At 47.5% G+C, this 60948-nt stretch overlaps 4 protein-coding genes across 5 annotated transcripts; 1 reads left to right on the top strand and 3 right to left on the bottom strand.

Moving 5' to 3' along the window:
• Window positions 1-675: 675 nt before the first annotated feature.
• Window positions 676-9469, bottom strand: GBGT1 (globoside alpha-1,3-N-acetylgalactosaminyltransferase 1 (FORS blood group); the record flags this gene model as incomplete). Its single annotated transcript, XM_080927375.1, has 6 exons — window positions 676-1372; window positions 2868-3002; window positions 3690-3725; window positions 3805-3855; window positions 8839-8904; window positions 9399-9469. The coding sequence occupies 6 exons, from the start codon at window positions 9467-9469 to the stop codon at window positions 676-678; spliced, it is 1056 nt and encodes a 351-aa protein (XP_080783501.1).
• Window positions 9470-25054: 15585 nt separating this feature from the next.
• MRPS2 (mitochondrial ribosomal protein S2) lies at window positions 25055-28186 on the bottom strand. The gene is made up of 4 exons (XM_080928137.1): window positions 28120-28186; window positions 27904-28020; window positions 27324-27453; window positions 25055-26872 (listed from the first exon to the last, which is right to left on the bottom strand). Exons 1-4 carry the CDS (start codon window positions 28160-28162, stop codon window positions 26305-26307), a joined length of 858 nt encoding a protein of 285 aa, XP_080784263.1. The 5' UTR covers window positions 28163-28186; the 3' UTR covers window positions 25055-26304.
• A 132-nt stretch (window positions 28187-28318) lies between these two features.
• PIERCE1 (piercer of microtubule wall 1) lies at window positions 28319-33302 on the top strand. 2 transcript variants are annotated; one of them, XM_080927035.1, is made up of 5 exons: window positions 28319-28407; window positions 28521-28626; window positions 29026-29307; window positions 30090-30168; window positions 33016-33302. In XM_080927035.1, the coding sequence occupies exons 3-5, from the start codon at window positions 29165-29167 to the stop codon at window positions 33202-33204; spliced, it is 411 nt and encodes a 136-aa protein (XP_080783161.1). In that variant the 5' UTR covers window positions 28319-28407; window positions 28521-28626; window positions 29026-29164; the 3' UTR covers window positions 33205-33302. The 2 variants fall into 2 exon arrangements, with proteins under 2 accessions (XP_080783161.1, XP_080783160.1); XM_080927034.1 differs by having other exon boundaries at window positions 28332-28626.
• Window positions 33303-36777: 3475 nt separating this feature from the next.
• PPP1R26 (protein phosphatase 1 regulatory subunit 26) lies at window positions 36778-43482 on the bottom strand. Its single transcript, XM_080927523.1, has 2 exons — window positions 43424-43482; window positions 36778-41762 (listed from the first exon to the last, which is right to left on the bottom strand). The coding sequence occupies exon 2, from the start codon at window positions 41701-41703 to the stop codon at window positions 38209-38211; it is 3495 nt and encodes a 1164-aa protein (XP_080783649.1). The 5' UTR covers window positions 41704-41762; window positions 43424-43482; the 3' UTR covers window positions 36778-38208.
• Window positions 43483-60948: the final 17466 nt, after the last annotated feature.

The raw sequence follows: 60948 nt of genomic DNA, 5'->3' as shown, positions 1-60948 counted from the left end.
TCCAGTTTGCTTATATTCCCCAGACTGGCAAAACAGTTCACTGTACAGGTAAAATCCCAGCCAGGAGCTAGTATATACCATCTTTATTGAAAGCTACCTCAAACCATGTAACAAAGTAGACATCTAGTCCCTGACAGTGTGGCTTACCACGGGGTGCAGGTGAACAGAGGAAGGCTAAGCCTGGTCTGCTTCAGAGCTAGCTCAGGAATTCCTGAGCGACTGGGAGAACAGCATTGTGCTTGGGGTGCAGCTTCAAGACAGCAAGCAGGGCTGAGGATGGCTCCAGGGCAGAGCATTGTCCTTCAATGTGCATGTCCCTGGGTTTGATTCCCACCATTGCAGATTGAAACAAACCTTAAAAATCAGTATTTAACTAACAAGCAAGGGCAACAGCCCCCAGGTACTTTGAACAGAGCTGGATTTCCCAGCCTGCCTCGAGAAGGCATATCCATCGCTTAGGTAGACGTGGGGAGGCCTGACAGGTCCTGTCTTTTCTGCCGCCTCCCTCTTGTCCAACCAATCATGTGCTGAATCACTGTGGGTACACAACGCCCCATAGTTTACACCGTCTTTAAATCCATTTACTGGTCGAACTCCCCCGGTATACTGAGGTATACAAGGGGTAAATTGGGCTTGGCATGGGGTGGGATTTGACAAGGCTCTGGGGGAGGGGTCTTAGCTTGGTTGCCAGCTCCTCAGCCAATTGGTATCCTTTTCCACTGAGGAGAATCGGATCATCTTCAGTCTTGGAGGCTGAGGCTTCCTGTCATCCCAGAGGTACTCTGGGGACAGCACCTTAGATGGTTTGTGCCAGATGAAGTGGCGGTTCAGGTGGCTCTCCTCCAGCCAGACTGCCATAATGCTGTTGGCTTTGTCCGCCAGGATGGCCATGTGGCAGGCCCGGGTAAACTCATACACCCTGGCCACTCGTCCCCCAAAGACTGCCCCACCATAATAGAAGTCCCCCTCATTGTCTGCCACAAAGGCAGAGGAAACTTGCCTACGTTCATAAGGGAATTGCTGGCGAGGCTCAGCAAAATACCCTGGGTGAATGGCAGCCACTAGATCCCCCAAGGTCTCAGGGCCCCACGGGTTATGGAAGACCATATCCACATCAACACAGAAGAGGTAATCCACTTCTTTGTGGGCCCTCTTGGCAATGTGTTTGTTGATGGTCTCCATTCGGCGCATAGAGATCTCCTCCCAACGGGAGTAACCCTGGATGGGGATGATGCTGAGGAGCCGACCAGGGCCCAGAGGAACTCTGGGAACGGCTCCAGGATCATGGGTAAAGAGGTAATAATGTACTTGGTACCCACGCATAAAGAACTCTTCCGCTGACTCCAGGAAGGACTGAATGAAGCAGGTGTACCTGGGGATGACAGCTCTGTTAACCACTGCGGTCTACCACTGCCCCGGTCCCCAGTGTGCGCTGAAGTCTACACACCAGTTAAGCACTCAGGAAGTCACTGAGGTCTAACCTTGGGGTCCTTATCTGTCAAATTCCCACAGTCTTTATCAAAGTTGGACATCCTCATCTGAAAGCCCTGCTTCAGAGTTTTGGACTAAGATGTATAATTGTTAAAATCTACAAATTCTAAAACCTCTACCACGAGACACTCTGGACCAAGTGTTTCCAATGAGGGATATCAGGGATACTCAGTGTGTGACAACCATTTGAGACTGATCTTTAATAACCTGTGGCTGTGTGCACACATGTCCCGGAGGTTGATACTGGGCATCTGGGCATCGTCCTTGCTGCTTGCTCTGGGATTTTTTTGTTTGTTTGTTTGTTCGGTTGGTTGGTTTGGTTGTTTTTGTTTTGTTTTGTTTTTGAGACAGGGTTTTTCTCTGTGTAGCCCTGGCTGTCCTGGAACTAGCTCTGTAGACCAGACTGGCCTCAGACTCCTGAGTGCTGGAATTAAAGGATTTCACCACCTCCACCTGCCACCTTATTTTTTGAGATAGAGTCTTAATGAGTCCGGACCTCAACAATCTGGCAAAGCTGGCTGGGTGGCAAGGGTGCTATTCCTATCATTGCATCCCTGGTGCTAGGACTACAGCCATGTGCTGTTATGCGTTTTTTTTTTTTGTTTTGTTTTGTTTTTTAACATGGGTGCTGAGGATGGAACACAGGTCTTCATGTTTGCATGAAAGCATTTTACCAACTGGGCTGTTTTCCCCAGTGTCTAATATGCTTCCTTAATTAAAAAAAAAACATTTATTTATGTATGTGTATGTGAGCATGCAGAGGATAGCTGTCAGGAGTTATTTCTCTCCTTCTACCCTGGGGATCGAATTGAGATCACTAGGCTCAGAGGCAAGCACCTTACCTACTGAGTCACCGTGTTCTGACTGAGCATTTACTAATGGGATCCACAGTCTCTATCAGAGTGCTGATGCTCTGCTCCGAAAGTTGACTTTTTTATACTTACACGTACTGAGCATCAGGGGGATGAGTGTAGTTGAGAAGCTACCAGGGGGAAGAATCAAGGGAAGATGAACGCTAGACAGTGAAGACACACAGAGTGGAAGACATAGATCCATCCCTAAGACCAGGCTCACCTGACCTGTGTGGTCCATTTCTCATCTGGCCAGTACTATAGGTCCTAGAGTCCAAACACAGTCCCAGATGGACTTAAAGGAAAGGCCATGTAGGGATGAGGAGAGGTGGGGAGGACAAAGTCTCTCTCCACACCTTGCTGATCCTCCCCTAGGCCTCTTGAGTCTCCCTTTCCATGGCAGGTGAGGCCTTAAAAGCTCTCTCACATCACTCCACAGCACTTGGCCAGGCCGGTCTCTCCCTAGACCACAAACCCCTGTGGCTCAAGGAGACTAATCCCGCCCCTGCCTTATCCGTTACTCACTTCCCCACCGCAAACACAGTGACTCCAATGGTCAGGTTCAATGGCTGGAACATATTCTTCAGAAGCTCTGGGTTGAAGGTTCCCTCGGAGATGATGGGTGCCAACCAGGGGGTAAGTGTCAGCAGCTCTGTGGGTCTGGTACGGGGAGACTCAGACCATGGAAGCCTCTCTGTTCAGAAGGCTGGGCAGCATCTTGGCCCTGTTTGCTAGGCCTCAGGTTTCCCCATGTGAAAGTAGAGATAATAACAGCTATCTCTGGGTAGGGCTGGGAAGCCTGGGCGTTGGGATGAATGCACAGAGTGTCTAGTGGTTTTCAACCTGTGGGTCATGACCCCCACGTAAGTCGCATATCAAATATTTACACTTACGAATCAGATCAGTAGCCAATTTATAGTTATGAAGGAGCAATAAAACAGTTTATGGTAGGGGGTCACCTTGACATGAGGGACTACATGAAAGGGTCACAGCATTGGGACAGTTGAGAACCACCGCTCTGGAGCGTCCTAGCACTCCTACTGCAGACCAGGGAATGCCCATAAGGAATGCCCATACCATATGTGGCATCCACTATCTAAGTAAAGCAAGTCCCACACTACCGCTGTTTACTGTTCCAGCCTTCTACAAAGTAGGTAATATATGATCTCAAGAGGAAAAGCTCAGAGCAGATGGCCAACTGTTTAAAGCCACACAGCCAATGGAGCTTGGCTCCCTGACCCTTTGGGGCCCAGGTTCCCTTTGCTCTTGGTCCCTCCACCAACCTCAACCATATGGATCTCTTTGGTCCCCCTCCCTGCCACTCCCAGACCACTCCCTGATACCTACCCTTGTTCCAGCAGCTTAGGCTGAGGGTACTGTAACCTGCAATCAAGAGGAGCCAGTGTGAGGAAGGCAGTTCTCACTCATGGGGCCAGATTCCAGGGAGAAAGGGTCTACTTACTGTGTCACGGGCTGCAACGTTTTCTCCCGCCTGAAGGGCAGCTTCTTGTTGCTGGTGGCAAAGAGAGAGAGAGAGAGACTTTTGAAGGACAATTTACTGTAAGCTTAAACATGAGGGCTTAGGCAAAGAGAGGCATGCGGATGGGGGTGGAGGGGGGTTGTAAGACACACCAGAGAGGATGCGTGTGTGGTCAAGGGAAGGTTGCCTCACCTTTTCTTTGAGAAAAGAAAAATCTCTCACTGCTTTGGAACCTTCCTCGTAGGTTAGTCGGCTAGCAGCAAGCCCCAGAGGTCTACCTGTCTTCACCTCCTCGGCATGGGAACAGTAAGGGAATCCACATCACCATACCCATGGTTTTCATGGCTTTTGGGGATCAAGCTTGCAAGGAAAGAACTTCACTGACTGGGCTCTCTTGATGGCCCTATTTCAATTATGTTGAAGTGCAAAGCTCACTGGCGCGGTAGAGCAACCATCACTATTACCTGTATCAAGAATGTTTTCTTCACAGAGTTATGGCGGCACACAACTTTAATCTCAGCACTCTGGATGCAGAGGCATCTCTATGATTTCAGGGCCAGCCTGGTCTACACAGAGAGTTCTAGAACAGCCCGGGCCTAATTATTAAATACTTTGATATTGATCATTGATTCATTTATCTAGTGATTTACTTAAAGCAGTGCTTGAGTTGCCTATTTGCCAAACATGACCTCACCTGCTACCTAAAAAGCGACAGGATGAGCTGGAGAAATAACCAAACCAATGGGCCCTTGCCCTTGACCACCTGCAGACTATGACATTAGCTTCTGTAAAATCTTGCTTGCTTGCCTGCCTTGCCTTGTAGGGTTTTTGTTGTTGTTCTTTTATGGTTCATTTTATTTATATGAGTACACTGTAGCTGTCTTTAGACACACCAGAAGAGGGCATCAGATCCCATTACAGATGATTGTGAGCCACCATGTGGTTGCTGGGATTTGAACTCAGGACCTTGGAAGAGCAGTCAGTGCTCTTAACCGCTGAGATATCTCTCCAGCCTGCCTTGTGGTTTTAGAGTATAAAATGTGAATACAAACTGGGTCCCTTTTGGGAGACATCTCCCGTCCACTCTCTTTGGTGTCAGAGTGCTTCTTCCAGAAAGGTATTCAACAATACTGACTGCTGAGTATCTTTCCCTTCATGATTTGTCTCTACTCTTTAGTCTTTTTGTTAATTTGTCTTTTTTCTTTTTTCTTTTCTTTCTGGAGTTGAGGACCGAACCCAGGGCTTTGTGCTTGCTAGGCAAGCGCTCTACCACTGAGCTAAATCCCAACCCCATCTCTACGCTTCAATTAATTGCCATTCTCCAAACTCTGTCTCCTATGTCTCTGCTCAGAAAATAAAGGGGTTCCGAGGAGGCAGTCAAAGTCAAGTAGAGGATCCGGCATCCTGTGTATCCTGACAGTAATTTCTTTTCTCCTACGAGTCTACACATGCTTTAGCTACATTGGGGAATGATACACAAGAGTACAGAAGAAGCTGGAGCTGAGAATATAGCTTAGGGGGAAAAGCCTGTCTATCACACAGGAGGCCAAGGGGTTGGCCTGTCACACACTTGCCAAAAGGAGAACTGAAGTAGAATTTTCTGGTGTGTTTGGAGACTTGGTTGTGTCGTGTTATGTTTTTCTGGAAGCTGTCTTATGAGAGGATGTTTTTGCTGAAGCAGACATGAGGGAGGATGTTTGGCTGAGAACAGACATGTGTGCTTTTCAGGAGGCTGTCTAGAAAAGGGGCATGTGGTGTTTGGCTGGGCACGTGATGTTTGGAAAGGGTCTAAGCATAACCCAGCAGACAGTGGATGATGCTCTGTGGCATAGGTTTGCTTGTCTTCCTCACTGACTTTGCAGTAATAAACACACCAAAGAACCTCCGGTGATATTCCAGAGGCTTCTTGCTGCTTCCGAGGACTCAGGCTAATTGGCAGGGCCTACAGTTTCTTCTAGATGGAGCTGTTGCTAGTTCCTGTATGGTGTTTGTGAGTGGCGATACCACTGCTGATTTGTGCAAACTGAACTGCTGCTATTCTGACAACAAAGACTGGAATCGTCCCAAAGAACTACTTCTAAACAGGTCCATATCCTTCTCCTTTGCCCTATTAACCTTTTCTTTCCACTACCTGTGGTGAGTGATGGGCTAGAAGGTAGGGTAAAGCGTTTAAGAACCATTATTAAAGTAGGTTTTGAAACATATAAACCTACAGAGAACTACCTATTTCTGAGCTTTTGAAGGCAATGAAATGAAAATAAAGATGGGCCTGGTGATCTCGGCACTCAGTGAAGGCAAGAAAATTAGGAGCGCAAAGACCACAAGTGTGGAGAAAGTTCAGGGCCAGTGGGCTGGTCAGTTTTTCAGTCAACTTGACACAAGCTAGGTTGTCTTGGAGCAGGGAACCTCACTGAGAAAATGCCTTGATCAGATTGGTCTATAGGCAACTGTATGGGGACGCATTTTCCTGTTTAATAGTTGATATGGGAGGGCCCAGCCCAGTATGGACGGTGTCACCACTGGGCAGATGGCCCTGAGTGGTATAAGAAAGCAGGCTGAGCAAGCAATGAGGAGAAAGCCAGTGAGCAGCACTCCTCCATGGCCTCTGCATCTAGCTTCCTGTCTGACTTTCCTTTCCTGATAGGCTGTGATGGACACATATAAGCCAAGAAACAAGATCTTTTCACACTGCTTTTCATCATGACATCTTATTATAGGAATAGAAATCTAAGCAGGACAGTGTAGTGGTTTGAATAAGAATGGTCCCCATCAGGTTGAAGAGATGGCTCAGAGGTTAAGAGCACTGGCCGCTCTTCCAAAGGTCCTGAGTTCAATTCCCAGCAACCACATGGTGGCTCCCAACCAACTGTAATGGGATCTGATGCCCTCTTCTGGTGTGCAAGTGTACATGCAGGCAGAATTCTATACACAATAAATAAATAGATCTTAAAAAAATACATGGTCCCCATTGGGTCATAGAGTTGTGGCCCCGTTGGAAGTTTCAAAGTCCCATACCAGCTCCAGTTTCTCTCGGTGCTGCCTGTAGATCATGATGAAGCTCTCAGCATATCTACTTGTGTGCTGCCAATCATGATGATAATGGACTACCTTCTGAAGCTGCAAGTAGGCCCCCAATTAAATGCTTTCTTTTTTTATAAGAGTTGCCTTGGTCATGGTGTCTCTTTATAGCAACAGAACAGTGACTAAGACAGACAGATAGACAGATAGCCTGAGCTACATAAGATTCTGTATAGGAACTGGAGAGATTGCTCAGTGGTTAGAACTGGCTGCTCTTCAGAGGAATCGTGTTTAATTCCCAATACCTACATGGTGGCTCACAATCACTTACAACTCCAGTTCCAGAGGATCTGACACCCTCTTCTGGCCTTTGGGGGCACCATGGTTCATAGACAGGTAGACACTTAAACACATTAAAAAATAATAATAGCCAGGTGGTGGTGCCATATGCCCTTAGTCCTAGTACTCTGGAGGCAAAGGCAGATGGATCTCTGTGAGTTCAAGGCCAGCTAGGTCTACAGAGTGAGTTCTAGGGCACCTGGGACTACACAGAGAAATTCTGTCTCTTGTAATGATGATACTGATGATGATGATGATGATGATGATGATCGTGATAGCCAGGTGTGGTAGCACATACTATCTTTAATTCCAGGTAATAACAAATAAATAATAAATTCAAATAATAATAAATTCAAGATCAGCTTGGTTGACGTAGAAAGAAGTTCTAAGGACAGGTAGTTCCCGTCTCAAAGAACAAAACAAAAACAAACAAACAAACAAAAAAAAAAAGCAGCTCCCTCTCTCTCTCCCCTCCCTTCTCAACTCCCCTTCCCATACCCTAAATAAACTCTTTAAAAAAAAAAAAAAAAAAGCAAAACAAAACTGTCTTCAAAACAAAAAAGAAAGAGTTCAAAATATACACACAAATCTCCTTCTCTTAGCAAACAATGCTCTGTGCTAGCTTGGAAACTTGCCAGTAAGAAACTATCAACAAGGGATCAGAGGTTAAGAGCACTGACTGCTCTTCCAAAGGTCCTGAGTTCAATTCCCAGCAACCACATGTTGGCTCACAACCATCTGTAATGGGATGTGATGCCCTCTTCTGGTGTGACTGACAGCTATAGTGTACTCATATAACTAAAACAAATACTTCTTTAAAAAAAAAGAAAAAGAAAGAAAAAAGAAACAATCAACAAATTCAACACATACAGCACCTTGATCTTGGACCAGAACTGTGGTATCCTGTTATAAACTCCTGGACAAGGATTAAAATGGTACTATATTCTGTTTTTAATAAAAGATGTGTTATGCCAGGTACTGGTGCCCACACCTTTAATCCCAGCACTCGGGAGGCAGGGGCAGGTGGATCTCTGAATTCGAGGTCAGCCTGGTCTACAGAGAAAGTTCCAGGACATCCAGGGCTACACACAGAAACCATATCTCAAAAAAAAAAAAAAAAAAAAAAAATCAGTCAATCAATCAATCAATCAATCAATCAATCCCCCATGTTACCAAACAGCCTATAATCCAGATGCTTAATTTTTCTTCAGCTATTATGAAACACAAAATATCTTCTCTCTTGGCTATGAAACAGGTTCATCAATTGGGCCTTTTAAGCCTGATGACACTCAGTTTCCTGCATCCACACAAAATGGAGCAAGAAGTTTCCTCCTAACATGGCTCTTTACTGACTACCTTCTAGGTACCCGAACACTAGGCTCCTCATAAGCATCAGCCCAGGAGGGGCATATTTATCCTCCCGTCTAACAGCCACAGCAAGCAGCAAGGGAGACTGGGAAAGTGCAGTGAGCCAAAGCATGCTGCGCACAGCAGGGTGTTGGAAGACTGGAATCTCAGGTTCTCATCACAGTCTACTGTAGCAGCTGTAAGCAGCACTGCTCAGAGCCATTAGTTGAGGCTACAGGTGCCCTGAGACATCATCCTAAAATGTTTCCTGTCTCTCCACACTGCCCCAAAATCCCCTAATCCAGTACTTACAAGACCTCTGGGCAGGGGAGGTAATATGGCTTGTAGGAGACCAGCAGCCAGTCCTTGACATGTTCCCTAGAGAGAAAACACAGCTGTTAAATGCTACACTGCCTTAGAGGTTGACATCACTTGGTGTACTTCATCAGGATCGAAGATCTTCATTTGGGAAGAAGCCCTGTTGACTGAAGCCTAGTACAGCATCCATATCTAGCTCAGGGTGTGTCTATTCACTCACGATATATGGCAAAGTCCTTGAAGCCATGTTCCACAAACAGTAAGGAAATACACAGAGCCAACAGCTTCCTACAAGTCCAATGGGGTGACTTTAGGAACATGAACAGGGTTCCTTATCAACATGGTTTCAAGGACAGTCTAGGCAAAAACATGGCAAATTATAGGCTGGGAAAAGCCAAATACAAAAGCCAAAACTAATTATCCTGCCTGAGGCTGGAGGAGCCTGAGCCTCAAGGGGTTGATCGGTCCCGAGTAACTGCTTTTTTTTGTATCACATTTAAGAAGCAGGAGAAGTGCTGAGAAGGGCATGGAAGAGACTCCAAAAAGCAACTCACCACAGGAAGCAGAGACCTGTGCCAATGAGCAGGAAGAACACCAGGCTCAGGGCCAGTCTTTGGCGGGTCATCACTGGGTGCTGAACAGAAGCTGGGCACGTTCAGAGACGCCTAGACGCCTTAGGTCTGTCAGGCTCTGAGCCTACCTCACTTGAGGTCTCAGAAAAGTCTGCGAAGAAATGCACCAAGTATTTTCCTCCTTCAGCTGACCTCAAGCTCCGTAGCAGCTAGAATGCCCCGCCCCCAACCCCCCTTCCCCCCACTCCCATCCTCGGCAGTGGTTTATGCCTAGGCTCTGTCCATTCATTAACAAAGTGATAAAGAACCATATAGGAACAGACTGGGACAGAATCCCCAGTGACTTCAGCTGATGGAGGCAAACTCTTAAGTTCCTAAAGCTATTTCTGGCCATCTAGGAGAGGTGGGGTCTGAGCTTAGTGACACAGGCAGAGGGTGCTTTAGCAATCTTCGGCTCAAAGACGTTTTGCTTGGTGGTTCTTCGCCGTCAAAGAGTCGGGGGAAGAGGTGATAATGCTACGAGCCACAGAGAGTGTGGTGGACCCGAAATCAGAGAGAGTTCCCAGGTCTGGAATCCCGGAGGTTAGGGCTCTGTTCTCTCTCTCTCTCTCTCTCTCTCTCTCTCTCTCTCTCTCTCTCTCTCTCTCTCTCTCTCTCTCTCTCTCTCTCTCTCTCTCTCTCTCTCTCTCTCTCTCTCTCTCTCTCTCTCTCTCTCTCTCTCTCTCGCCCTCTGGGGTTCCCTACTCAGCTCACCACTTCCCGCCTCATTAGCCTCACGCTTGGACTCAAGCTGGGTAGAACTGCTAAGCAGACACCAAACTCAGATCCAAACCCTGCAGGTCCAAGAGGGGATTGAATGCTACAGGCTGGGGCTGGAGACGCGTACCTGAGCTCTGTCCTGCTTCTGCTGGCACCGGGACCTCCTCCTCCTCAGCGGTTGCAGTGGCGTGCAAGGTAGGACAGAGCAGACACCTCGACAAGGACAGCAGACCACTCCCTTTGGGCTGATAACCAACCCTTAGGACGGAAGGAAAAACACAGCTCAGCCCAGAAAACGGGAACTAGGTTCCTTCCCAGAACACAACTCCCTGGCCCAGTCAGCACGCAGCAGGTCTCCTGGTCTCTAGGGTAGAGCAAAGTTTAAGACCAGAGGTGGGCAAAAACCTTGCTATCTGGAAGCCACCTGAGTCCCACTCATTCACACCCTCATCCTTACCCTGTGCTTGAACCATGTCAGTAACTTCTCTGTTCTTCTAAATTTGGCCTAGTGTGCAGATCGTTCCCCAACGCAGGCCGACTTGTAGGCTGAGATGTGAGGTATGACTTTGGTGGGAAACTTACTTTCTGAAAGTCAAGGAAAGGGAGAACCAGAGTCTCTGAGTCTAGCCAGGGCTCTGTCTCTTCTCAGTCTAGTTGAGTGGCTCAGCTTCCTTCATTGGCCTACCGGCTTTTGGAAAGGCCATTGGTTGCCTGTCCCAGGGACTTAGGAAGGATTCTGACTGATCAATTGTCAGCCAAGCTCAGTGGATGTGGAGGACTCCTCTAGGAAAGAGGATAGAAACCAGGGAAACCAGCCAGAGAAACCATGCATGCTTGGAAAGAGCGGATTTGGATTTCTTAGAGTAACTTCTATTCACCTAATGTAATTGTTGTCTCAGAGACTTATTGCTTAAGTTGGCTAACTTAGTTTCAGTCCTGGAAGCTTCTAGCCTCTGTACAATCTTATCTAGGCCTAATTCATTCTCTGAGACTTACTGCTGAATAAGCTCGTCCTTTCTTGTTTGATTGGCTGGTTCAACTAAGCTATTCTGACTCAAACCACTCTCCAAACTGACCAATTTGACCTGGTTTCTCACTCTTGGCCTCTCTCCTGAATGGCTCTGTTTAGCCCCAAACTAACTCTGGCAGTCTGTTCTAATCTTCTGGCCCCGTCCGGCTAATGTGGTAGATAATAATCTCTAGTTTGATCATAAAAAAAGCAAGCAGAGGAGATAGGTGTCTTAAAGGTCAGTTTGGGCAACTCTGTGAGTTCAAGGCCAACCTAGTCTACAAAAGGAGTTCTAAGACAGACAGACTGTTACACAGAGGAACCTTGTTTTGAAAACCAAACCAAAGAAGTTGACAACCAAACCAAATACTTGATAGCAACAAGTATTTCCTTTTGGCAAACTGTTGGTGAGCAGTCTCAAAACCCCCACCATGAGAGTAGTGTGGTTGAACCACTGAGTATAGGTTTCCTTGTTACAGGATATTCAATTATTGTACACAGAAAACCTAATTGTTAGCAAAATATAAAAGCTTAAGTAGATGTCAGATGTTGTTAGGTATGCCCTGTAGAAACGCACTTTTGGGTGTCTATAAAAGCCTCCATAGATAAGAATCTGAAAGACTAGCAAGTCCCTGTCTGTTTTAAGGCAAATTGCATGGTCTTTTGCTATGAATGGAGTCAAACTCAGTCAGATGGACTTGGAATGCTCCCCCCCCCCCCGTAAAGGTGAAATGGTTCGGCCCCCACTGTCTTGGCTTGGTGTCACTCTACCATGACAGGGTCATGGTTCAGCCTGTCAAGGGTGCAGGGGTGTAAGGTGTAGGCTAGAGACTTCTTTTACAGCAATTAGACCTGTGAGAACACACTCTCTTTCTTCCTCCTTCCCTAACTCTCTCTCTCTCTCTCTCTCTCTCTCTCTCTCTCTCTCTCTCTCTCTCTCTCTCTCTCTCTCTCTCTCTCTGCTTGGAAAAGGCCTTCATGGAAGAAGCTCCTGGTAAGCCATAGGGATTCTCTCTGGGCTTGCAGGAACCGCAGAGAAGGAGCTGTTGGGACACAGGTGAGACAGGATTCTAGGCACGAGAGCAAAGGAGCCCTTGTGGGTTTGGAAGAGCTCAGGAGAAAGGTGGACTAGCACAGTAGTGCATATGACACAGATGGGACGGATCTTCCAAAGAGCTAGCAGTTTAGTTGAAGTGGCTAAGCTGGATTTCAGGAAGCTTGTGAAACTCTTACATCTGCTCCTGTATTCCCCGAGCCTTCAGTCTCAGTTCCATCCAATTGTGTTTTTAACTTTGGGCTCTTATCCTTGATAGTAGCCAAAATATCTGGTTTCTTGGCATGTTTAGATTTTATTTATTTATCTAATGTATGTGAGTAGGGTGTAGCCCTTTTCAGATACACCAGAAGAGGGCCCTTAGTTTTCAAGCATCAAGGAATCACTGTGAATATCTTTGGATGACCTACATTCATCAGCTTTATGTCCATTTCTTCCACATTAACATTTCAGGGGGAAAGTATCTCTGTGAATTATGGTTAGAGAGGAATTTATCTTAGGAACTGTGTCTGCAGTCCTCTAGAGAATGGCCTGATGTTTCACACACACAGCAATGGCATGTTGTGTTTTTATATCTCCTGTAATTGTTTGTCCAACCACAAATGAATCGTGAACATTAGATTCTATATTCACAGTAGTTTTAATCCATCATAAAGGCATCTGGATCTGGTCCTTAAAGGTCTAATACCCATTCTGCATTCAGCATCAGCATTTTCAAAAACTGGAGATTCAATGAAAATTCTCTAGCAGTTGGATCTGATATTGATCAGAGCTGTAGTTAAGCTTTATGAAAAGTCAGTGAGAGATTCATCTGAACCCTGTTGTGGATTGTCTTGCAGCTGTTTGCATTCTGATGTTAATTCTACTTCCCCAAGAAGGGCTGCCTAGTCACTACTCAGAACCTTCTTCCCATTTTAATTAGTAAAATAAAGGCAAGAGCTGGTGATTGGGCAGGGGAAGGGAGGTGGAAAGAGAGGGTCAGAGGAGAAGGGGAGAAAGAAAGGATCAAGATGGAGCTTGGGAAGGATGAGCTGGATCCAGGTAGACTTAATTGGCCTTAGGTTGCTATGAATATTTTAAGGATTTTATAGGTCTTTTGTCTCATATAAAAGGGCAGTCTGTATCTTTGTCTATTGGGTGTAATCTTATTGTATAGAGGGTTTGTGGATTGAGAATTGAATATATAAACCTGTAAGAAAATCTATCAAGCCTTAGAGTCACGTTTGTGCTGGGCGGTGGAGGAAAGAAAACTCAGGGGTGATAATTCCACCCAGGACGGGAGGGGGAGGGCGCAGAGTGAACTGCCAGGGGAGGGAGCGGTGGGGAAAACACGGCTTGCGGACTCAGTGACAGAGTCTGTGCGCCCAGCTCCATACTAAAAGTGAACTGGCCTGATTCCAGACATCAGAGACGACAACTGTCACTGTGGCTTTCCTTCTTGAGGCCTGGCCAGCTTCCTCATTTCCCTCCTCCTCTAAATTTTCATCGCCCATATATTCAGCTCGAAGAAGCTATGGAGGGGTTGTTGCCCAATTTCCTGGACTTCGGGGAGTGAAAGTGGTTATTGTAAGGTTGTTTTTATAAAGAATTTAAAAATGGTCATAATCTTACTGGGAAGAATTAGCCAGATTTGATTGTACGGCTATAATCTTTTGGTAACTAAGCTAAAGTCATATCTTCACTGGTAGGAATCTTTCTAATTGATACAAAATTAAAGTTTTAATCTTTATGATGCTATAAAATTGATTTAATACAGATTTAAGGTTTATACACTGTTTTTAGTTGGTTAAACAATACTAGTTAAGGGCTAGATGACAAACTCATGGTTCTGAGTCAATAAAAGGGTGTTTTTAGGATATTCTAATTAGAGATGGCCAAAAGATGTCAAGGCTTAATAGTTCAGAGATGCTTTGTGTAGATAGATAATCTTCAAGGGCATCAGAAGTCCACAGAATATGACATTTATGAACATTTTTTTAAATTAAAGATCATTTGACTAGAGATCTGTCTGCTTCTGACAGCACCCCTTCTTAGATCCTAAGAAGAAACTGAGCATCAGTGGAGTTGCTCCAGTTGTGGCGAGACAGCCACTAGGTGAGAACTGCCTCATTCATCCACAGATAAATACTCTCCAGAAAGGGACACATTATGTGGAATAGTCTACTGATAATTTTTGCCGAGCCAGAATTATCAGTCCTTCAAAATTCTGCATTACAAAGGTCTGTCAGATGATCCTGGGCCAGAAGGCTGAAGACTGATGCTCCAACGCTTTGAGAGACAAGGGACTGTCCAGGGGAACAGCAGTCTCTATAAATTGGCCAGTTTTGGAAGCTGTGTTTTGTGCTTCTCATATAGCAGGTAATATTAGTCGTTCTGGGGTTTCTGACCTGGTTGAAGACTGGTAGTCTCATAGCAAACTCAGCTGTTTAACATTGAGAAAGGTAATATAGATCTGAAAGGGTGGTTTTCAGATGACATACAATCTAAAACCAGGATGTAAGTCAGGTGTAGATTTGTAGATGACAGTGCTTTATTTAGTGGACCGACTTGATGGGCTGGGTGTTAAGGCTGTCTTATAAACTGTGGAATGGTAGAATGGTGATAGGGTACTCATTTTATCGTGGAGGGAAAAGAGCCTTTTAACTGGACAAAAAATGTTGTGGATTGTCCTGCAGCCATTTGTATTTTGATGTTAATTTCACTTCCCCTAGAAGGGCAGCCTAGGCGACTTCCTCGGAACCTTCTTCCCGTTTTAATTTGTAAAATTAAGGCAAGATCTGGTAATTGGGCAGGAGAAGGGAAGGTGGAGAGAGAGGGTCAGAGGAGTAGGAGGAGGAGGAGAAGGGGACAGAGAATAATCAAGATGGAGCTTGGAAAGGATGAGCTAAGGATTTTATAAGTCTTTTATCTCACATGGGAGGGCAGTTTGTATCTTTGTCTATTGGATGTAATCTTATTGTATAGAGGGTTTGTGGATTGAAAATTGAATATATAAACCTGTATGAACATCTATCGGGCCTTAGAGTCATGTTTGTGCCCAGCGGTGGAGGAAAGAAAACTCAGGGATGGTTATTTAAAGATATTGTATGACCTTATTCTAAGATACCATCATTAAGGGTAATGTGTACTCTTAATTCAGAATATAAACCTTCACCTACTAACTAATCCTTGACAATACCATGCTATTTCATTGCTCCATAATTGAAGGGTCATCTTTCCACCATGTTAGCCATTGTAGCTGAGGGCCAGGCTCTGCGATGGCTGCCATCAAATCTTTAGAAGGATATGATTTTGCCTGGCCCAGTTATTAACTATCTGTTTTACATATGGTGAATGCAAGCCATAGGTTGTTACTGATTTCTTAAATCTCTTTAAGTCTTTGCCTCTGTGGGCCACCATTCAAATTCTTGATAACACAGTGGACCCCGTCCATCTGGTTCCACTTGCCTTATCAAAGCTGGAAACATCATTTTAGGTTTTCAACAGACACACGTCTGCCTTTTTACAGTCTATAGTGATGTAGAGTTTGGATTGGGCTTGTCTGAAATTTCTTTAAGATTCAAAGGATTGTCTAAATTTTGTTCTATTGTTTGTAACTTATCAGGGATTTTTCAGTCCTCTCCTTATGTCTGTTTCATTCTGATCTCTCTTAAAGAGGATATATTTGTGTGCTGTTAAGTGAAACAAAATTATACAAGATCCAGATGCCCTGTGTCATTTTAATTTCCATTTTTTAAAAAAGATTTATTTATTTGAGTACACTATAGCTGTCATCAGACACACCAGACAAGGGCATTAGATGGTTGTGAGCCACCATGTGGTTGCTGGGAATTGAACTCAGGACCTCTGGAAGAGCAGTCAGTGCTCTTAACCACTGAACCATCTCTCCAGTCTTCGATTTCCACTTTTTTAAACACAGAAATATTTTTCTTTTTAATGCTTTTCTTCCCCTGAAGTGGAAATATCTGGTTTCTTTGAAAAGTCAGGCATGTCAGATGATGCTTTGCTGAGGCACACAGGTGCAAGGGTGTCTTGTTAAAGCAGACATGTGAAAGAATGTTTTCCTGAAGCAGACACAGGTGAAAGGATGCTTTGCTATAGCAAATACACGAAAGGATAAAGGAGTATAAATATGACCCACAGACAGTGGGAGTTGGAGCATTGGTCTGTTTTGCTCTGCCTTGCTGTTCTTTGCTAACAGCACACATGTATTGGTTCACCTTACATATAGAAACTCAAAGAACGTCTTGTGAGGTCCCTCTGACTTCTTGCTGCTCCTGTGGCCTTGGGCTGGTTGTTAATATCCTGACGATGAAGATTGAACTCACCCCCAAAGAAATGTATGCCTACATTCCTCAGAGACTTTTATTTATTTATTTTTAATATGATTGTCTATACCAGTTTCTTTTTCTTCTTTACACTTTAAGCATAATTTTAAACATTTTTTACTGTTTCCCACTAGGTCATAACTGAGGTATTCTGTTCATGCTAATCTAAGTTCTGCCACATGGCTGGCTAAACTTCCTCTATTCCCGCTGACTCTTTCCCACAGTTCCTCTCTCTCTCTGGAAGTCCCACTTTACTATTCTTCCTGTGCTATATAGGCCATAGGCTCTTTATTTTAACCAGAAGGTGCCCGCAGGAAGGACAGAGATGCGCCTTCACACGGTGTAGAAAAAAACATCACTCCAACATGTAAGAACCACTCTGAACAGGTCTAGATAGGAAGAAATCGACAGAGGATAAGGCATCAAACAGGCTCCAGGAGTAAGAGAGAGGACATCCTGGAGGTGAGTTGGTGAGGAGAGACAGAGCTGGTGGAGGAAAGATCTGTACACATCTTCAGAGAGTCAAATAAGCAGCTTGAGTTGGTTTGAAATGTTGAGATGTCAGGTGGTGATGCTGTACACCTTCAGTCCCAGCACTCAGGAGGCAGAGTTTGGGGCAACCTGGTTGATAGAATGAGGTCCAGAACATCCAGGGCTTCACAGATAAACCCTGTCTCAAAAAAAAAAAAAAAAAAAAAAAAATGTTGACGTATGAGCATGGTTTAGAAATAAGTGTAGCATCCTCTACCAAGAGAGAGAAATTGGGAAGAAAGCTGTGTCTGGAGTCCCTGTGCGTTAGGAGATGGGATAGATGGTGAGCAGGAGCACAGGACTGGGTGAGTGGAAGGTTAGCCTTCCTTATCTGAGTATAAGAGGTTCGGATGTGGCCAGAGCACACAGGCAGGGGGCCCACCCTTGGATGGTATGCTCTAAGTTTTTCAATAAGTATGCAACACAGGCACAAGAAAGTCCTAGGTTGTGTCCCGAGACCCTGGAGGTTTCTTCCTCCTTTTCTGTGACACAGAGAAAGAGGAAGCAAGCTACATTTGGAAGATGTAGGACCAGGGTCTACAGCAGAGCCTGTTGAAGCTTCTGAAAGGGTTTGGTAGTAAGAATGCAGAAGGGATCACAGGAAGGGCCATGGGCTGCAAGAAGGGGCAGGCAAGAAGAGAGAGAGAAGGAATCCAAGTGTGTAAGAAGCCAGCTGTTCCTGGGAAGATTAGAATTTTATCTTGAAAGATGTTTCCTACCTAGGGTAAAAAAAAAAAAAAAAAAAAAAAAAAACCAAAACAAAGCAAAAAGCAAAAAAACGCTCTAACCAAAGATAATCCTCCTCTTATCATCCAACTACAAAACTCTTTCACTCCTACCCAGGGCAAAAACAAGATGTTGCCTGTGTCTACCTGGTTGTTTGGAAAGTTTTGTCTGTCTGTTTTATGTGTCTGTGTTTTCCAGTTTGTCTGTAAGTCTTGGGGCAAGCATCAGAACTGAGATTTAAATGGGTCAGGCTCAGTTGACTGTATGAAGGATGATGACCACCACGTTTGTTTCTGACTTTGGGTGTATGAGCCTTTTGTGACCTATGTTTATTGGTTTTTGGTTTTGCTTTCTCTGCTGCTGCCAGCTACCAGCTACCATCACTAATGGCTGTAGTTGGCTTTTGCTCCTTTGTGGTTCTTCTTTATCCCCACCCTTGATCTCCTCTACCCACTGTTTCACCCCCTATCATTAAATAGGGGAGAAAAAACAGTAGGGGGGATGAGAGAGAGAGAGGGATCCCTGAATCTTCATTTTTCTTCTTGTTTCATCTTTGAGCATGATTATTAACAAACTACAACCAACCTCCCTGCACAACCAACAATCCCGCCTCCAACTGCGGCTCTTAGCATCTATAGACCCCCTGAAAAAATGTCCAGAATTCTGGACATCACACAATCACAGAAACTCTCTGCAGCTGGCAAGACCATGCCTCTGCTAGAGCACGAGGCAAATCATAGTCAGCTGCTGTGAAGCAGCCCCATGGTCCCACACCTGCAATTAAAGCGAAAACATATTTTTACTTTTAAAGAAACCAAAACGTCTGAGTTGTTACTACATTTCTCACCCTTCAGTTTTAAGCCATTGATTATGATGAATGTAATGGGAAATTGTTAACAGATATTTTCAATGAACTAAAAATGGAATGAAAGGTTCTCTGGATACCTCTCCTACTCAATTCTAAATTTTATCAGTTTTAATAGTATTATTGCCTGTGGAAATATAAACAAATCCATGTCCCCAACACAAAACTTTTACTGGCTTCCGTTGTTATTCCTTTCTCACTAACATTCAGAAAAATTTAAGTTAATAGAGCACTATTTAGTCTATTCCTAGGGGTCTTTATTCACCCTGTTGGTTTTATAAGCATTTCCTTTAAGGTACAACTAGATCTTTCTACAACTGTTTGTCCTGTAGGATAGTGTGGTATACCTGTAATCTGCTTTATATTATAATATGCAAAAAATTGATTCATCTTACTGGAGACAAGTGTGATGGTTTGCATATGCTTGGCCCAGGGAGTGGCACTATTAGAAGGTGTGGCCTTGTTGGAAGAAGTGTGTCACTCTGGGGCTGGGCTTGAAGACACTCCTCCTAGCTGCCTGAGGATGCTCAGTCTGTTCCTGGCTTCCTTTGGATGAAGATGTAGAACTCTCAGCTCCTCCTGCACCATGCCTGCCTGGATGCTGCCATGCTCTTGTCTTGATGATAATGGACTGAACCTCTGAACCTGTAAGCCAGCCTCAATTAAATGTTGTTATTTATAAGACTTGTCTTGGTCATGGTGTCTGTTCACAGCAATAAAACCCTAACTAAGACAACATGTGTGGGGACATTGACAGTCTTGATTTGTACAGGTATCCCCATAATAGCCATGACTTCCAGGAATGTGGAATGACAGAATCCACTTCCTCAGATCTTAAAGCAGTTGCCACTGAATCTCTGAATATGTGTCAATGGTATGGAGCACAAACTTTAATTTTCTAAATTCTGCAAAATGAAACACATCCATCTGTCAGATTTCATTTCTTCTGTGACCTCAAGGGTTACTTCCAGTGGGCAATGGAGTTTGGTTACACAAAGAACAAGTAAGACATTTTCTTGGTTGTTGCCAGGTGATTGAATTTGTGTTTAGAACAGCCCAGATGAAACAGTACATAGTAACTTGGGGTTATTGATAGGAAAGTAGATTCTAACAACATAGAGAGTAGTATCTGCCCAGCTCTTGTGTTGTTTAAGACTTATTGTAAACATAAGAAATGTGTATATCTCTCATTCAGGAACTACAGGGTCAAAGGCAGGGTAGAAACCTTGAGCCAAGATTTAAATAATTTTCACAACACTGGCAAGCCTGTATGAGACAGAATGTAGGTGATAAGTAATGGATAGTATCAATTTCTGATACCGCTGCAGCTGTATAAATAGCAAAGTTAATTCTGAATTATCTGGAAAAAGTTCAGCAGTTTCTATATGCAGAGCAACTCTTTCTGCATACTGAGAGTCAGTAATTATTTTAAGTGTTCAGTCTGATGTTTAGCTGCAAGTATTCTCATCTGTATCTTTATGACTCTGGGAGAGCCTCTGAGGAGACACCCATGTCTGGTTCCTGCCAGTAAACACTTCTTGGTGTCAGCATTAGTGTTTGGGTTTGGTGGCGGCATATGCGGTGGTTCTCCAGGTGAGGCATTCTCTGTAGATCTTTTCTTCAATCCCTGCTCCTCTATTTGACCTTGTGTTTCCTCCCCTGTTTTGTTCTCCCTTCTAAGAAGGACTAAGGCATCCACATTCTGGTCTTCCTTTTTATGAGCTTCATAAGTTTTGTGGATGGTTTTCTTGGGTATTCTGAGCTCTTTTTTGGGGGGGTTATTCTACCTTTTATGATTAAATCAGAAATGTTTTCTATGTAATTCCTTAACGTCTTACTTTATGTGTTAAGAAAATCTATGTTCTCTTATTATGAGGAGCCCAGGAGGAGAATGAGTTAAAGGCAAAATAACAAAAATATAATCCAGTTTGGGATCTATGCAATCCACATATGTGTCTTGCAGCCTCTGTTCTACTGGAGTTCTCTTTCTGCCTCCGCTGTCAACCATTTTGGACTGTTTAAGTCCAAATCTCCTTATAACATGTGAAACAAATTACTTAAATATTGAGTAATTAATCTAATGGTAGACCATAACCAACTAATATCTCCCATTAACTTTTGAAAATCATTAAGAGTTTGCAACTGATCTCTTCTGATCTGTACCTTTTGTAATTAAATTTTTTGTTGACTTATTTTATAACCCAAGTAGTTAATAGGATCTCCTCTGGGTTGGAGAGATGGCACATCAGTTTAGAGCACTGACTGCTCTTCCAAAGGTCCTGAGTTCAATTCCCAGCAACCACATGGTGGTTCACAACCATCTGTAAGAGGATCTGATGCCCTCTTCTGGTGTGTCTGAAGACAGCTGTAATGTACTCATATACATAAAATAAATAAATCTTTTAAAAAAAGGGATCTCTCTGTAGTTTTTCAAGACTATTCTGTAACCCCCAATATGGCTGAATTTTTTGTGTTTCCTTAAAACATTTCCTCAGCCATCTCATTTACAAAGATTATATAAGGCTCTGGAGAAACTTTCACTGATTGTTTTTTTACAAAGATTAGTCTCAGCTTCGAACAAGGCCGTATCAGACCCTGATGCAAGGCAGATGTTGGAATAGACCTTGGTGTGTGAAAATTCAAATACTTAATATAAAAAAAGTTATTGGACCATTAAAGGCATGAGCAGCACCAGTGGGCACATTGATAAGGAATATGACCAACATCCTTAGTTCTTATGTGTACCACGCTAATATCATAGGTCAATGTATAGATAGATGTCTCCAATATCAAAATGTCTGCTGATTCAATTGTGGGAAACATGGTCATTTACAAAGAGATTGTGACCAAGCCACTAAGGGTCTCAGATCTCAAAGTGCCTGGTGCTTTAACTGTGGGAGATATGGTCATTCACAACAAAATTGTGAACAAGACATCTTTAAGGGCAATATTTTTCTAAACATAAACAAGAAACATGGCTTAAGCTTCCAGAGGTATACAGATGTGTGGCAAGGGTTGTCATTAAACCAATGAGTGTATGTCCAAAAGAGATATTTAAGGTAATCTCTGTCACGAAATGGCCTTGGGCGTCTAGATTGTGGCCCTACAGAAGAAAGTATAAGCCATTTCAGCCAAGGAGTGATATGCAGACCGAAAAACCTCTACTCAGAATTGGAAATTTAATGTTACTGCAGGCAGCTCAGCTCTAGACTTGGCTACAGGTAAACATCTTACTATATCCCCCAAAATTCAGTTATATCTTTTGGCCTCAGGGACAGTAGGGACGATCTTAGGAAGGAGGAGATTGACTTCCCAAGGATTCACTGTGCATCCAGGAATTATAGATGAAGATTTCAAAGAAGTTAAAATTCTGGTCATGTCAAAGGAGAGATGCAACGTAACACGGATGAGAGTCTGTAACTGTTTCTGTGCTGTTCCAATAGAGAGAACAGGAGGGTTCGGAAGTGCTGGAAAACGTGTTCTGGAAAACAGATGGGCAGAGGCCAAATTAAGATGGCAAGTAAATGGGATTGAAAAGAAGGCTTGGTGGATACAGGAGCTGCTCTAACTGTCATTTCATAAAAATCTTGGAATTCAGAATGGTCTCTTCAAAAGGTTTATGCCCAGTTTCTAGGAATTGGAAAGTTATCTCAGATAAAGCAAAGTGTGTGGTAGGTTAAACGTGTGGGACTGCAAGGTCAAAAAGTAAAGTCAAAGGCTGTATGTCAATGAAATACCCATAAGTTTAGGGATTTTTTTTTTTTTTTTACAATAGTAGAGTACTCAGATTAACATTCCTGCAATCCCAGAGACAGCCCATAATAAAATAAGGAGTGAAATGATAAATGTACCTGGGGAAGGTATTGATATAGGCAATCAAAAAGCAAAACAATAAAAAAACGAAACAGGCATGGCCGACTAGTCAGACACAGGACATGACAGGGATTGAGTTTCCAAATTTATAACGGAGGCCCGTGAAAGTACCAACAGCCCTGCCCTTAAAATAGCTGACTGACAAGCCTGTGTGGTAGAGCGAAGGAAATGTTAAAGGCACTTGAGCAGCTAGTACAAGAGCAGCTGGAGTAATTCCCCTGCGTTTGTTATAAAAAGTAGATGAGGAAAATGGAGGTTCTCAACAGATTTAAGAGTGGTGAAGAGAATTTAAGCAAAGGGTTCATTATGGCCTGGAATTCCTCTCACCTGCTTTATTGCCTAAGTCATGGCCCATCATAGTAATTGATTTCAATGATTGCTTTTTTCACTATGCTCTTGCATGAGCAGGATAGGGAAAGGTTTGCTTTCAGTTCACAGTGCTTGCTTAGTAACAATACTCAACCTGTAAAAGGTATCAGTGGAAAGCCCTTCCACACAGAATGTTACACTGTCCTACTTTATGTTGATATTTTGTGATAACCACTAATAATCGTTGTCACTAATAATTAGGAGTCTGTTTTCTCAACCCTTTATCAATACATGAGTGATATTTTGTTGGCTGATTCTGGTGCAGATATTTAAGAGGAAAAACAAGATACAGAGCAAAGGCAGCCATGAGTACAGGAACTCAGTATGTTTAGTTCTTTCTCTGCCTTTCTCTCTTGGCACATGTAAACATATACATGCATATGTCATATTTTATCTTTGTGTGATATGTGTGTGTGTGTAGTGTATGTATACATTTTCATGTATACATATGTTGTGTGTGAGTGCGCTCAAGGGCATGTGGAAGCCCAAGGTTGACGTCAGGTGTCTTTCTCCATTGCTCTCCACCCTAAACATTGAGGAAGATTTTGGTTTTATCTCCCATCCTCTGATGCTCATGTGTTACCAATGAGCCCAAAGCTTGCTTGGTCCAGTCAGCATAATGTCATCAATATAGTGCACCAATGTGATATTTTGTGGAAGAGACAAATGATCAAGATCCCTTCTGACTAAATTATATAAAACAGGGCTGGAGAGTTAACGCAACCTTGAGGTAAAACTGTGTAATGCTGGTCTTGCCAATCTGAGAGCAAATTGTTTCTGGTGGCCCTTATGGAGAGATACTGAGAAAAGGGCATTTGGTAGATCAATAGCTGCATACCTTGGACCAGGAGAGGTGTTAATCTGCTCAAGCAAGGATGATAGATTTGATATGAGATGTAGAGTCACTGCCTGTTTTCCCTAGTCAACTGTCACTCTCCGTTATCCGTCCTCTGCACCGGCCAGGTAGGAGTTAAGGAAGATGTGACAGGAACCATAACTCCTGGATCTTTTAAATCCTTGATAGTGGCACCAATTTCTGCAATTCTCCCAGGGATGCAATACTGGTTTGATCCTGTTTTCCTTGCCAGTGGCAACTTTAAAGGCTTCCATTTAGCCTTTCCAACCATAATAGCCCTCGCTCTACAGGTCAGGGAGCCAATGTGAGAATTCTGCCAACTTCAACTTCTGAGGATGTCTATCCCAAATATACCTTCTGGGACTGGGGTTAATAACCACAGGGTGAGTTCAGGGACCCACTGTGAGTTGGATGTTGGCCAAAACTCCATTAATCAGTTGACCTCCATAAGCCCCATATAACTGGAGAGCCACAATGTTTCCTAGGGTTTCCTATAATCAGTATCCAGGGGACTCTGGAAAGTCTGTTTCCTTTTCCCTAGTAGCTCTTGTCAAAGAATACAATATTCCCTGGAGAAGGAACAGCTAACTAAGGACTAAGGGACAGCTAACACTAAAACTTTTAGATATTAAGGTGCTCCCTCATGAGAACCTAGCCATCACTTCACTGTGCAAATTGGGAACTGGTTCGTGGATTGAGAATCTCTTTTGCCCTGATCCAGTGTATCTTGCTTTAATTTGAGAAGTTTCCACTTAATGCAGATCAAACAGAAATTGCAGTTCTTTTCTATTTAATACCTGGAAACACCATAACTGATTAGCTAGTACCAAAGGTCCATACAAATTAAGCCACCATCAAACTCACTTTGCCTGTGCTGACATCACAGGTCAGGCCATTATGAACATCATTGCTTTGTGCTGCTCATTGTGACAACTATGATCACCTTGCCTTTGGTGACTGCAAGAATCCCCAACCCTAAGCTCTGGTACAAGGAAAAGAGCAACAGCAAATCTCTTCAAATGTGCTGGTGCCCCTCTTACAGGATTAGTGAAGGCTTGTCCTCTGGGCCTTGCCATTGAGATTAGTTTTACAGTATACCTGCTCTAGCACTGCAATGTCCCTGGGTCTTAAAAGCCCTTCATCACCACTAAACCAAGAGATATGAGGTGTCTCCAATTCCTTTTCAGTATCCTTAGGGGTCCCTGCATGCATCAGGACCTGCTGGAGAATGAACGGTGAAAGAAAGAAAACTTGCCTGACTCAGTTGGTGCTGGTTCAAAGTTCTAGAGTCAACACCAGGTGGTTTATTGTAAACATATTAAAAACATAGTACAATTCTGGAAAAGAGCTTCCTGATGTAATACAATCCCAGGTATGAGGCATAATTACATCAAAACTAAGCTCAAAGTACACATGACCATAAACATGGGTCCTATAGCTTAAGGGCCTAGGATCTTTTATGGTCTTTGACCAAAACAGTGCAAAGGTCAGCAGGCCATAAAGTACTTGTGACATCTCCCCTAAGGGTAGATTCTATTGGTAGAGAAACCAAACTAAAAATAAGTCTAGAAAAGGAGAGCCCAAGATAAGCATTTAGGGGGATTTGGGTGAGGTCTGGCTCTACAAATAGCAAAGGTCATTAACACCTACTTCCAGTCCTCTAGGTGGAAAACAGGTATTGATTTTCCCTTTTCTGAGGAGACATCCCTATGTGATTAATATTCCTGGTTTTCTTGGTGATCTGTGGGCTCAAGGACTTTTGTGCTCCCAGCAGGCGGCTTTTAAAAAATACTTCAGTAAAACATTCAAACAAACTTCTAACACCGTTTTTTACTGTGCAAGTTTCCATATTAAATATAGATCTCCACTCAGAGGGACCCTATCAATAAACTAAGCCTTATCAGTTTTATGTTCCTTCCACCATTACCTGATCCTTTTAAAATCCATTCCCACACATATTCCCCAGACTTCTGCTTGAATGAATTAGCAAACTCACTAAGATCTTTAGTAATGTAGCAAAACACATGGACCATACTTTCTATCTCTCTCTGGGAGCCTGCTTAGCCTTAAGTCTGGTTACAGGTCTAGAGGCAACTACAGGGCGGGGGGTGATTCTCAGGGACATCAGTATGGTCTTGCTTGCAATCTTCTTCATAGAAGGAAGGGTTAATTAGCAGACAATGAAGGATTAATTGTAACTGAAAAGACAAATGGAATGGAACCCATGTGTGTGGGCGGGGAGATCCACTTGGCTAGCTATGTTCAAGTCTTAATGGAAAACAAAGGCCATGTGGATATGCACTTTACCTGAGTTTGTTCCCAGAAAAGAGACAGACAAGGGTTAGCTCAGGTTGATTGGACTTTGGGGTGGCCATATTTAGGGAATACAGGGCTGTGGTGCTGAGGCTGAGGATGGGGGAATGGGGACATAGATCAGGGTTGGACAAAGAGCTTCCTGCTCAGAACAGACCCGGCTACCTATTGTGGGAGAAGGGCTTCCTGTCATGGGGAATGGCTCTTAATCAGGTGCAGATGTCCCACTGCCCTCGGAGCCCTTGGGACTCTGCAGCCGATGGAGGGCCTCCATCTGCCTCCTCTTCTCCTTGGCCCTATTGATGGTTGTCCGGAAGAGCTTGCAGAAGAGCTGGATTGCTTGGGGCGAGTCATCGTTACCAGGGATGGGATAGGTGATGAGGCAGGGGTTGCAGTTGGTGTCCACAATGCCCACTGTGGGGATGTTCATCTTGGCCGCATCCCTCACGGCCACATGGGGTTCAAAGACGTTATTAAGCGTGTGCAGGAAGATGATGAGGTCCGGCAGGCGGACTGTAGGCCCGAAGAGGAGTTGTGCATTAGTCAGCAAGCCACCCTTGAAGTAGCGGGTGTGGGCGTACTCCCCGCAGGCTTGGGCTGTAGTCTCAATTAAGTGACAGAACTGACGATTCCGGCTCACAAACAGGATGATGCCCTTGCGGTAGGCCACATGGGCGGTGAAGTTCAAAGCCAGCTGGAGATTCAAGGCTGTCTGATCCAGGTCAATGATATCTTGGCCCAGGCGATTCCCAAAGATGTATGGCTCCATAAACCTGCCAAAAATTTCCTAAGGTGAGTGGAACAGTGCTCATAAAGCTGCCCTTCTCCTTCCACAGACACCTATCCGCAATGTAGGCTCTGCAGACTGAACAACACTATTTACATTTATCAACTCCCCACTACTCCTTGTGTAGGGGGTGATGGGCTAGGGACACAGTTGTGGAGTTGAGCAGCTAGCAACAGGTTTGTAGATTAACCTGTCCCAACTTCTCACCGTGGAGACTTGAGAACCAACTGCAGATAAACATGAACCCCAACCAAGGTGTTCTGTTTAGTGTAGCATTCTATGGCTACTTTTGTTCTATACAGCAGGACCTCTCTGCAGGGTCTCCAGCCTGCAATGACCCTCAATTTTCACCATGTCTGTGCAGACACCCCCACCCTGCCCCACTTCCAACCTTGACCCAATTCCACCACTCTGCCCACACTGCCTCCGCCAACTACCTATGGCGGCAACCGGCTTTATGTCCCAGGTGTACTCGGGCCTCGAAGAGGCTCTTCACAGAAAACAGCTCCTTGACGTTGAAGAAATCCGAATGTTGTAATGGCACATCTAGGATCCTGCTCTGGAAATCTGAAAAAGGGAAGAAGGACAGACACTGTGGACCATCACCACCAACCAAAGATTCACCAGTCTCCTGGGAGTGGGAACCTCAAAGCTGAGGAAAAGAAACACCAGGAAAGATCTGGAAGACCCAAGGGTATCTTTACAACACCAAGGTGTGAGGTGACTGTGTAGGGAAAGTCTTGTCAGTTTTCTTCCTTTACACTCCAAAGATGTAAGAAGAAAATGAGACGGTGGCCTCGCTGACTTCGGGTGCCTTAAATGCACCATCAGAAGACCAGCAATATGGACAGATAGAAAACTAGTCTTCTTTGGTCTCGAGAGCTACTAGGTAGGCCACAGGGGTTCTAGTCTCCCTCTCATCACACTTAGAATGGTACTGGGTTCATTTGGGGATCCTGCAATGACACCCCCTCCACGACACCGCGCCCCAGCCCAACTCCACCCGCTGGCCTTTACCGTCGCCGTCCTGGGGCTCGCTGACCGCGGTGACCGGGGCTCCCGTGACCTTCCTACCATTCTGCCCCGCTGGGCCCGGAGCCGCCTTCTGCAGGAAACCTGGCCAGCGCCGCACACCTGAGAAAAGAGAGCCGTTGGGGCCGCGCTCAGCCCACGTCCCTGTCTCCCCTCTTGGATCCCCAGGTCCCTCCGGTCTCCGGGACCCTCCGCGCTCACCTGCACACAGCAGCCGGGTCAGGACAACCGGAGCGGGCGCCATGGCAGGCGCGTGGACGCAGATGCCGCAGAGACTCTTCCTGCCCAGCAGAGCGCCTCCTCAGCCGAGCGCGCAGGGCCGCAGCGCCGCCTGCTGGCCCGGAGGACCCACTCCCGCTGTGCACCGCCCGCTGCGCCCGTGTCCTTAATAAATGGGCGAGTTGGGACTGTCACCAGCGGTCGGTGCTCGACTGGGACGTGAGACTGAGCTAGGAGGAGCAGACTCTCACACACAGCTCGTTCCTCTCGGTAAAATTACAGCATCCTCTGGGGGAGGCGACCCTCGTGTTCAAAATGGTTTTTAGTGGGGAAGGAGTTATCGCTTGTTTTTTGTTTTGTTTTGTTTTGTTTTCCTGAGACAGGGTTTCCTTGTGTAGCCTTGACTGTCATGGAATTTACTCTGTAGACCAGGCTGTCTTGAAGTCAAGAGAACTGCCTGCCTCTGCCTCTGGAATGCTGGGATTAAAGGTATGCACCACCACCGCCCCGTTTATTGTTTGGTTTTAAAGTTCACCAGTATTTGGCCTAGGATTCCCTAAATTTAGTAATATCCGACATCTAATTTAGGCTGAGGTGTGGGGGTATGGGGTGAAGCCATGGCCAGTACAGTAAACGACAGACTGGCGAATACTTGCTTAGGCAGAGATTGGAAGCACCCACACCTAATTCCTGCCTATTGGCCGGTGAAGTCCCAGTTCTAAGGTTTCATCTGTCCAGGATCTGCTTCCTAGTGCACTTTGGGACGATACAAGGATATTCCCACAGTCCCAGAAAAAGACCAGCGGAACTCCAAGAGGAGTAGCGTGTGGAAGCTTGGAATTCCTTCCTTAGAACTCACGGTCTCCTTTGTTATTCGCCCTCTGGAAGATTCTAGACTTGCCAAACCAGCCTACAAAAGACCATCCCGCCTCCTGGTCAGGTGACTTCATTGCCTAGCAACAGGACGCCCTGCCGCAGCAGCCACAGACTTGACTGTCCAGGGCTAGTTTCCTGCGAGAGAGGACAAATGTCTGAAGAAAAGCCTCAAGAGTGCCCAGAGCCGGTAGAGCCCAAGGCTAAGCCCGCCCCAGAGAAAACGAGCGACTACTACCGCGTTAGTGAGAAGCTCCCAGTCAGGTTCAACAACCCGGGGTGGTTTCGTGGCTACAGGTAAGAAAGACTGAGGTGGGGCTGTTGAGATGGCTCAGTGGTTAAGAGCACTAGCTGCTCTTCCGGAGGACCCGAGATCAATTCCCAGCAACTACATGGTGGCTCACAACCATCTGTAACGGGAATCTCACTGTCCGAGCAACCACAACAGCGAACGTGTGTGGATATATAGCCTTGTTGCAGGCAGGGGATGTCTCTAGTTTTAAAGCTGTACGACTTACAGGGCAGCCTGGTTCTCTCGGAAATAAGGGTGGAAACGCTGACATCTGTGAAGCAGGTGCAGGCACACTCCCTCTCTACAAGAAAAGACCTCAGCTTGCTGAGGCCTCCGGTGTGAAGAGCTGCTGGCAGCCTCTGTGTCAGAGACCACAGCCTCACAAACTAGATTTCCTCATGCTCTCCACCTGGCAGAAGCTTGGGTCGGGGCTCAAAAGCAGAGTGAGTCCTGGGTGACAGTGTGGAAGCTGGGATGTTGTCCCCGAAGTAGCTCCCATACCTGGCAGCGGCAGTCTGTGCCAAGGTTCCTCCAAGATCCCTCCCCCAGCATTTGCAGCTGGGTGTTCTGTAGGGGTTTCCCTTTGGAAGGATCAGGGGCCATGAGCAGCAGAGGAGGCCAGAGAGACAGGCCTGTTGGGAGAGAGCACTCTCCGTAGGAGACCTGTTGACATGGTATTGTCGTCAGGGACATCCCAAAAAAGTTCCATCGATCAAGTTCTTCCAGGCTATGACTTGGCTGACTTATTTTCAGTATGTATGGGAAACAGTGTATCTATGTTCCACAGGACCAATGAAGCTGTTTCCATGTATAGGACCAGTAACCAAACCTATGGGAGCAGAGCGCCCACAGTGCACGAGATGCCGGTAAGCACAAGCCAGACACGCCAGGGTGAGGTGGCATCTGGAAGAGCAGACTTGTGAGGAGTCAGGGCTGGAAACCAGATTCCCACATTGTAAACGTGTGGCACGTCAAATCACGACAGAACAGGGCAGGGCAGAGAAATGGTAGACAAATATATTGTAGAAAGAAAAGTCCAGGTGAACTTGCTCCCCACCTTCTCCTCCCCAACAGACAGGCACGCACGTCCTCACAGGGGCGCACACACCTTTTGCACAGGCGCCCAAAGGCAAGTGAAGCCAAGTGTTTGTGTGAGTGGTGGAACTCCTCTGTCCACTAAGAAATCTTCAGGAGTCTCTACCAAAATCTCCAAAACCGGACGCAAGTGTTTCTGCGGGAAGCAGGAACATGGGTACCGCTGCCCGTGCATTCTTAAATTGCATTCACCTTGTCTCCGTGTGGGAGTGCACCACGGCATACATGTATGGAGGTCAGAGGACCACTTGTAAGAGTTGGGTCTCCTTTCGTCAGGCTTGGCAATAAGTACCTTTGGCTTTTTTCTTTGAAACGTGGTCTCGGGTTAGCCAGAGCTAGTTCTGAATCAGTTCAGGGCTTTGAACTCCTAAACCTCTTGCCTCCAGCTCCCAAGTGCTGGGTTCAAGGTGTGCTCCACCACATCCCGTTTCATGAAGTGCTGGGCCTTTGCAAATGTTAGACATAGTGTTCTACCCACTGAGCAACACCCCCAGCTTCTGCTTCTGCCCTTATAAAAGGCCACTGAGAAGATGCTGCTCTTTTCAACACTAGTGCTTTACACCCAGGTTAGCAGGCACTGGGACACCAGCCATGGGTATCAGAGGCAAGCTAGGAGGTAGTTATTCCCTGCTTCTTACTTCTGTTCTCTGGGGTTGGCTTTTCAGCTTTCTGACACAGTCCACTACACTCTGTGGACTGCACTCTGTGAGCGGCTCTTAAGATTCTCTATGATATTATAATGTGGATATTTATTATTATTATAGACTTGTCAAAATGCATGGATTGTGTAGAGCCAGGAGGGGGCAGGACCCGTGTGCATAACCCAGTAGCATTATTGGCTCAGATGGATCAGGTCCACCTGCAATACACCATGCAAACAATAGGGGGAGCTGTGTGAATTGGAATGGTATTTGGACACTCCCCTCCCCCCGCCCCTTCTTTCTGAGACGTGTATTCTCTATGCAACAGCCCTGACTGTCCTTGAACTCTCTTTGTAGACCAGGCTGGCCTCGAACTCACAGAGATCTGCCCGGCTCTTCCTCCCAAGTGCTAGGGTTATCTAACCCAGCCTTGAACACTGTTTTATGTTCAGTGTTCCAGGAGGTCTCAAACTTGCTTCTTTAAAAACGCCTAAAATCGTTTCTCTTTACTTGTATCTCCTGCCAAAGAGAGAAAGCATCAGGTGATCTTGGCCCAAGGTAGTCTGAGGACAGGTCATCTGACTAGGACACCACTACCTGATGGAGGTCAGTTTGCACATGTCCAACATCTCCCTGACAGCTAATGGTTCTGTCTGGCTAGGCAGATTCTCACCGGAGCTCCTGGACGCACAGTGGCCACACTCTCAGCAAGAACCGAGTGCTTCAGGCCTCCGCAGGGCAGCCCCTTCCCATACGCTGGGCTGGCGGTGCATCATGGAGTCTTTTTAAAGTGCTTGATGGAGGATTTGGACTCACAGGATAGAAGCTCATTGCTAAGGCTTGGAGGAGTTGACCCAAAAGATCTGCGTGTTAAAGGCAGGGTCACTAGTGTGTACAATTGGGATGTGGGACTTTAGAGGAGTTTTCAGGGTCCGGAGGTGTGCTCCCTGGAGAGGGATCCTGGCGTCCAGCCAGTCCTCTCTCTGCTCTTCTTCATTTCCCACGACGACGTTTGCTCTCATGACAGTCAGCCGGTGCCCCAGCCAAGGGCCAAAGCACTGAGGCTGCTCATTCGTAGGACTGGAGCTTCCGAAGTGAAGCCCAAATGTGTTCTCTGTCTCTGCCTGTGTCTCTGTCTCCCCCCACCACCCCAGAAGTTTGTTTTTCTATTTTTTACGTAGACCAGGCTGGTCTCAGTCTTACAGAGACCTGCCTCCTAAGTGCTAAGATTAAAGGTATGCTCAACCACACCCAACTAACCTTTTCTTTTCCTAAGTTAGTTGTAAGTATTTTGTTAAGTGTATTGTCCTGGAGAGAAGGCTCATTGGTTAAGATAAGAGCACTGACTGCTCTTCCAGAGGTCCTGAGTCCAATTCCCAGCAACAGGGTGCCTCACAACCATCTGTCATGGGATCTGATGCCCTCTTCTGGTGTGTCTGAAGACAGCTACAGTGTAGTCATATACATTAGATAAATCTTTTTTAAAAAGATTTTTTAAAAAAAGAGTATTGCAAACACTGCTCTGGAGTATTGTAACTATACTCACAGAGGAGAAGGCTGAAGCTTACATAGGTCTAGGGTTGCCTAGTGTGGCATGGCCAGGAGTAGACCTCGGTGTACGTGTGTGTGTGTGTGTGTGTGTGTGTGTGTGTTTAGGGGTGTGACTCTGACCCAACCCTAGGTTAATAATTGCTGTCACACTAGGCATGGAGGTGTGGCATGCAGATGATCCTGTGCCTCCTCTCATTGTCCATGTAGTGTGGAAAGGAGGCAGTGCTAAGCATATTACACACAAACACAAGTTGGGATGGTTGTAGCAAAGGAGGCCATCTTGCTCACCTTGGTTTCTGGGCTTCCTAGCATCAGAGGATATAGTTTCTCACAAAGTCTTCCTCTTGGTCTATAATACTGGTGGGTCGGACTGCTTGAGTGTTACCACGCACGGCTAATCCTTTGGATTGTTTGTTTGACTTTCAGAAAGTATATTATCCATCGTCAAATAAGTTTTCCAGACACCACGCAGCTTTTGGAATGTTCCGGAGTCATAATATTAACAGCAGCCTGGAGAAGAGCATCGTGACGGGCACCGACAATCTCATCACCCACTGTGATCCCTTTAACTTTCACCCCAGTTACAATGTCAACAGGCCATCCATCTGTGACTAAGGGAGCTGATGGCTGTCCTCGGAGCTCTCCTGGGGCTGCTGTAGGGAGCACTGGCTCCCTGATCCTTGACAAGTGCCCTATTCTAAAGACATGGATCTCACTGCCTTCTCCGAAAACATTTTCCTTCCGGAGGAGAAAGATATGCAAATAGGGCCATAATGTCTTGTGTTCTGCATTTCACACAGGAAGGATGCTGGCAGCATCTTTGTTTTATTAAAAAAGTTGCCACAGCCTCAGTTTCTGCTGTGCCTCATATTTGTCCTGAAGGAGCTGCGACCACACATCTCAGAACCCAAATCTTGGTCTGAAATGTGGGGTGTGCCAGGCAGTGCCACCAAGTGTCTTTATTTGGGAGCTGTTGCCATGTGTGTGACCGTACTAGGACAAAGTCTGCACAGACCCTGAGAGTGTGGTGTGCCCCACCTCTGTACAGACGCCAAGTGAACATCCTTCAGCCACAGTGAGGCTAGGGGAGGGACATATGCCACGCACCAAGGTTGACTACGACTGTGATTTATGACTGTGGAGGTTGCAGGTTTTCCTTCCAAGTTCCATTCAGCTCTGATCACATTTAACTTCCCAGGTTGGAAATGCTCAGGTTTATACAAAGGCTTTCTCTGATCATTTTATTTTTTCAGATTGTATTTAAAAATGGTGTGTGTGTGTGTGTGTGTGTGTGTGTTTCTGTGCCTGCCTGAGGATCAAGCCGGGGAAGCAAGCCAGTAAGTAACATCTCTCCATGGCCTCTGCATCAACTCCTGCTTCCGGACCTGATTTCCTTTGGTGATGAACAGCAATGTGGAAGTGTGAGCTGAATAAACCCTTTCCTCCCCAGCTTGCTTCTTGGTCATGATGTTTTGTGCAGGAATAGAAACCCTGACTAAAACAGGGAGAAAAACGTTATTCAGCTTACACTTCCACATTCCAAAGGATGGCACCACAGGAACTCAAGCAGAACAGGAACTGGAGGCAGGAGCTGCTGCAGAGACTGTGGACGAGTGCTGCTTACTGCCTTGTTTTCCATAGGTTGCTCAGCCTTCCTCCTTATAGACCCACAGTGGGCTGGATCCTCCCAGACTCATCACTGATTGAGAAAATGCCTTACAGCTGGATCTCAGGGAGACATTTCCTTTCTCTCTGATGACTCCAGCTTGTGTCAAGTTGACACAAAACCAGCCAGTACACTGATCTTTATTATTTTTCCAGTGTATGTGTGCTCCTTCACCTGGATGAACACAGTGAGACCGCACTCTCTACCATGTGTATACGCGTGTATGTGTGCATGCCAGAGGCTGATATCTGTTTTCTTTCATTGCTCTCCACCTTGTCCTGAGACAGGGTTCCTTACTGAACCTGGGCCCTGGAGATCCAGTTTTGGCTGGGCTGACGGGCAGTGAATTCCCAGCATCCACTGGTGTTGGTCCTTCAAGATTAGAGATGCATGCCCCAGGGCCAGCCTGGGGGTCCAAAGTCAAGTCCTCAGGTTTGTGGAATAATTGGTTTACTCACTGAACCACTTTTCCATTCCTGATCTTTTCTTAAACTTCATTCCCACAAATGAGGTCTTCTCACTACAGGAAATCTGGGAAACGTTGAGCTCAGAAAGAATTCCTAGCACATGATCATTAATGTTTTGTTCACAGAAATCCAACACTCCTTTTTTTTTCTCTTCAGTGTTATTAATGCACAAAGTAAACCCTTGGCAAACAGTCTTAATGTCTAACTTGGAGTGGAAATGCTTTCTAGAAAAAAAAATTGATTGGTTTAATTAAAAAGCTATGAGCTGAGGCTGAAGCCAGAATCTTCAAACTGTCCCTTTGAGGTAGAAACCAGGAAGCCAAGGTGTCCAGCTGAAAAGTTGGTCTCTTTTTGTTGTTTTGTATGATTTAGTTAGGGATTTGAGGAAGTGATGCATGCCTTTAATCATAGCACTGAGGCTGAGGCAGAAGCAGGCAGATCTCTGTGAGTTTGAGGCAGAGCCTTGTCTATGTAGCCAGTTCTAGGATGGTTGGGGCTACATAGAGAGACTGTCTCTAAAAGAATGTTTTTCAGGCTGGAGAGATGGCTCTATCTTCTGTGGGAAGAAGGCCACAGCAGCCAAGTGCTGTGCAGAAGGGAAACCTTCCCAGCAGCCATCCTGCAAAGCAGGTGGACAGTAGGTTAAACCAGAGGCTGAGACTAGCCCAGAGGGATTGAGCTGGACTGCTGTGTGATGAGGCAGACCTGTCTCAGCAACTGAGGGCTGGGTGTCCCCATTTCCAAAGCCCAGGGTAATATGGGGCCTGGGCCAGGATTGTCAGCTGGCAAACAAAATGTGGTTTGGCACAGGAACCAAGCTTGCCTGCGGGCTTCATTCTGGCACTATGGTTGGGCACTGAATTGCTTTAATTGGCCATGTCCAATAAAATGCTTTTTCTGGAAGAGCTTGATGAAAGTACAAAGGTAGACAATGCCTGGAAAGGAAAAAAAAAAAAAAAAAAAAGCAAAAACAAAACCAAAAAAACCTTTGCTGTCATTTACCTGTTTTACTCTATTTCCTGTTTGTATAACAAATTATCTTAGGCTTATACTTTACAGAGGATAGGGGTTTGGAGGCTGAGGGATTCCACATCAAAGCCCTCACTCTGGACCAGAACAGGCCAGCTAAATCAGGCCTCTCACAAAGCCACTAGAAGCTACAGCTGAAGCACTTACTCGTGTTGATTGTGGAGGTGTGACCGGCTGCTTCAAGATCTTGCCACTTGGCCTCTCCCGCTGTGAGGACTGTTATCTCTGAACTGAACAAGAATCAATCCTGAAGTTGCTTTTGTCAAGAGCATTTTATCATATTGTCAGGAGTATTTTATCACAGGGACAGGACAAGAAACCAAGATATGAGTGTTCATGTGTGACTTGCAGGCCACAGCTGATGGATGGTACAGCCCTCACAGCCCAAGGGTAATGTCCCTCCCAGAATCAGGAACCACTTTTCTACTGCACACAATATGGCGACTTGGAAGAAAACATGATATATCCTGGGTTCAGGAGACTGGACCAGTGCCATCCCCAGTGTCTAAGTTAGGGTTCCCATTGCTGTGAACAGACACAACCAGGGCAACTCTTACAAAGGACATTTAATTGAGGCTAGCTTACAGGTTCATTCCATTATCATAGTGGGAAGCATGGCAGCATCCAGGCAGGCATGGCTCTGGAGAAGTTCTACATCTTGATCTAAAGGCCACCCCCATGGTAACACACCTCCTTCAACAAGGCCAAATCTCCTAATAGTGCCACTCCCTGAAACCAAGCATATTCAAACCATGACACCAGGGAGCAAAAACAGGGCTGAGGGATGCTGTTTTAGGGTGAAGCTCCTTTCCTTTGGCACTGTCATTCCCACATCCAAACCAGGCTGTGTATAGACCCCCAAACAAAGGACATACTAATTTGTGGATAGTACTTGGTTTATTCATTAGAAAAACAAAAACCAAAACTGGATGGGTCTTATATACAAAACAAGATGTTGTTTTCGAGGGTTAAAAGCACTCTAAAAATGTAAGGTAGGAACACGGATGACACAAAGCTGTTTCTCCCAAAAAAACATGAACAAATGTGCACAATGGATTCATTATACATAGATCCAGATAATCTAGGCCCACAGAGCCCTGCACCCGTCAAAGCTCCAACATGGAAGACATGGAGGATGGTGGGATCATGTGTGTACATGTGGGTTCAGAAGTGAGTTACAATTTAGACCAAGGTGCATAAAGTAGAAAACTCACTTCCATGTTAGAATGCCAGGCCAGCAGAATTCAGCCACAAAGGAGACACACAGCAATTCAGTATACTGAGCTGCAGAACTCAGGGGAGACAGGTGTAATCACAACAGATGTGATCCTTAAAACGGGAGTCCAGCACATCTTCCGATTCCAGTTGCCACAGGTACCTCAGCGCCAAGGTGGTGTCACTTTGCTTAACTCCTAGGACCCCAATGCCTGCAGCCTGGCCTCAGCATTGGCCAAACCCTTCTTTCTCCTGGGTAGGAGAAGGGATTCAGAAAGCCACACAGATTTCTGGTGTTTCCAGGGCTGGGCTCACAGGTGGCTAAGGTGTTTGGGGACCAAGACATCTATGGCCTCACTACTTACCCATACACACATCAAGAACAGGACAGTCAAAACGAATATGCGGGATCACCTTTTAGAACCATGATTATAAGCACATCTGTAGCTCTCATACGAAGGGTTTATACGGATTAGGATTTCCTCAGCAACTGGATACTGGATGATCTGGGCTCATCTGAGCTGCAGAGCCAGTAGCCAGACTTCCACACTAGACGGGATGGTTGGTTAACTATTTACTAACTGTTGTGCTTTGAAATGTTTTCTAGTTACAGGCCATGAATAAAGAATCCAGAGACAGCATCTGGCTAGGGACATCCTTGTCCCCATGGTATCCCGACACACCTCAACCACATTAGCACTTCCAAGGTAGCTTTGACTATCTAGGCCTGAATACTTGCACTAGAAATGGTGAAGGATTCCAGCCTGTCTCTGACCCTCACAAGGATGGTTAGAATCAAGGGTTTACTCACCTACCACACATGCACTGAGACCACAGAGAACTGCAGCTAGAAACACCCTGCAAGACTGAACATTTTCAAAAGGTATTTTGTACAGCACTTTTTAAAATAATTTACAAAAATCCTACAAAACCCATTATGTACCAGGACACCGTTCATTAAATAAAAATGTCATTTGAGGTTAGTGTACATATTTATATAGGGGGGTTGCATGGAAGGGACCCAATTTTGTTCTGAAACTGTCAGAACCCTCTACTTCTGTCCTATGCTGCCTCACACACACACAGGCACACATACACAAAGGCATACACGCACAGGCACACAAACACGCACACACACACACACACAAAGGCACACATACACAGACAGGCATGCACGCACACACATCATATAAAACACGGATACTATTTCCCACAGCTGTGGTGAGAGCCACAACATGCCTGTCACAACTTGAGGCCTTTACTGCTTACTGTGGCACTGCCCCCATCCTCCATGGAAGTGTCACTGAATTCGCTGGCATCACTGCCCAAGGTCTCCTGGTCCTGCTGTTCCCTGTCGACTCTGTGCCGATATCTCAGGTCTAGAACTTTGTCCTCAGAGCCAGAATTCCTCCTGTCTTGCTGTCTCAGGGTCCCCCGAGCCTTCCGGCTTGGCCAGTTCCCACTGTCCTTCATTAACAAGTGTGGGCTTCCAAATACAGGGTTGTGGCCAGGCTGGGTCTCCCTGAAGGCCGAGAATGCTGGACCCTGCAGAGGTAGGCCCAGATTAGGGTTGAAGAGACCATCCTGCCTGCCCCCCCAGGAAACATTCTTCCCAAAGTGGAAGAGCTGGGTGGAGAGGAAAGGCAGGCCCTTCCTGGGGCCTGAGGAGAGGCTGGCTGGGCTTACAGCCTGTGCTGTGGCCCCCTTTTCCTTCTCACCCTGAAAAACCCCTGTCCACACTGTGCCTTGACCTGAGTTCAGCACCCATGGGCTGGATAGCCTGCTCTGGTGTGCAAAGTCACTCCAAGGGAGGGCAAGGTCAGCCTGGGATCCAGGATTGGGGGTTAGCAAGTTCTGACTGCCATAGTTCAGGTGAAAGGTCTCCCCAGCACTTCCAACCTCAGCACCCACTTTGGTACAACTGGGCATCTGACCAAACACACTTTCTGTCATTACAGTTTGTGTTCCCTGTGGACTATGGTCTTTGTGAATGTTAGCACTTTTCCTGCTTGGTGGAGATGCTTTGGCAGAGCTGTTCCTGCTGGTATTCTTGGGCAGAGCTGGCTCACTTCGGCCCAGGGCAGTAGTGATGCGGGTGGCCTGCTCAGCACGAAGTGTGCCCCTACCAGTCTGGCTCAAGAGGCTGGTTGCCTGTGTCCTAGCTCTTTCTGGACCTCTCCTTCCCTCGGCCAGCTGAGGGATTCCCCTGGCTTTTTGGCTCCGTGTGCAAACTCCAGGCTGCACCCCCAGGGTTGGCTCTTTCCTACAGGGCATCTCCAGCTTGGTAGGACCACCTTGAGGTTCTGTGTTGCGTATAGACTCCTTGGCCTTTTCTGCCAAAAACCTCCTGATCTCCAGCTCAATACTGTCATCGCTGTCCACTGCGCTGTCCTCAGATGTGGGGCTGGAGGCTAAAGGAGGGTGGCCACTGGCTCCTATGTCCTTAGAGGGCGGAGCCCTTTCTTGACTTTTCCTCCTGGGGAGAAAGGTGGGGATTGCATCCTCACCCCCTGTGCCACCCAACTTCCCCCTCTCGGACACGCTGCCGAAGGTGCTTCCTGGGCTTCTTCCTGGACCGTCTTTGTTGTCCCCTCTGCACTTGGGCAGACAGCTCCGTAGTGCCTGCTGTCTGTGGTCCTTCCAGTCTCCTTCTCCCAGCTTCTCCCCACACCGAGTCTCTGTGCTGCCGAATCTGATCTTCTTACACGAAGCCCGTGGGTCTCGGCACCTCTTCTTAAACTTCCGCTTGGATCTTAACAAGTCCTTGATGGCCATGTCTAGGTCCTCATCACTGTCCAGAGAGCTGCTCTTATCCTCAGAGCTCTCTTTTTCACTGGCCTTCCCAAGGGTCCCGTGGCCTTGTGATAGGTGCGTATCACTGAGCCCAACTGTCCTGGAAGTGACAGGCTGGTCCTTGGCTTCAGCCTCTCCTCCTGGGGTCTCTGTGATTTTGCTCTGCCCGAGAGGGTCCCACACATCATGGCCAGGCTGGACCTTCCCCTGAATGTGGTCACCATCCTGGGCACTTTCTCTACCTTCCCTTATTTTCTTGGGCACTGCGGTGCTGCCTCCTCTCCGCTTCCGTTTGCAGCCCAGAGGGAGATCTGGTGTTTTAGCAAGAGGGGCCTTGGGGACTCCAGGCTGGCCACTGGGGCCAGGTGAGGACAGTGGACCCTGGGCAGGCTGAGGACTTCCTACTTGTGCCTTGAGGGCCAAAAAGGTCCGGATCTCCTGCTCGATGCTGTCATCGCTGTCAACGTTGCTGCTGTCACCTTCAGAGCGAGGAGGCATGGGTTTGGGACAGAAGAGTGGGTTCCTGGATGGTGGCCTGTCACTGCATTCCACGGGGGCTGGCAGGATGGTCTTGGAGATGTCCAGGATTGCCTCTGCGCACATCAGTTCGGTGGATGTGTCTGCTAGGCGTGAGGCCTGGAGCACAGATTCACTCTTGGCAGCCGTGTGTCCTGGAGGTACAGAGGCTCTCGAGTCCACTAGAAGCTTTGAGGGAGGACCAGGGTGGAGAGCCCCCAGGGTGGTGTCCATAACCTTTGGAACTGCCAGCTTTTTCTTGCTAGGGGGTCTCCTGTGGGCTTCAGACGAGGCACTTGGCTGGGCACTGCCAGGGCTTTCTTCTTTCAGCTGGGCTCTCAGAGGTGGGTCGCCGCCAGCCTCCTTCCTGGTTTTCTCTAGCTGGTACAGCTGGATGGCCTCCTCAATGCCATCGTCACTGCTGGAGTCCGACGCCTGGTGTACCGGGGCTGAGCTCCTGGTGCGCTTGTTGCGCCTGGCAGACACGCTCCTCCTCACCCCTCCCCTGCTCTGTGCAGCCTCCGGTCTGTGGGCGGTCAGCTTGGTGTTCACTGGGGTCTCGGGCTCTGTGGTGAGCTTAGGCTGGAAATTTCTCAGCTGCGTGCTCATCCTTGTTAACCTGGGAGATTTTCGGAAGATGAATTTCTTACACGTTCCTATCAGAGCTGCCCTGGCTGAGGTCTCTCGGTTCCCTCTAAGTCTGGCAGGGCTCTCGTTTGGGTCTGATTTTTTATCCACAGACGCATCACACTTTGGGTTTTCATGCTGTCTTTTCTCATGAAGGAACTGTTCTATTTCAGCTCGGATGCTCTGTTCAAAGGAGTCCTCGCTGCTCATGCTGGCTGGGGAGGTGGAGCCCTGGTCTTCACTGGCTCCCACAGGAACACTACCTGAGCCAGGAGTGAGCTTCGAGGGACACGGGATGGGCAGGGTACTACTGTGGGCAGGCTCTGGGATAGAGGGGACTCCTTGGGACACAGGTTCAGAAGCCCCACCCTTTGCCTTCAGGTACTCTTGGATAGCCTCCTCAATGTCCCTGTCCACAGAGTCATCGCTGTCAGAATCCAGCTCCAAGGGACCCTGTCTGCCAGCTTCATCTTTCTCCAGGTTGCTGCAGTTTGCAGGAAGACCACAGGCAGGGAACTCTGGCTGTTCTTTACACACAGCAGGCTTGGGGGCCAGCCTGGTGTCCCGGGACCTGTCTGCACGTTGGCCTCTTTGTGTGACGCGCTCATGGCTCATGCCCAGGGCAGCCTCGTCTCTCTGCAATGTGCTGATTAGCATCTGTACCCTGGCACTCACGGAAGCCCTGGAGGTGTCCTCCTTAGACTCTGAGAAGCAGTCTGGAAAGCCGAAGCTCCTGGGCTGCCCAAAGGCCTCCCATCGGGACTGGAGCGCCACCACTGGAGGGGCGTTCATGAGGAACATCCTAGCAGGCAGGCTGGGCGCTGAGAGGCAGGGGCGTGTCAGTCAGCCTGTCTCACATCCTGGGAACAGAAAAAGCATAATGAAGGCCATAGCTAAGCAGTAACAGCAGCAACACCCACACTACCACCGGACACAAAACACCTGGGGCTACAACCTAAGGTCTGTTAGGCCTCCGTTTGGCCAGCAGCACTAGGAGCCACTTCCATCCTGTGGGTGGGAGAATCAGTTAAAAACAAAGTGCAAACTCCAGCAACCCTTTCTTTTCCCTTCTGGGTCTGCACCTTTTCGGTAAGTCCTTACCTCCCGGTGTCGTCAGAAGCCACCACGGTCTATAAATGCTTCTCTGAGCTTTATGAAGGGCTACACACATGTCCAGGTAAGTTGGGCTCTATGGGTGGATTCTTTCTGGAAATGACCGGTATGTTCTTTAGCCTAAGTGAAGGACTCAAAAGCACTTCCTTGGGCTGGAGAGATGGCTCAGTGGTTAGAGCACTGACTGCTCTTCCAGAGGTCCTGAGTTCAACTCCCAGCAACCACATGGTGGCTCACAACCATCTGTAATGAGATCTGATGCCCTCTTCTGGTGTGTCTGAAGACAGCAACAGTGTACTCACACATATGAAATAAATAAATCTTAAAAAAAAAAAAAAAAAAAGACTGAAGGACAAAGAGACTTGAGATCCTCCAAGGGAAGGCAGGAAAGGTTGTCCCACCCCCAACAGCCTGGCCTGCTGTTTGCTTTGCTTCTATGTTCTGTCCTCTCCACCACCTAGGACCCGCCTTAAATCCCTTCCCCCAAGAGCTGGGGCTGGCCGTCTAGGCAATAAGCTAGAGGTCACTACAAATGCAGCAGCAACTCATGGAGATTTCCAATGTGTGCTTCAAGGGCTAAACTAATATAAGAATCTAACGCAGTTACTTGAAAGTCTCAGGGGCGGCTGATCACTGTTCTGCTTGCACTTCAAAGCATTTCCCGCCAGCCTTTTAAAGTCGGCTGAGAGAGCTGGAGCACACTTTTAATCCAAGCACCAGGACAGTCTGGTCTGTACACAGTGAGTTCCTGGCTAACCAGGGCTTTCTAGTGAGACCAAATTGTCTAAGTAAATAAATAAAAATCAGCTTTTACTGCCAGGATTACAATCAGTGACATCTAATTTAGAAACTGATCACAGCTTTTTTTGGTTGTTGTTGTTATGATATGTCATTAATTGTTGCTAATTTGCCTCTCTGCTCTGGGAGAGCCACAGGTGGGGGTGCTTTCTTCTACTAGCTACCTAAGCTCCCATCCTGGCCTCCTGGCCACCCTCAGCAGGCGCAGGGCAGTGGGAACCAATGGGAGAGTAATTTCTTTCACTGGCAGGGGACCAACCACTTCTTTACCCAGGGACAGCCAGAGCAACGCTACGGAAATCACAAAACACTCGCACAGCTTAACTGAGAAGGATCTGAATCAAGTAGGGGGTGGTGGGCGTATGCCTTAATCTCAGGTGAAGGCGGGCCAGAGGATCTTTGAGTTCAAGATAAGCTGTTTCCTTATCATGTTCAAGGACAGCAACGGGGCTACTGAGATCTGGTCTCAACCCATCAATGTAAACAACAAAATGTGCTTTCCCGGGCGGGCAAGGCTGGGTCTGGTGGGGTGAATAAAAACAGTATCTTAACAGGAAACCATTCCAGCAGGTGCAGAGCTGAGGGAATAAATCAATTTATTTCCACTCACCTGCTCACAGCTTATAACGATGGACCAGAGCTGGGTTTCTCTGACAGTCTTAATGGTTGTTGGTCCAACTACCTGGTCAATCTTGGGAGCTGTCATTCTGGAGAACCATGAACTTCAGAGAGTTAGAAATGTGAGCCGAAGCCAGAATTGGGGCTTTAAACTGGAGGCTCAGGGAGTCAGGTTTCCAGGGTGGTTGTGGGTACAATCAGCCCCTGTACCCCAGCATGGCCTCTGCACTTAAGTTATGACATAGTGCCCTGTACTCCAACTTAAAGTGGGTGTGGGTGAGATTTCGTTCTTAGGAGCCAAAGGAGCCAAGATTCAGCCTCCAGAAAAACTGTTGGGTCTGCCATTCCCTGTGCACACTGGAAGCAAGGGGAGACAGGTTCCCACTGCTTCCTGAGTACTACTGACTGCTCATCTCTCTGAGAGGCAGCTGGAGCAGCAGTCTGGTCTCCAGCAGGTTAACGCCAACCCTTCTCCAGGCAGTGGCAGGGCCTCCTGTTGGTCTGTGCCCCCACCCATCTATTCCCGGAGTGATCTTCTGGGATCCCAAGCTTAGGGAATGCAGGAGCCTCGAAGCTGCGTGTGGCAGGGCGAGAAGGCAGCCTTGAAGGCCAGGCAGGCCTCGGTGACCCGGAGCCCTCTGCTCACCTGAGCCTCACCTGGGCCCGACCTGAGCCCGCTGGCTCTCGAGGAACGCAGGGCGCAACAAGCGCCATGCACGCGCCGGAGGCGCCTCCCGGGGGCCGTGACCCTCTCCCGTGACAGCGACCAGCCCTAGCCACCAGCCCGATCCCGACCTCGCACGCCGCGGCCTGCGCCGCGAAGCCGGCCCAGCTGCCCGCCCTGCGTCCCGCGTCCCGGGAGGCGCCGGGCCGGGAGAGCGGAGAAGCGCGGACACTCGCGCCCCGCCCTCCCTCGGTCCGGCGCCCGCAGCCACCGCGGAGTCCCTCGGGGACCCAGGGGCCCGGCGCGCCGTGGGAGCGCGGAAGAAGAGGGCGGGGCTGGCGCGGCGAGGGGCGGGGCGACCCCCCTTCCCCCCGGGCCGTGTCTCCCGCCACCTACCCGCGGCGGCGGCGGCAGCCGCTCTCCGGAAGCCGTGCCCGGTGGCTGGGCATCATGGGAATGGCACGGCCGAGTTCCGGGGGAGGCGCGCGGCCCGGCCGGACCCCCGCCCGCGAGAGCGCGCCCACCTGCACCGCGAGTGCCCGCGCTCGGACACGCACGGCGCGGGGGAGGAGCGCCCTGGGCAGCTGGGAAGCGGCCACGGCGCCCACGGGATTCGGAGCTTGCGCGGGGACCCTCCTTGTCCTCCCACCCGGGGCCTGGCGCGGCGCCCGGCGCCGAGAGCGTGCGCAGCCCTGGGGGGCTGGAGGTCGCGCGCGTTGGCAAGTTGGCCACGGCGAGGGGCGTGGCCGTGGAGAGCAAGAGGGCCGCCGGACCCTCGCGCGTATCTTCTTTAACTGCTTTATGCTGGTCCAGATCCCGTGGCCTCCGCGTGCCTGGCATCTGCTCACAGTTACTCTCCCTATACTCAAAGCAGCAGATGTGTTGTTCTTTCTTGCCTGCGGTTTGCACCCAGCTCGAGGTTGTGCTCAGCATGCCTGTGTTGGACGCCGCGGGGCCTTCTGCCAGGGTCTTCTGTGTCGCCCATAGCTTCTGGGCTGCCCAAGTCCCTTTACTTTGCAGAACGCCTCTATATATCTCCCTTCTCTCACCTCAGCCAGATCATCAGATTGTGCTTAAAAGAGAGGGACCCTGAGGCTAAGGAGAACTAAATTCGTCAGGATGACCTTGCCGCACATTCTCACCAGTGGCCTGGGGAAACAGGTGGGGGTAGGACTGGCTTCTGCCAACAAGGTCAGGATTATACAGTGGGATTCCTTGGTTCTGTGGCACACTATGAGACATCGGAAATGTTCCTAGTTTTCTTTTACTTTTTAGACAGGTCTGGAGGTACTGTGTTAATGATAATGTCAGGGAGCAAGCCAGGCTCACCCCAGGGCTCTAGACACACCCTGTCTGGTAATGATTAGGGAATACCCGGGATCTGACTGGAGAAAACCCCAGAGACTTTGTTCCAGAGATGAGCTTCCCGATCTTCCTTGCCCTTGCTTGCTTCAGCACTTCTCTCTGTGTTTTGATATTGTTTTGGGTTTTGAGATAGGTCTTCTGTAACCCAGGTTAATTTGGGACTCTTATTCTCATGCCTCTGTCTCTCAGGTACCGGGATTAAAAGTGTCACTATGCCTAGTACAAGAAAGTGTATTTCTAAGCTTGGGGAGTTGGAGTGGGGTTGGAGGTCAAGAAACACATCAGACACTTTAGTGCTCCCATGACTGGGATTCCCGGCCCCCACTCTTTCTCTTGTTCCTTTTTCTTTTTTAAATATTTATTTATTTTAACTAGGTGATGGCAGCACACGCCTTTAGTCCCAGCACTCAGGAGGCAGAGGCAGGCAGATCTTTGAGTCCGAGGCCAGCCTGATCTACAAAGTTAAGTTCCAGACAGCCAGGACTACACAGAAAAAACCCGGCTTCAAATGGGAACATTTATGTTATTTTATATGTATGATTGCTGGACCAGCATGTATGTAAGCACACCACTTGCTTGCCTGGCACTACCAGAAGCGGACATTGGATCCTCAGGAACTGGAGTTACAGGCTGATAGCCACTAGGTGCTGCTGGGAATTGAACTCAGATCCTCTACAAGAGCAGAGTAGCAGTTAGCCACTGAACTAATCCAGCGCCCACTTCCTTTTCTCTCACTGTGTGACACCCCCTCCACACACACACACACTGAGGGCATTTGTTCTATAAGCTAGGCTGACCTCGAACTTACACAGATCCAGTTGCCTCTGTCTTCAGGCAATTAAAGGCAAGTGCCATCACACCTGGCCTGAGTTATTGTCACTGGGAAGTAATATTACCAATATTTGGAGGGAATTTCCCAACCAATAATGCCATCATCAAGATGTGGCTGTAGGCCTATTTTGGCATGCTCTTAGTGTTGTGAGAAACATCTTTGGGTGTCCCTGGAGCCACTCTGAGCATGTCTCCTGGACTAATGCCTAGAAGACAGCAGTCTGCTTGGCAGAGATGCTGACACTTGGCAGGTGCCCTTCAGAGACGGGGACTGTTCAGTTATTTACTGTTGCTGTGAAGAGATACCATGACTATCTTAGGGTTTACTGCTGTGAACAGGCACCACGACCAAGGCAAGTCTTAGAAGGACAACATTTAATTGGGGCTGGATTATAGGTTCAGAGGTTCAGTCCATTATCATCAAGGTGAGAACATAGCAGCATCTAGGCAGGCATGGTGCAGGAGGAGCTGAGAGTTCTACATCTTCATCCAATGGAAAACAGGAACAGACTGAGCATCCTCAGGCAGCTAGGAGGTGTGTCTCCAAGCCATCCCCAGAGTGACACACTTGTCCAGCAAGGCCACGCCTTTTAATAGTGCTACTCCCTGGGCCAAGCATATGGAAACCATCACAATGACCAAGGCAACTAACTTACAGAAGAAAGAGTTGGCTTCCCTTAAGACACTGTCCTAGGTCAGCACCATAGGCTTGGCCCAGCTGCTCAGCCATGCCTGTGACATTGGGGCAAAGAGCAAGAGGCTATTTCTACGCTCAGTGTTCAGAAGCCAGTGAGCACTAAGAATGGTTTGTAGCCTGACATTTTGCAGACATGGTGGGATGGCACTGGGGTTTGGCTTTGATGCTGTTGGCCAGACCCCAATGTCAGATAACCTCTAGGGCTCACCAAAGGGTTGCACGGTCAACATTTTAATGAGATAGAACTTTGGAGGTGGGTGTGTATAGAAGCTGTGTTTTCTAGGAGACATTCTGAGGGGCCGGGAAAATAACAAGAATCTATTCTTTTCATCTTCCCGATCCAGGAAGAAGGAGGTCTACTTCTTGTCTGATCAGGATGAGTGCAGATATAATTTTTGACCATGGGCCTGAGGTATGCCTCACCAGGATCCCACAGATCTACCCATGCAGGTTTTGGGCAGCTCTAAACTTACCCTGGTCGCTAGCCCATGTCTTAAGCTAGGGATTGAGTTTGGGTCGGCTTGGGTTTGACTCTGTTTCTAAGGCTGGTGAACTGAGGTCTGTGGCAGTGGCACTAGAGATGGAGGACCCTCACCATCTCTACCTAACTGTGCATGGCCTTAAAAGAGATAATTATGAATTGGATGGTGATAGCTGGTCCCTTGAGTTCAAGACCAGCCTGGTCTATAGAGCAAGTTCCAGGATAGCCAGGGTTATTATACAAAGAAGCCCTGTCTTGAAAAACTTTTAAAAAGGAGAGAGAATGATATAGGAGGGGAACTGGCTGCAGACGATGCTGTCACACAAATAAACTTGTCAGTTCTTAAAAAGAAAAAAAAGTTTATTAAGCTTATGGTTTCAAAGGGCAAGTTGGTGACCTTGTTGGCAAGAAGCATGGAGGCAGACAGGCAGGGTGCTGGAGCAGTAGCTCCACCCACCAGCATAACACAGAAAGAGCTAACTGGCTATGGCTCGGGCTTTTGAAACCTCAAAGCCCACCCCCAGTGACTCACCTCCTAATCCTTCCCAAACAATTCCACTAATCAGAGATCAGCATTCAAATCTATGAGCCTATAGGGGGCCATTCTCATTTAGTCACCACTGGGATCTATCTACCTCACTGTTTTTGGGGCAAGCAGACATTTCCCACTTCTTGCCAACCTGTATAGCTGCCATACCATTGAGTCTTCAGCAGTCTCATGGGTAGAATAAAACTCGGTGTCATTTTAATGCTAATCTCTTTAACTGTTGATGATAGTGAATATCCTTTTTTTTAAATTGGCTAATGGAAAAATTGCCTGTGTATGTTCCCTGCCTATTTTTAAAGTTTTCTGTTGGGCTGTGTTTCTGTCTTATTGATTCTAGAAGTATTATTTATTATTCACTTGTGTGTGTGTGTGTGTGTGTGTGTGTGTGACCAAAGTGACCAGGTTTGATGAACAGTGCTTTTAACTCACCAGCCGGGATTCTAGTAGTCTTGGATATTAGGAATTCCATCCTGTCTTTTCCATATGCTTGTGTACATTGTAGTAGAAAGTAGTTTCTCGTGTTGTCTGTCTCCTTGTCCCTCTCTCCCTCCATCCCTTTCATGCTTGTCTTATTCTATAGCCTTGGCTAACCTTGAACTTGCAGTTCCCCTGCCTTAGCCTCTGGAGGGCTGACATTTACAAGGATTGTAATCTTTTGACTTTGGAGTTGTTCTTCTTCTTCATCCTCCCTTGGTTTTCTTTCTCTGTGGTACTGGGGGTTGAACCCAGGGCCTCACATATGCTGGGCCAGAGGTCTCCCACTAGGTTCCACCCACAGCCCAAGGTTTACTGTCTTCATCTGTTTGTTTGCTGCGCAGTTTCTTTGCGTTTTTCTGTAGTTTAATTTGTCAGATGATTGACAGCTGGGCTTGTGTACCACAATAGCTTTGACCATGGTGTGATTATCAGTCAGATTTTTGTTGTTGTGGTAGAATACATGAGCTGAATGACTTCGAAGGAAGAAAAGCAGGTCTGGAGAGATGGCTTCGCTGTTAAGAGCCTTTACACTTACTACTCTGCAGAGGATCCAAGTTCAGTTCCTAGCCCCTGTGGTGGATGGCTTAGGACCAGCTGATGATTCTGGCTCCGTGGTATTCGATGCCCTCTTCTGGATTCCACAGGCAACTACCCTCACATGCACACATGCACTTTCACAAATAATTAAAGTAATAAATCTTTAATTAAAAGGAAGTGAAGGTTTGTTTAGACTCAGGATTTTGGAAGTTGCCCTTCTTGGTTGCTTGGCCCCATTTCTCAATCTTGTGGCAAAGTGGAACATGGCAGAACCCCGTGTGGTAGAGACGGTTATTCACCTTACAGCAGCCTGGAAGTAGAGTGGGGGAGGGTGCTGGGCTCCTTTACCCCATGACTTCCGGTCTCCAGACGTTTCCCTCTGTCCTGGTTACACCTGGGGTCTCATGCTAGTTCAGCATGTGCACCACCACAAACCCATGGATCTAGCTCTCTGCTTAGTGTTTAACATTAAACATAGGTTGTTGGGATTCTGTAAACCCCACCCCTCAATTACCTGGCAGTAGCCAGGTATGCTCTGCCCCAGTGACCTGATATTATAAAAGGAGCTGCTTGCCCCCTCTTCTCTCTCTTGGCCTCTCTTGCCTCCTGGCTCTCTTGCTCTCCCACTCCTACCCCTCCTCTTCCCTTTCCCTTACCCCCTCTCTCTCCATGTGCTCATGGCCGGCCTCTACTCCTCTATCCCCCCCCCCCCACCTCGACCACCCTCTTAACTCTCCCATGACCTGAATAAACTCTATTCTGTACTATACCATTGTGTGGCTGGTTCCTCAGGGGGAAGGGATTCCCAACATGGGCCCCTCAGAGGCATCTCCCTTGCCCTCAGACCTGGCCACACCTCCATGGGCCATATGCCCCCCACTCTCTTCATCCTTCCCCTAACATTGGTGCCCTGTGACTTTTCCTTTCAGTGACTTTTCCTTTCATTGGTGCCCTGTCATCTTTTCCTTACATAGGTTGCTCAGGTTAGCCCTGGATTCATTCTGTAGCCCAGGTTAGTCTTATATGTGTGATCCTTCTGCCTCAGCTCCCTGAGTGCTGAGATTACAGATGTGTACCCACCATGTTCTTTCTTATTTTATTAACTAGTAAGTGTTTTATATTTTATACATCCGAGTGTTTTTCCTGTGTGTACGTATGTGCATGCGGTTTTATCTTGCAGTTCTGTTTTCGGCAGGTAGCAGAGGTAGGAAAAGGATCTAGACATTGCACATGGAAGCCCCTGGGCAACTCTGGGGCAGAATGCCACTCAAAGCCTTCTCTTGGCCCCTGGCAAGGTAGTAGAAACCCTTTTGGGACCTCTCCAAATTTTAAAATGACATTTCTTTGCATATTTATTTAGTCTTCCCACTCTCTGCATATGCATGCTGATAGGTTATTTCTGCTCCAGTGAAATGAGCCAATTCAAACCAGATTAGATTAGATAAAATGCCAGTTTAGTGGGAAGCAGCTCTCTGGTCCCAAGGAAGGAGGCCAAGGAATTAACCATGGGAAGGTGAGAAGAGAAAGAGGGGCAAGAGAGGGAAGAAAAAAGGGGGAGCGGGGCAGAGGGGAAGAAAGGAAAAGGGGGAGAGAGCAAAATGTCTGGGTTATATAAGGAAGGGCCTCTGGGGGAAGGGCAGCCAGGCCTCTGGGCTGGAAAGTTCAGGGTTGGGGGCAGGTGTGCCAGGTAGGGACTGAGAAATGTTGGGAGAACCTGGAGGCCAGGTCTGCTTTGATATGTAAAATATGAACCTCAGTCCCTTCCTCCCACCCCAGGGGTCTGAAACTAGTGTGCATGCCTACATGTTATTTTGTGGATATGGTGGTCAGAGGACAATTTTAGGTTTTCTGCTTCCACCATATGCATCCCAGAGCTGAACTCAGGTCATTAGGGTTGGTGACAGTGTCTTTACCCACTGAGCTCTTTTGCCTGCCCCTCTGGGAACCATTTTTTGGGACATTACGCATATGGAAAGACAGGGACCTGGATGGGTCCCTAAATGGTAAATTCTAGGGTTCCTTTGTTCTGAAAGAACTCACCTGAAAATAGTTACTATTAGGGGAAGGATGAAGAGAGTGGGGGGCATATGGCCCATGAAGGTATGGCGAGGCCTTGGGGCAAGGGAGATGCCTCTGGGGGGCCCATGTTGAGAATCCCTTCCCCCTGAGGGACCAGCCACACAACAGTATAGTACAGAATAGAGTTTATTCAGGTCATGGGAGAGTTAAGAGGGTGGTAGAGGCAGAGAGAGGGAGAGAGAGAGAGAGAGAGAGAGAGAGAGAGAGAGAGAGAGAGAGAAAGAGAGAATAGAGAAGTAGAGGAGGGTTAGGGTGGGGGAGCAAGAGAGCCAGGAGGCAAGAGAGGCCAAGAGAGAAAGGAGGGGGCAAGCAGCTCCTTTTATAGTGTCAGGTCACTGGGGCGGAGCATACTTGGCTACTGCCAGGTAATTGAGGGGTGGGGTTTACAGAATCCCAACAGTTACCACTGACATCCCTTAACCACCAACTCCTCCCCTCTCTCCTTAATCTGAGAAAATGAGACAGTGAGCAAACCCTGTTTGAGAAAACAAATAAGACCTGTATTTGGGGGCTGGAGAGATGGCTCAGTGGTTAAGAGCACTGACTCCTTTTCCAGAGGTCCTGAGTTCAAATCCCAGCAACCACATGGTGGCTCACAGCCATCTGCAATGAGATCTAAGACAGATACAGTGTAATTATATATAATGAATAAATCTTTAAGAAAAAGACCTGTATTTGGAATGCTGCCACAAGATATGCTCATGTTAAAGTAGTGTGGCTCTGCGGGCTGTGAGCACTGTCCAGGAGCACAGCTGTCTTTTTCTTTGCTTGTCGGCATGACTGATGGTCACCCTGATGGCAGTGACTGTGTTAAAGAAGGGTTGTCTTGGGCCCTGGCAGTTCCAAAACTGTGTCTTAGAGAAGGAGGTGGGTGTGGCACACCCTCGGTTGCCTGGAAGCTCATCCTGCTCTGAGTAGTGAGTTGAATCCCCGCCTTGGAGAGTGCGGTGGAGATGGGAGTCCTGTTGATGTTCCTGTTGCTTTTCGTTGTTGTTGTTTTGTATCCTGAGACCAGGTTGGCCTTGAGCTCACAGAGATCTGCCTGCTAGAGATTAAGGTGTATGCCTTCACATCTGGCTCATGTCTTTTATGCTGTATGAGCTCTTATAAACATGAGCAAAGATCTCATATCTATGTAATTTAAATGCTGAAAACACTCAATACAAACACATACATATTTATGCATGCAAAACAGGCACATGCTAGCTTATACCTGGTTAGAGAAACCAAGGCAGGAGGTTGCCAGTTCAAAGCCATCCTGGTCCACATAACAAGTCTCTTGTCAAATAAAAAATATCTATGCTCTCAATATGTTTTTGTACAACTGTATGTAATCTGTATCTGTGTGCATGTTCACATGTATGGGAACATGTGTGTGGATATGTGGGGAGGCCAGAGGTTGACATCGCATTTTCATAGATTGTTGCTCTCTATTTACTGAGGCAGGGACTCAGTGAACCCAGAATTTGCCTGTTCAGCTAGTTTAGGTAGCAGGTTTGCCCCTGTGCTGAGATTACAGGAGATCCACATCCACTTGACTTTTCCATGCATGTGGGAGACTCAAGTGCCTGTCCCCAGGTTCACACAGCAAGAACATCTCCACTGAGACATTCCTTCCCTTTGCAGCTAGGCCTAGGAGACTTGGGTGCTCAGAGGGGCCTAAAGGGACCAGAATAGGGAGGGTTGACCCCTCTGCAAAGTCATGAGAATTTGAGGAGGCAAAGTAAATGTGAGAAAGGTTGAGGAAGTAGTACTTCTCAGACCAAGAAAACCTCTGAGACAGGAATCCCACATAACAGGTCTCCACACAGAGAGAAGGAAGTGTGAAACACCCCTCCCTCAGGCTTTGTTGTCATGCTGACACTCTGAAGGCCTCAGCTGAGGATGCCTGGTGTTCCAGAACAGTGGTAGCCCCTTCGTGTCCCCACTGAAGATGCAACTTAGCCTTTACAGCATGCACAGTGAGTGACCCTGTTAGGAAAAGGATGAAGAAAGGTCCATGCAGGTGCCACAAAACATGGGGGTAAGGGGGATGCCTCTGGGGGCCCATGTTGGGAATCCCTTACCCCTGAGGGACCAACCACACGACTATATAGTACAGAATAGAGTGTGTTCAGGGCATGGGGAGGGGACTTAAGGGGGTAGTAGAGGCAGAGAGAGAGGAGAGGAGAGGAGAAGAGAAGCCGAGGCCGGCCATGAGCACAGAGTGGGGGAAGGGAACAGGGAGAGGAGGGGCAAGGAGGGAGAGCAAGGGCAAGAAGATACTGAGAAAGAGGAAGACAAGAGAGGAGGGGAGAGAAGAGAGAGGGAGTGAGGGAGGGAAGGGGAAGAGAGAGGGAGGGGGAAGGGAGGCAAGCAGCTTCTTTTATAGTGCCAGGTAACTGGGGTGGAGCATACCTGGCTATTGCCAGGTAATTGTGGGGTGGGATTTACAGAATCCCAGCAGACCCTTTTTCCAGGATTGTCAGAGTGAGCAGTCCGAAGGGTGTGCTGTCACTGGGACAAGCTAAACTCTGACCACTGACGACTGCTGGGCCTTTGAGGAACCCCGGGCAGCCAGTCTGTGTCCCCCCACGACCCTCCCAGCCTTGTGAAGCAGGTGCTGGATCTTTGACTTCCGAGTCTCTGGCAGGAGCTGGCTCGATCTCTATTTTAGGTGAAGATTCCATTAATTTTGTAGAACTCAGACACGTTGCTGAAACTACACGCAGTGGAAGAGGCTGTGGAAAAAGTGTGTCAGGCATTCTAAGATTGTATGGCTTACATACGTATGAAAACCCAAAATAGAATGTTAACCAGCAGGATTGTGCTCATGGCAGATGTGACTGAGGAAGTCACCACAGCCACACTTCCCCACTCACTCACGGAGAAGAGTGAGGTGCAGAGAGGAAACCAGAAAGTACACACTTCTCCCAAGCCTTCCACTGTCCTGCAAGAGCAAGAAGATTGGGAAAGACGGCAAAGGACGTGTGTGTGTGTGTGTGTGTGTGTGTGTGTGTGTGAAAGATAAGACAAACAACTTATTCCTGAGACATAGGCTGGTACTGAAGTTTGTAGCAATTAGTTTGAGGCCAGTGAAGGGCGGGTGGAAGGCTGTGTACTCTGTGATTCTTGCAGGGACATATAGAGCAAAGGAAGCTGAGGATGGCTTAGCTCATTTTGTTACAATAATTCAGTATCTGGCATGGGGTGACTGATAGAGAGAGGAAGCTTATTCAGCTCAAGGTCTGGAAGCTGGGAAGCCTGAAAGCATCCAGTGAGAGCTCTCCTGCCATCCTGTAACATGGTACAGGGATTTCATGGCAAGTGAAATAAGTGGGCTAGCCTCCATCTCTCTTCCATTTAAAAAAATTTTACTTATACATTTATTTATTATATATAAGTACACTGTAGAAGCCAGTTAGTCTGATGCTTGCCCTGGGATCCCCTGACCTGCACAAGCTAGACACAGTGAAGCTTTGTCTAAACTCCACTTTTTAGGAGCCAGGGAGAAAAGAGCACTTCCTGCTGTGAGTCTGCCAGAACTCCTCCCTCTCCCCTCCCTCCCCTCCCCTCCCCTCCCTCTCCTTCCCATCTTCCTTTCCACCCTCCCCACCCTCCTCTCCCTCCTCTCCATTCTCTTCCTTTCTTTAAGATTTATTTATTTGTTTTATATAAATACACTGTAGCTGTCTTCAGACACACCAGAAGAGGTTCTCTAATCTCATTACAGATGGTTGTGAGTCACCATGTGGTTGCTGGGATTTGAACTCAGGACCTCTGGAAGAGCAGTCAGTGCTCTTAACCACTGGGCCATCTCTCCAGTCCCCTTCTTCCCACTTTCTCTGTTTTTCCTTCTCTCTTCCTTCCCCTTTTGGTTCTTCTCACTCTTCTTCCCACACACTATTTTGAGACAAGATCTCACCACACACTGAGGGTGGTCTGCAAAATCTCCTGTATCTTCCAAGTTTAAGAGTGCACACTACCAGCAGAGGCAGAGGAAGGTGGATCTCTGAGCTGGCAGCCAGTCTGTTCTACAAAATGAGTTCCAGGGCTACACAGAGAAACCCTACCTTGAGAAACAAAGACAAAAACAACACAGCAAAACCAAACCAAACCAAAAACAAAACAAAAGAGCATTCACACCTACACCTGACTCTGGAATTTTCTTAGCTTGTAACTGGTCTACAGAAATACTGTTCCTGACAGACAGAGGAAGGGCTCCCTAGAGAAGGACCTGGAGAATCTAGAGCTTGATTCAGATTCAAGGTCTTGGCCTGTAAGGGTCAGTGAAGGGAGGGAACAGCCATTTGTAACAGAGTCAAGGATGTGGCCTAAAGCCGAGGGCACCCAGGGAGTCTTCCCCCCACAGGTGTAGAACTCCTGGTAGCTGGTCAAGGGCCTGGGTCCTTATAAAGGAGGGGCAGCTGCTGGAACTCCAAAGCCCCTTCCTTGGTTGTAGCTCCATGTCCCTGGGGGGGGGGGGGATACTGAAAAACTGACTAGTGTGGAGGGGAGGTGCCTTCTGGAGGGACGTGTAAAGCCAGACTAAAGCTGGACTGCCGCTGCCAGGGGTAGACAGACCTTGCTGGTGACGAAGTACTCCAGGTGCCCACGGAGCCCAAGCCTATTCTGTTTCAATACAAGCTGTAAAAATGTTGACAGTTCGCTTCAGTGTTGACCCAATAATACCTCTTAGTTTTTTAACCTACAGAAGTGAAGACTCAAGGGATAGAATACTATGTACTCAAGATCCTGTCTGCCAGTCAGTCAGTCAGTCTGTCTGTCTGTTTGTCTGTCTGTCTGTCTCTCTCTCTTTCTGTATGTGTGCGTGTGTGTGTGTGTGTGTGTGTGTGTGTGTGTGTGTGTGTGTGTTCTCCCACCCTGCACTCAGCTAAGATGGACCTCTGTTAGGTCCAAAGGAAATCCCAGTTCCAAAAACTCCAAAAGGCACACTCCAGATATTCAGAAACAGGCAGGACTTGGGCTTTAGGAGAATTTCTGGTGGTTAGATAAAAGCCAGCATTCTTCAGGAACCTGCGAAGCCGGTTCCTTCTACCAAAAGAAGTCATTTCCTTATCACTGATGGGGGAGGGGAGGGGGGGACACGGACGGACGGACGGACGACTGAGGGTTATCTGCGGTGCTATTAGCATACCAAAGCTCGTGAGGGCCTCTAGGCTCCCTCAGTGTCCCAGAACTTGTTCTGCATTTTAGAGTTCCTGCTGGTACCTCGGTTCTTCTCACCTCCTCCCCCAACCCCACCCCCCAAACTTCCTCCTGTTCAAGAACCTCCTGCTGTCCCCACCCCCAGCTAACCCATTTCTCTATATAACCCAGGTTTTTTGGCTATTCTCTCCCTTGGTCTCCTACTCTCTTGGTCCTCTCTTTGCCTTCAACTCTTGTTACCTGACCCTCCATAGCCAGGCCCAGCCTTTCTGTCTCTGCTCTGGACTCTGGACTCCTCCGGATGCTTCTGGCTTCACTCTCCAAACTGCAGCAAACACCTTCTTCTCCACCAGACCACGGAGTTACAGGTCTGGTGTTGAAAACCTGGACTTTCCCAGCTTAACCAACCTGCTGCTCTGACTCCTAAGGTATGTGTGGATCATTTGTTTCTGCTGCCATCTGCCACCCGCCATCTTTAACTCCAAGACATAGAGTCTGCCTCCGCAGCCGCTGCTTCTCTCCGCCTGCCATGCTTCTCCACGGAGATTCTGGGTGTCTCTCATGTTCTCTGGATCTTGGCGCCAGCGTCATCCTTCTGGGCATCCCGTCTTACCCCGATGCTCCCTCCAGCTCCCCCTCAAGTATTGGGTCACCCCAGAGCTGGCTACTCTGACTGTTGTTAGCTCCTGAAGCCCGCTACAGCTACAAAGTCCACGGGTGTTCTGGGAAGCTCCTGCTGTGCCGCTGGGCTCCCTGGTGGAAAGGGACTTCTCTTCTTTGTGACTTGGGACATTTCTCTCTGACAAGTCTCTCCTGCTTAGGAGCACCCCAGATGGAAAGTCTTGTTGCCAGGCCACTTAATATTTTCTGTCCCATCCCTTTCTCCCCGCCTGCAGGGTCTCAGCTCCCTCCTGGAGCTCGAGCTGTCTCTCTTGTGGATACCCGGCTCCTGACTGCTCCCAGCTCCCTCCTGATGCTTTCCCCCACCCTCTACCCCAGGAGCTTCCTGCTCTCTGTGACCTCCAGGGCTTGCTGGAGCCTGCTGTTTAAGTCCTGGAGATATATCTGATGGCTTTCCTAGTTCTCCTGGGCCTCCACCTTGGAATCCTCCTTCTGGTGGGGTTCCTGTTTGAGACCCATTCCCTCCTTCTCTAATCTCCTTTCCTCTTTGGACTCAGATTCCGCTGATCCTAGAAGTCCTGCAAAGGGCTTGGACTCAGCACAGCTCAGTGGCCACAACACAGCCCACTTGATTTTCAGATTTGAGTCGATGTGCCAGCTTCTGCCAGCAGGTCTCTTGGTGCTAAACTCTTCTACTTTCCACTGTTGGAGCCTCTTTTCTCTCTTTATACTTTTGCTCTCTCCCCTTAATACATCTCTAAAGGCCATTGTTCAAACTCTCTTATTTCAGGATTAGTCAAATCATTGGCTGCGTTTGAAATCTGTAACAAGTTAGCTTTGTAAGGAGCTGGGAAATCATGGCAGACACATTCCAGCACTGCAGAGGCAGAGAGGCAGGCAGGTCTCTGAGTTCAAGGCCAGCCTGGTCTACACAGGCTACACCCATTCCCCCAAGAACCAACCAACCAAACAAACCCCCAATAAACTTGTAATAAAAAGGGCTGGTAGCAAAATAAAAACCTGTACACAGGATTTAATAATAATAATAACATCATCACTATTATAATTACTATGTAAATATTACTATAATAGTAATAACATTATTATTTATTATTATTAGTTTTTTTTTTCAAAACTTTTTTTTTCTGTGCAGCCTCTGTTTCAACTCTTGTTGGACAGGCAGCTGTTGGATAGATGTTCTCACAGATGGACTTCTGTGTTATAGTAGTCATGTGTAAACAAACAACATAAGTCTTCTCCTTTCCCTCCCTCCCTCCCTCTCTCCCTCCCTTCCTTTCTTCCTCCTCCCTCCCTCCCTTCCTCCCTCCCTCCCTCCCTTTCTTCCTCCCTCCCTCCCTTCCTCCCTCCCTCTCTCCCTTCCTTCCTTCCTCCCTCCCTCCCTCCCTCCCTTCCCTTCTTCCTCCTCCCTCCCTTTCTTCCTCCTCCCTCCCTTTCTTCCTCCTCCCTCCCTTCCTCCCTCCCTTCCTTTGTTCCTTCTTTCCCTTGAGTACCAGGGAGAGAATCCAGGGTCTTGTGCAGACCAGACAGTATTATTTATTTATTGTGAGGGTTGACACAAATGATTCCATTTTGACTAACAAGCTTCACAGGCACAAGCTCTCAGTGATAAGACAAATAGTTTTTTGGGGTCTACCTTGTACCACAGGAGCGAGTTTGACAGTAGAGATGCTCACATAAATTTTGTAGTGTGGTAGATTGTGATTGCCTAACTGTGCTTGCAACACCAGCACACACATTTGCCTTCTCATGCACACACACACACACACACACACACACACACACATAATATATATATGTAACACACATGCACACATGCTCACAGCCTTACACATGTGTGCACACCAGCACATGAACATATATGCACGTGTACACACTTGCGTACAAGTTTACATATATGCTTACACATGCATGCACACTGTTGTGTTTTATAGAAAAAGAAGCCAGGGATGTTTGATGGAGGCATGGTATGGTTGGGGGAAGGGGTGCCTCCGAAGGCCCATGCTGACTATTCCCCCTGACTATAGGACAGTATCGTAGAATAGAGTTTATTTAGGGTATGGGGAGGGGAGTTGAGGGGTAGTAGAGACAGAGAAAGGAAGAGAGAGAGAGAGGGAGAGAGAGAGAGAGAGAGAGAGAGAGAGAGAGAGAGAGAGAGAGAGGTCAGCCATGAACACGTGGAGAGAGAGGGGAGAGGGGAATGGGGGGAGAGAATGGACAGAGGGGGAATAGGGTAAAGAGCAAGATGAGGGAGGGAGGGGGCCGGGAGGGGACATGCAGCACCTTTTACAGTGAATCAGTCATACCTAGGTGTTGCCAGGTAACTGGGGCAGAGCCTAGAAGGAATGCTAACACACATACTCACAAGCATCATGCATACATACTCAGACATATGTGTGCACATATGTAAGCTTATATTATGCATACATACTCTCACAAACATGTTTACACATAGATGCTTACACTCAAGCACAGATACAGTGGTGGGTATGTTAGTTACTGGACTGTGGTAATCGTTTCTCTGAGTATATGGAGACCAAGTCACCATATTGCATGCTTAACCACTGTACCCCGTAATTATGAGGGGAGTAAGTACATCTTGTAAATTATTAGGTTCAGTAATTGATGTAGCCCTGTCAGGAAAATGAACTAAGGACAACTTTTATCAGGATCTCTCTAAAAAGAGAAAAAAGCCGATCTGACCTGGTGCTGTTCTTCTCCTCCTGACCTGTGTCCTGCTGTTTGGCAGGCAACAGGAAAAATTGTCCTTTTGGTTTCTGATCCTTCAAGAAACGGAAAGGTATGGAGGTTGCCTACCCCACGGAGAGTCTGAGCCCTTCGTCAGGCGCTGTCTACACTGGTGAAGGGAGTGTGGGGAGATCCCACTGCGGCTGAGTGGGAGGTTGAGAGGCCACGAGGGACAAGAACTCATAGAGACGAGCCAAGCCAGGGCTGAGTCAGATCCAAGCAGAGAGTGTCAGAAGGGACCTGCTCCCATGTGGCCTCCAGGGCCTTCTCCTTTTGAAGCAATTACACACGGCCTCTTTTCTCAGCAGCTCCCTCTGATAGCAGCGATCCGTTCCTGTTATAGTCTAGATGAAAGGCTCGGGGTTAAAATTCGCCTCCCAGGAAATTCATTCATATTGTGTTTAGTGGAAGAGGCTGCTGAATATGTGTAGAGAATACAGACTCAGCCCAAAGCAGTAGCCCGATCTGATGCCTCTGATCATCAGCGAGTGAGGTACAGCTTCAGGGGGACCCAGAGGGGTCTGTGGGAACCCAGGTCATTGAGCTGGGTGGGCACACTCGGCAGCTTGGCGTCAGAGGATGTCTGTGAGTTCCAGGCCTGTCTCAAAATAAAGAGCTGTGGACACCTTATAATTTCAGCACCAGAAGGAAGAGGGACCTTGGCTACATAGTAAACTCGAGGCAAGGCTGGGCTACATGAGAACCTGTCTAAAAGAGCCAAAACCCCAAAGAAACAACAAGGGCAAAACAAAAATGTTCTATTATACAATATGTTTGCAGTTCTCACCCTGGGGTGTGGGTTGTTGGCACTTGGAAGTGGGGGCCAGGGATGTGGCTTAAGGTCCCAGGTGGTGAAGATGGTCCCCAAGACCAGCAGTTTATTCAGCAGCAAGGACAGCCATGTACTGTCAGAAACCTTTGCCTTAAATGGGCCTTTTAGGAAAAAGAGACAAAACTGGCTTTTGGCAGAAAAGAACGCAGGTGGTTTTCTATTTTCTATTTGTGTGGAAGATATGTTTATTATAAAGAGAAAAGACTCCGTCAGCCCCTGTCTCTCAGTGCATCCTGTGATTCAGACACACACACATCCATCCCCTGCTTTTTCATTGTGATTGATTTAAGGCAGCCAGCGAATTAATTGGTTTAAATGTTCCAACCTGAAGGCAGGCTCTCTTGATGGATGTGTGTGTCTGGTACACAGAGGACAATCGATAGACGTTTGCAGGGTACACAGGACTGAAGGGCTGCTAGCGCAGGGAAGGGAGGTGGGAGCTTCCAGGTGACAGCCTGAGGTCACGGGCCCC

The sequence above is a fragment of the Micromys minutus genome, assembly GCF_963924665.1.
Source record: "Micromys minutus genome assembly, chromosome: 13".
In the NCBI taxonomy this organism is placed as follows: Eukaryota; Metazoa; Chordata; class Mammalia; order Rodentia; family Muridae; genus Micromys; species Micromys minutus.
Note: the sequence above shows the minus strand (reverse complement) of the source record. Positions and strands in the feature narration are given on the sequence as shown.

Coding starts and splice junctions, on each gene's coding strand:
- MRPS2 (XM_080928137.1), bottom strand. CDS start 28,162: ATGGCGCCCGCTCCGGTTGTCCTGACCCGGCTGCTGTGTGCAG. Junction 28,021..28,119: donor GACCCGGCTGCTGTGTGCAG/GTGAGCGCGGAG, acceptor CTCTTTTCTCAG/GTGTGCGGCGCTGGCCAGGT. Junction 26,873..27,323: donor AAAGCCGGTTGCCGCCATAG/GTAGTTGGCGGA, acceptor AATTTTTGGCAG/GTTTATGGAGCCATACATCT.
- PIERCE1 (XM_080927035.1), top strand. CDS start 29,165: ATGTCTGAAGAAAAGCCTCAAGAGTGCCCAGAGCCGGTAGAGCCCAAG. Junction 29,308..30,089: donor GGGTGGTTTCGTGGCTACAG/GTAAGAAAGACT, acceptor TATGTTCCACAG/GACCAATGAAGCTGTTTCCA. Junction 30,169..33,015: donor CCACAGTGCACGAGATGCCG/GTAAGCACAAGC, acceptor TTTGACTTTCAG/AAAGTATATTATCCATCGTC.
- PPP1R26 (XM_080927523.1), bottom strand. CDS start 41,703: ATGTTCCTCATGAACGCCCCTCCAGTGGTGGCGCTCCAGTCCCGATGG.